General features: G+C 42.4%; 3 protein-coding genes and 1 pseudogene across 3 annotated transcripts in view; all 4 read right to left on the reverse strand.

The window, feature by feature from the left end:
* The window catches only part of LOC101523580 (melanoma-associated antigen B5-like), an 8,310-nt gene extending 3,431 nt beyond the window's left edge, over positions 1-4,879 (reverse strand). The window contains exons 1-2 of the mRNA XM_004599755.3: positions 4,736-4,879; positions 804-867 (exon numbers count right to left, since the gene is read on the reverse strand). The gene's annotated coding sequence lies outside the window, so the exon portion shown is untranslated. The remainder of the gene's footprint in view (positions 1-803; positions 868-4,735) is intronic.
* A 2,703-nt stretch (positions 4,880-7,582) lies between these two features.
* On the reverse strand, positions 7,583-11,498 carry LOC101519583 (melanoma-associated antigen B4-like; annotated as a pseudogene).
* A 36,169-nt stretch (positions 11,499-47,667) lies between these two features.
* On the reverse strand, positions 47,668-48,829 carry LOC101526816 (melanoma-associated antigen B1-like; the record flags this gene model as incomplete). The annotated part of the gene is made up of 1 exon (XM_004587954.2): positions 47,668-48,829. A coding segment is annotated over one exon (825 nt), but the record flags the coding sequence as incomplete, so codon positions are not given.
* Positions 48,830-61,776: 12,947 nt separating this feature from the next.
* Positions 61,777-62,758, reverse strand: LOC101526575 (melanoma-associated antigen B18-like). Its single transcript, XM_004587953.2, has one exon. The coding sequence runs from the start codon at positions 62,700-62,702 to the stop codon at positions 61,791-61,793; it is 912 nt and encodes a 303-aa protein (XP_004588010.2). The 5' UTR covers positions 62,703-62,758; the 3' UTR covers positions 61,777-61,790.
* Between the last annotated feature and the right edge of the window lie 9,331 nt (positions 62,759-72,089).

Genomic DNA, 72,089 nt, shown 5'->3' on the forward strand with positions numbered 1-72,089 from the left:
CCACCTTCTCCAGTCCCTCATGGTTTACCAATCAGTTGAACAGGTATTTATGGGCATATTTTCTCCCTGCCCATATGTATCAATCTCAGATGCACTTGTGTGACCACTCCAAACCCACAGCCCTTCATGGGGTAAAAGTCTCAGGGTCTCAGGTTTTTGGATCTCAGTCCACCCTGCCTGCCTCATGGTGTAGCAAGCTCTGTGGTCTAGGTCTCTGTGACCTCACTCCAACCTAGCCCTCACAGGGTAGTCAAGCGGCCCAGCTCTTTGTGCCCTGTCCACACCCAGCCACACCCCATTCATCAGTCTCTGCAGTGAGGGCTTTGTCATCCCCAGCTTCGGGGTACACACCTACTTCCCACCCAGATCTGAGGCAGAGTGTTAGTCTTCTCCCACCCATAGTTCTGTTTTATTCAGGCCCTGGACCCTCTAAATGTTCAGATTTCTATCAGGACTCAAATTCAACCATGCTTGAATAATTGGGGAGGTACAGACACAGCTGTCAGGAGTGTTTCTTGCAGATTTATCATGGCTCAGGAGAAGTCCCTCGTCCCTCCCTTGGTTGAATTGTGGGCTCCCACTTGACCACGGCCTCCCCTTGCTGTGACTCAGTGGCAGTCACTCGTCTCTCCCTTGATTAATATGTGGGGCACCCATTTGACTGGGGCCTCCCTTTCCTAGGACTCAGCGGCAATCTCTTGTCTCTTCCTTGGCTCAATACAGGATGCCCACTTCCCTTGGGCTGCAACTTGCTGGGTTACTGGAAGGTAGAAATAATGGAATAAGTGAAAGTGAAAACTCACCCAACAGGAGGCCACAAGAATGGAGTGTGGACTTTTCTGGCCTCACTGGCCTGGATACCCCAAACTGAAAAATGAAAAAGCAGGTTACGGTCTGAGGTACTGATTGACATCTTCAGGGTCCTAGGTTTGTTTTTAGTTCTACGTTGATATCCATATTTGGAAAACAACTTTAAATTCTGTCAGCTTGACAAAGACGTGGTGGTTCAGTGAGTATAGTAGGATGCATCTGTCTTCCTCCCTCCTCCAGGTGACAATAATGGAGGACTCCAGGGTGTCATGTCTGCCATACTGAGAATGGTCCCCACCGTAGAGTGGGTTCGTTGTGTAATATAGACAAAATGGACATATTACTTGATGCCATCTGTCTATCTTTTACACTGAATAATTCCTGTCTGTGACTCTTTGGAGGACAACGTGAATGAGTATGTTAGCCTCATCCCCAGCAGGATCCCACTCCAAGTCAATCTCAGGGGCCCAGGTCTTTGTGAACTCTGTCAACCACTGGGCTCTCACAGACTACCACTCTCAGCAGCACAGGTCTTTGTGAGGTCAGTCCCCAACCAGAACCTCACTAGGTAAAACCTGACAGGCCAGGTCTTTGTGAGGTCAGTCCAACCAAGCCTCACTGTCCTGGACCAATCTCAGGGTCCCAGATCTCTGTGACCTCAGTCCACCCCCAGCCACACCCTTTATACCAATCTCAGCAGCCAAGGTCTTTGTGACATGGGGTACTTTTGGATCCTCTGTGGATACAAATCTGGACACAGGTATTTCTGACATCAGTCTACACCCCAGACACACCCCCTACACCAATCTGAGCAGCGCACATCTTTGTCATCTGCAACCTGCCCCAGAACCCTAGACACTAACAGGGTGCCAATATCAAGGGTCCAGGTGTTTGTGACCACAGTACAGCCCCAGCCGTCCACAGTGTACCAGTCTTGGGGGCACATGTCATTGTGACCTGAGCCCACTTGGCCTCTCATGGTGTACCAATCTCAGGGGCATGGGATATTGTGACCCTGTTACACTCCCCTGCCCCACAATGGGGTAGTAAACTCCTGCCCTCCTCCCCAGCACGGAGGCTGAGTCTTCCATATCTACTGTACATAGCTGTGGTATAATCAGGACCTAAGTTCTAAATGTCCAAAGCTCTGTGATAAAAGATTCACATTGATTGGACTTCCAGTTTTGAATATAGGGAATCAACACACTGGGCTGTCATGTGGCTCTCCACTGCTCAGTGCTGCCGTCAAACAGGAAAAGGGAACTGACATTCACCCGAGTGCAGGTTTGAGTATTTGTTCAGCAGCAGACAGGGCCAAGCTGCATTTCCCACCATGCAGCACTATGGTCAAATAGAGCAGGAGGACTTACATCCACCAACGCCATGTTTAAATATTGGGGTGGGGCAGACGGGGCACCCTGTGTCTCTCCACCACTCAATGCTGTGTTCAAATAGGACAGGAGGACACATATTCACCCACCACAGTTAAACATTGGGGAACAGAGATGTGGCCGTCCTGTGTCTGTCCTTGACTCACATGCTATGCGTAAATAGGGCAGGAGGACTTCCTTGTTTAAATATTGGGGAAGGCAGACGGGGCGTCCTGCCTCTCTGCGCTGCTCAGTGCTATGGTAACTTGGACAGGAAACGAACATTCACTGACGCCATGTTGAAATACTGGGGAGAGGCAGCCGGGCCTTCCCGAGTGTCAGTGCCACCCACTGCTATGTTTACATAAGATAGGAGAACACACATTTACCATCGCCATGTTAAATCGCCACGTTAAACATTTGGGAATGGAGATGGGCCGTCCTGTGTCTCTCCACACCTCAATGCTGTTAAACAGGAGGACATAGATTCACTGACGCTATGCTTAAATTGTGGGGAGGGGCACTTGGGGCCGTCCTCTGTCTCTCCTCACCTCAATGCTGTTAAATAAACAGGAGGACACACATTCACCCACACCATGTTTAAATATTGGTTGGGGAGCAGACGGGGTGTCCTGCCTCTCTGCACTGCTCAATGCTGTTAAATAAACAGGAGGACACACATTCACCCACGCCATGTTTAAACATTGGTTGGGGGGCAGGTGGGGCATCCTGCTAACTAGGACAGGAAACGAACATTCACCGACTTTGTGTTTATATGTTGGGGAGAGACAGTCGGGCCTTCCCGAGTTTCTGCACTGACTAGTGCTATGGTTAAATAGGACAGGAGTGTAACATTCACCTACGCAGTGCTTAAATTTTGGGGAGGGGCAGGCGGGGCATCCTGCGTCTCTCCACCACTCAATGCTGTGGTCCAATAGGACAGGAAAACACATTCACCCACACCATGTTGAAGTATTCAGAGGCAGCACACAGGGCCGTCCTGTGTCTCTCCAGTCCTCAATGCTACGCTAAATAAAAGGAGGACACACATATACCGACGCCATGTTAAATATTGGGGACAGGACAGGGCCGTCCCGCGTTTTCCCCCCGCTCAGTGCTATGGTCAAATACGACAGGAGGACAAACGTTCACTGACGCCATGTTAAATATTGGAGACAGGACAGGGCCGTCCCGCATCTTCCCCCTCCCCCCCAGTGCTGTGGTCAAATACGATAGGAGGACGAACGTTCACTGACGCCATGTTAAATATTGGGGACAGGACGGGGTCGTCCCACATCTTACCGCCCCCCCCCCCCCCCCCCGCTCAGTGCTGTGGTCAAATAGGACAGGAGGATGAACATTCACCGACGCCATGTTAAATATTGGGGACAGGACAGGGCCGTCCTGCATCTTCCCCCCCCCCCCAGTGCTATGGTTAAATACGACAGGAGGACGAACGTTCACTGACGCCATGTTAAATATTGGGGACAGGACAGGGCCGTCCTACATCTCCTCCCGCTCAGTGCTATGATCAAATAGGACAGGAGGACGAACATTCACTGACGCCATGTTAGATACTGGGGACAGGACAGGGCCGTCCCACGTCTGTCACCCCGCTCAGTGCTGTGGTCAAATAGGACAGGACGAACATTCACTGACGCCATGTTAGATACTGGGGACAGGACAGGGCCGTCCCACGTCTGTCACCCTGCTCAGTGCTATGGTCAAATAGGACAGGATGAACATTCACTGACGCCATGTTAGATACTGGGGACAGGACAGGGCTGTCCCACGTCTGTCACCCTGCTCAGTGCTGTGGTCAAATACGGCAGGACGAACATTCACTGACGCCATGTTAGATACTGGGGACAGGACAGGGCCGTCCCACGTCTGTCACCCCGCTCAGTGCTATGGTCAAATACGGCAGGACGAACATTCACTGACGCCATGTTAGATATCGGAGAACAGAGTGGGAGACGTCCTATATCTCTTGCCGGTCAGTGTTCTGGTCAAATAGAACAAGAGGACGAACATTCACCAACGCCATGTTAAATATTGGGAACAGAGATGCCGTCATCCCGCCTCTCTTCCCCACTCAGTGGTATGTTAAATAGGAGGATGAACATTCACTGACACCATGTTCAGTACTGAGGAATAGAGTCCGTCCCACGTCTGTTCCCCGCTCAGTGCTGTGGTCAAAAAGGACAGGAGGATGAACATTCACCGGTGCCATATTTAAACAATGGGGGGGGCAGATGTGGCCTTTGTGCGTTTGTTCCCCTGAGAGTTCTCCTTTTCCCGGTGTTCCTCGTCTCTCCACTGACTAAACTGCACGACACCCCCTTTTACCAGTTCCGCCCCTTCCCCAGGAAGGTAGCAATGAGCAAACATGGCCACCACCCACTCTACCCGCCCACCTTACTCACTGGCTCGGTGCCCTCCCAGGACCGAGAACGGCGCCCTCTCAGGACCGAGAACGGCAGCACTATGGTTTGGTTGGACTCCCGGCCCCCTACTGAATAGTGTATTTCTTTTCTTTCTTGCCATTAGCTCACCTTGATATGGATGGAGTCTGGAAGTCCTTGCCCGCTCTCCACCAGCTTGCCGCCAAAAGGTAAGCTCCTCCCACTCCGAGAAATGCACGCAAACAGGAAGTGAACCCTGTTGGCTCAGAGTGAATGCCTTCAGGCGGGAGAGCAGCTCAGCAGCCCTGGCGCCCCCTCTGTTCTGCGGTGCACAGGTCCCTCACTTTCATGGAGATTTCTCAATCTGATTGGTTCGGAGCCCGAGACACTTTGGCTGTGACCTCAGTGCGCATTCTCGTGGGGTACTCCTCCCCCCCCCCTTTGGTATTGCATGGCCTGTGCATCCCTGAGAAATTCCTTGCAGAAGTGAGCTTGATGGTGGACTCAAGGCCTCACCCTCTTGGTCTACCACCAGAAGAGAGAAGTTCTGGCACAACCCTCACTCAGGACAGGGAGGGGGTATATTGACTCACTGATGGATTGATTCCATGGTTTGGCTCACTCCCACATGCCTGCAAGGGCCAGGGCGCCTGCAAGGGCCAGGGCACCTGCAAGCCAAAACCATATGCTGGGTACTCCGTCTGCGTCTTCCACATGGTTTGCAGGGGACTGAGTGCTTGAGCCATCTTCCAGAATGTCCAAAGTACGTTGACAGGGAGCTGGAGTGGAAATGGCATGCTGTGAGCTTCAACTGGTGCTCTTATGTCAGCTTAACACATTGGGTACCGGTCTGTGCCCCTCCCTCCCAAACTGTATCTGAAGTAATACAGCTTGGTGCACTTCTGCATTTCAGTGGTGGTGCCTCATATACATGTTTGAGTTGTGAGGAACACCATGAAAGAGCATATGCAAGGTCAGCTCCCTTACTGACCTGGGTGTGGCAGCCTAGAACAAAGCTCCTCACTCCGTGAGGCCCAAGAGGGATAGGGTAGGAAATGTGCCATCATGGTAGTCCTTTCTGTGCCCTCACAGAAGCTGCAGTCTGTGTGTGCACATTACACCTCACCGATGCCTGCCACTGGAGAACTTAGGAAGCCATATTAGAGTGGCTGGGTTTGAGCCCAGCATCTTCTGAACCAAGCTTCCCGATTACATGGTCTCAGAAAGGCCACGGGTGCTAAGTACTAGTCCTAAGTACTATAGTACTAAGCACTAGTGCTCAGTACTAAGTACCAGGCACTAAATAACAGGCACTAAAAGGACTGCATACTTGGTGCTAAGCACTAGTACCAGATACTAAGTACTAGGTGCTAAAGTACTAGGCACTAAATACCATGTACTAGTTTTAGGTGTTAAGTACTAGTGTTAAGTACTAAGCACTAGTACTAAGCACTAGTACTAGTACTGAGTACTAGGTGTTGATAGCTTGGTGCTCAGTACTAGTACTAAGTAATACAGAGATGTCCTTAATAGGACCCCTGCCACTCCAAAGGAGAATTGCATTCAGACTCGAACTCCTGACCTAGTGCTGGAAATTGAAGGCAATTAGGGAATAAGCCGGTACATGGAAGTCTTCTGTCTTTATGTGTCAGTGTCTCTGCAATTCAAACACATCCTTGAAAGGAAAGTATTAGCTTTGGCCTCATTGGAGATCTCTTTGTTCTTCTCAGAGCCGTGCACTCAGTCTTTGAGCAGGTGCTCACACTGATGCCTTACCGGCTCTGGCCTTGCTTTTCCTTCATTACTATGCACCCTGTGCACACCAAGAGTTTTGCGTTCTGAGAACCCTAAACAGTGTGTTAAAGGTTGCTCTGCCTCACAGCCCTGCCTCAGACTTAGCTTTGAGAACACACACAGGCTTGTCTCTCTCTGATTCCAGATTTGGTTTTTAAATTCTCAAAAAGCAGGCTTCATCCTTGTTCCTATTAAGGGGCTACCAAGTGAAGTTCACATAACTCCAAAGTTGTGTTTATTTGAAAGACAGATGTAGAGAAGGAGAGCAAATAGTGAGAAAAAAAAACAGGGAGAAAGAGAGAAAGAGATCTTCCATCTGGTGGTTCACTCCACATTGGTTTACATGTCATGACCTGAATCAATCCAAAACCAGAGGCTTCATCCAGGTCTTTGTCTTGGGTGCATGGAACCAAGAACTTGAGCCATCCTCAGATCCTTCCGTAATCAATACCCAGGGAAGATTGGAAGTGGAGCAGCCAGGAATAGAACCAGCACACATATGGGATGTTTGCTCATCCAGTCATACACACGTTTCAGAAATTTTCTGCCCCAAACATGTAGTTTGTCCCAAATTCCAAAGTCACTGTTAAGACTTAACTCACCTGGCAGTCTGTGTCTGCTTTCTTGCCTGGGTCCACCTGAGGACTTACTCCCTGGACATGCCTCCCGCCTCGCCCAGCTCACCATTCAGCCTCACTTCCATTACCTCCCACTGACACTTGCAGTTTCCGAAGGCTTACTACTGCCTGAGCAACACTAAATTATATGCCAGAATTCTTATGTTCAGCTTGCTGTTCCTTAACTTCTTTTTAAACTTTGCATTGTAGGTAGTATTTTCTATGCACTTGCATATTAGCTGCTGCTGGCACTGCCACATTTTCTGGGCAGTGGCAAGATCTGTTTGAACCATTACTAGATTTGCTGATGAGGATTCTGAAGAGCAGATGCTCTATTAATGGTTGAAGAACCAAACCAAAAAAGAAACAGAAGCAGGGAGCCAAGTGCAGTACGTAATATCCATAAACATGTGAGCCTACAAGGCACATCGAAGCGGCTATGATTTAGTTCCAAATACTCTACTTTTATCTTACCATTTTGTGATTCTATCATCCCTTGTGGTTCTTCCATGTTTCCATGAACAAGATTTATCTCGCTCTCATGTTGCCTTATCCTACAGCTAAAATCACACACGCACACACAAACTCTTGCTCAGAACTCTTAAATTTATTCAGAAGCAAAACCGTTAGACATAAACAGGACAGAACAGTGAATGTATGATGCGTGACAGGTGCAAATGTAGAGTGTGAAATCATACCAACTTTCAATGAATAGCAGTAACATTAGAAAACTAGCACAGGGAGATAACAGAAAATTACTCATACAATGCAGGGAAAAAACCCAAAGATATACATTTTGTTGCCTGCTGCCTGTACTAATTTTACCCCTTGCAGCTCTGACTACCCCTCTGAAGCCAAGGGAAACTTGTTCCTCAGACCTTCTTAGATGTGAGAGTATCTGTGTGGCATGGCCTGAGAACCTGCCTCGGCCCTGGCTGCAGTGGAAGGCCAGCCTACAGCACAGAGCTCTGCCCTCTCCTGCTGATCTCTCAAAGCCTCTTCATAGAGAACAGGGAAGCAGTAAGGGGCCGTGTCATTGATCTTGGCCAACATTTCCAGGACCTCCATTTTGCTAGTTTCAGCATAGGCTTTGGGACCCCGAGAAATTCATAGGCTGGAGGCCTGCGATGGGGCACCTGACGGTACTCCAGGTACTGTTCCTCCACCAAATCTTGGGTGAGGAACTTCTTGGGCTCTCCATAGATCGGGTGATTCCTTCCAGCATAAACACCCATGGAACTCAGGAATTGCCACATCTCCTCCTCAGAGGCACGGCTGCCCTTCATAAAGATCACAGCCAGGAGTGTCATCACAAGACCTGTCTTGGGCAAGCTCCTCTCTCCAGTCAGACTGTCCTCACTGGAGAGGCTTAGCTTGTTGACAAGGATATAGGAGCGGTTGCTGGGGTCGACTTCCTCCAAATCCAGCCCATAGACCAGCTCAACACGCTCAGAGCTTCTCCTGAGGATCTCAGGGAAGTGCTTCTTATACTTCTTGCTGATAACATTCAGCATGTCTGCATGAGTAAAGGGCTGTCGGTTGATAAACTTCTCCAGGAGGAACTTCACCAACTGACTGGCCTTACTATTGAGAGGATCTCGCAGGAAGACCTCAGAACCTGCCTCATCTGAGAGCCCGGCCCTTGCCCCTTGTTCCTCATCTGCATCAGAATTTGGATCGGTACCACGTGACCAGGGAGTGCCAAGAGGTCTCCCTCTCAGAGACCCCTGAGGAGCATGGGCTGCAGGGGAGCTTGGGAGAGCACCCACAAAATCAGGAGACAAGTGGTGGGACCGTTTCCCCTGCTGCACCCCCTCAGGGGCCTGGGCATCTGCGGGATCCTGGGTCGGGTTGCTGGTCTTTTGGTGCTTCTTGCGAGTGCGGCACTTGCCCTTGTTTCCTTGAGGCATGATGATGGCAGTCAGCCACAGCAGGAGGCAGTACAGCTGGCGAGGTGCACACCTGGGTTTGGGGAAAAATGACATCATGTTGGCCCTGTGGTCAGGGAGAGCTCTGTGGGCTTCACCCGAGGATGCTTCAGTGGATTGCAGTCACAGCAGGGCTCTAGTGACACGTGGGGTTTCTGTCACCATGGCCAGCAGGTCTCTTGCAATCTGTATCCCAAGATGGAGACTTAAAATACACCTTCAGAGTCTAGTCACCACTTCATTGGGGTCGCAGCTGGACCTCAGAGTAGGACCCTGGATTAAGGAGATACTCTGGTGTCATTCCCTATTCTAGAGCCTTTCTCAACTGCTGGTAAGAACCAGAAACCCCGTTCCACCTGCTGTGACAGTAGTGAGTGAGAAGGGGTCTGCCTTGCCACCCCTGGACACTCTGAGGCTATTTCTGTGCTGACTCTTTGGCATTCTTCAGTTCAGTGTCAAGTCTGTCAAGTATCCCCCAGTGGGAAGTGCCCAGTATTGGCTGACTGGAGCCTTTACATTCACAGACAATCTCTCATGTCACAGGTTGTTAGCTGCAGGAATCAGGGGAGCCTCAGCACAATACACCTGCCCAAGATTATGCGCCATGGCTGAGATCAGGGGCAGGTCAGGCGGAAGTCTTTCAGGAGTAGATACTTATTTGGACTTCAGTCACCTTCCTCCCTCTGAGCATGACTAGACCTTGGTGTCACCTTGAGATCTCTCCAGTTGTGTGAAAGTGAGAACTTACCCAGCAGGTAGCCACGGGAATACACTGTGGACTTCTCTGGCCTCACTGGCCTGGATACTCCAAACTGAAAAATGAAACAGCAGGTTATGGTCTTCCAGGTTCTGACTGACTTCTGCAGGGTGCCAGATTCTTTTTCATGCCGGTATGGTGTCCTTTACACTCATGAGTCCCTGTCCCTGACTCTTTGGAAGATAACGTGAAGGAGCTTCTAAGTCCTCCAAAACAGCAGGACCCCAACACCCCACCCCAATCTCAGGGTGCAGATCTTTGGGAAGCCTCTCAACCCCTCAGCCATACCCCACAGGACAACCTCAGGGCCTAGGTCTTTATGACCACCATGCAGCCCCCACCATTTACTATGTCTCAAACTCAGCATTGCAGGTCTTTAACACCACGGTCCAACCCAGCTCTCATGGAGTCCCAATCTCAGGGCCACAGGTTTTTGTGCTCCCATTCCACCCGCAGACTGTCAGAGGGTACCCTGTCCTCCCTAGACCCTCCTGTGGTACCCTTCTTAGGGCACGGTAATTGTCCCCCGTTCACCCTCTCAGCTCTTCCAGCGTACAGACCTCAGGGCCCAGGTTTTGTCCCCCAGTAGCCTGGGCCATACAGTGGTTCCAATAACAGCCGCAGATCTTTGTGCCCTGTTCCCCCTGACACCAGCCCTCCCAGGCAGCCAAATCAGGGTGTAGGCCTTGGGCCCTGTCCACCCATACAGCACACACAGGGTACCAATCTCAAGGTGCAGTTCTTTGTGCCCCGTCCACCTTTTGGCTCTCCCTGGGTATAGATTTCAGGGTTCAAGTCTTTATCCCCCGTCCACTCCACCCCACCAGCTCGCCCTCGATGTCAACCTCGGGGCACAGCTGTTGGCCCCATATCCATCCCCACAGCTCTCCTGAGGCACCAATCTCAGGCCTCAGGGCTTCATCACACATTCACCCCCACCCCCCAGATCACCCAGGGTACCAATATCACGTGCAGGTGTTGGTCTCCTACCCAACCCCACAGCTCTCACAGGTTAACAATCTTAGGGAACCAGTCGTTGCCCCCGTTAAAGCCCCAGTGCTAACAATGTTGCCATTTCAGGCTGCAGGTTTTGTTCACCCATCATTGCCTCAGCTCTTCTGGGTTACTGATCTCAGGGTACAGGTCTTTGTCCCCCACAGCTGTCCCAGGAAACTAATGTCAGGGCAAAGCTATCCAGGGCCGCACCTCTTCTGGGGTACTGATGACAGGGTACATGTATTTGTCCCCCATACCCACCCAACCGCAGCTCTCCCAGGGTACCAATCTCAGTGTGAAGGTCTTGGCCCCTGGCCACCCCTGCAGGTCCCTCAGGGTACCGGGGGTACTTATTTCTGGCCCCAGGTCTTTGTGCTCATCTAAACAGAGCTCTCCCGGGGTCCTGATCTCAGGACACAGGTATTTGTCCCCAAACCCCACCTAATCCCGGGGTACCTGCCGCCCCTTCAGCTCCGAGGCTGAATCTTCCTGCTCTCCCAACCTGCCCTGTGGTGAGTCAGGGCCACAGATCATCTACATGTCCCAATCCCCTGGACTCCCTGCCTTACGTCACAAGGTCTGTGACGTCCCTTGCTGACCCTGCCCACGGCCACTGGGTAAAGCCTTTGTTCACAGGGAGCCCACGGCTGAGGGGATGGGTACTTTGGGCCTCGGTGGCAGGTCGGGGTCTCTGAGAATGACGCCAGGAGGACGTGGTCTCCATCTCCACCTATCCCTCCCCCTTTAGAGCCAGGACATAGTGGGTTTTCAGGGTTTGTCCTCACACTGAGGTCAGGTTACCAGAAGACACGGCTGGTCCCACGGGGACGTGTTCGGCTGGAAGCCGTCCCTCAGGGCAGGCCCGAGCTTCGAGGACTTTCTGGCCGGAAGTAGGGGCCCACTTCCGGCTGGCCGCAGGCCCCGCCCACAAGGCCAAGAGGGGCGGAGCCCTGGGGAGAGGCCTTGTGGGCGGGGCTGTGGGTGTTCTTGGCCTGCCATCCGGGCACTTTGGGCATAAGCCTGCTGCTGGGACTCATGCTGTCAGCCCCAGTGACCTCCAGTACTCTTGTTTCTGGTGCTTCCAGAACAGGCAGTGACATGGCACGTGGGCCTAATGGCCGTGCTCCTTCCTCCAGCATTCACCACATGGGTGCAGCTCTCTGGGGTCCTCTGAGGGTATGGCTGACGCCCTCAGTCCTCACTTGGTGTGTCTCCTTTTCTCCTTCGCAGGGGTGACCTCGCACCCATCTGTGCACTCCAGACCAAGGCTTGCAGCAAAGACCTCAGTTACAGAGAGTCTGGCAGCCACCTCCCGGTACCCACATCTGACCACTGCTGCCCAGGGTCTCCTGCACCTGCCAGCTGTCGTTGAGGAGAGGGTAAAAGATCTTCTTCTTCCGGTTTACTCTCCAAATAGGCACCATTTGCAAGACTACTTCAGGCTGTAGCCAGAATGTCAGAGATGCAAGTTCATCTCCCTGGTGTGTGGTGGGCGTCAGAGTAGTTGAGTCATCCTTTACTGCTCTTCCAAGAGCATTATAAGGGAGTTGGATGAAAAATAGTGTAGCCAGAATGTGAGCCACCATTTTACTATGGGGTATTAGTGTTGCAGCAGCATTTTGTTTAAAGTTCTGTGAGTCTACAATGCAGACTCTCTTTAAGTTTTATTGGGACATCCTCATCTGATCTTTGAAGTAATCTAGAACATTTTGATGATGCCTTAAATTTGAACTACACTTTCATTTTCTTTGGAAGATTTATGTTCTGTATGAATTTTTTAGTCAGTTCTGTGTTGCTGAAATTGGTACATATTTCTCACTTTTCTTATATAAAGGCATCCTGCGCATAAGATTATTTCATTCAAAATTATAGGGTGTATATTGACACCATATTTAAGATGCTGCTTGAGGGTCCAGTGTGATGCCCTAGTGTTTATATCCTCACCTTGCATCCTCTGGGATCCCATAAGGGCACCTGTTTGTATTCTGGTTACTCCACTTCCCATCCCGCTACCTCGTTGTGTCTTTGGACATACTTGACTGTAAAGATAATGATTATTACAGAAATTTAATGCTTATTAAAATCCAAAAGATAAACAGAAGAGAGACAGTCACAGAAATCTCAGTAGGTGTTAAGGTATTGAATTTACTTATTAGTCATATATGTGTGTCTACACTGGATGACTGCTAAATTCACTCATATGCTGTCATACAAAAGACAAGTAGATTATAAAATAAAAGGGTAAAATACAAGCAAAAACAATGTAAAATTTAAGAATTTTCTGAGATTTGTTTATTTTGCATTTCATAATGAGAAAGCTATGAAATTTTATAGGGAAATTCAAGGGTACTTCAAAAGTTAATGAAAATGTGAAAAGATACGTTTAATATAAAAGCTTTAGAACTCATGCTATTTTGAAATGTCCACATAAATAAACTTCCTAAAGATTCTTCATGTGCAAAAAAATGACAAATATAGTGACACATGCAACAATTTCTTTTAAGAGAGTAGGTCATAGGGCCCAATGCAATAGCCTAGAACTAAAGTGCTCGTCTTGCATGTGCTGAGATCCCATATGAGTTCTGATTTGTGTCTTTGCTGCTCCGCTTCCCATCCAGCTCCCCGCTTGTGGCCTGGGAAAATGGTAAAGGACGGCTCAAAGCCTTGGGACCCTGCAACTGCAAGGGAGACTTGAAAGAAGCTACTAGCTCCTGGCTTTGGATTGGCTTAGCTCCGGCTGTTACGGCCGCTTGGGGAGTGAACCAGCAAATGAAAAATATTTTTCTCTGTATCTCATTATGTCTGTAAATCTGCCTTTCCAAAATAATAATAATAATAATAATAATAATAATTTTTTGTTTAAAAAGATGCTGCTTGAAATGTCTTCATTGCATATGAGAGTACCAGCATGAGTACTGATCATTTTGTTCCCAGTTCAGCTTCCTACATACATATATATTGGGAGGCAGCAGAGACGGCCCACTTAGGTGGATCTCTGGCGCCCATGTGGCTGGCTAGGAATGAGTTCCATTCTCCTGGACTTGTCAATGGCCTGTTGTGGCGCTGAGGAGAATGAACCAGTAGATAGTAGTGCTATGTTTCCCACCTACCCTGCCAAAATTATCTATATATCAGTCAAAATAATTTAAAAAGTAAATTAAATTTCAAAGTATTAAAATAATTAGTTATATGCAACATTGGTAAACATTAGAATAGTGAGTGCAATTATCTGATATTTATTGGCAGTTTTTAAATAGGATCTGGTTTTAAAAGTAGAATCTTGTTCAAACTTGTCTGATTATTGACAGATGTTTTCCAGAGGTGACATATACACTCCCATTTAAACATGCACTATGTGCTTTACCTCTGTCAACTTTGCTATTAATAAACTAAGGACTACAGATTGGAAATTCCCTGATTCTGAAATTCCTTTGAGTTTATTATCTGAATTTTAAAAATTGAACTACTTCTTTGTTTGCTATTCTTTCTTTCTTTTATTAAAATATACTTACTTATTTGAAAGGCAAGTGAAAATGAGAGCCAGAGTAAGAGCAAGAGACGTACAGAGAGAGATGAGATAGAAATAGATGGATATAGAGGGAGAAATCTTCTGTATGCTGGTTCATTTCTCAAACAGCCACAGAGGCCGAGGTTGGGCCTAACCAAAGTCAAGAGCCTAGTAGGGCTGGTGCATGTGTAATTCAGGAGACTGGAACTCAATCTGTGATAACTATGTGAGGGGAAGATACTAAAGACTTGGGCCATCATTCACCATCTTCCCACATGCATTTTTGGGAAGGTGGATCAGAGAAGCCATATTAAAGTAGAACTTCAGTATGGAATTGAGGTGTATCAATTGATGCTTTAACCTGCTGAGCCATAAAAACCTATCCCTCTCTGTCTTTTCATTTCTGAATGGCTCATATCTTTTATTACTTAGCAATATTTTACAGAAGTGACATGGTTTTATTCTGATACTTAAGGACATCTTAGCTTCTCCTGTTTTAATGGTTTTGAATGAAGTTGCTAAGGAAAATTTTTTCAAAGTTTTTGTGTGGACATAATTTTCTATTTGGTAAAATATCAAGGGATTCAATTGTTGCAGAGTATGGTCTGGCTATGTTCAACTCTTAATATTCTGCCAAGCTTTCTTCCTTGGACTCTGGATAGTTAAGGAAATGTATTTTTATTTATTTTAATAGGGATTCAGAGAGAGATAACAGCATATTATTTTTTGTGTGAGTGTGTGTGTGTTGTGTGTGTGTGTATGTGTGTGTAGAGAGAGAGAGATCCAGTCTGCTGATTTTCTCCAAATACCCACAATAGTCATGTATCAGCTCAGAACACAATCCAGGCCTATTTGAGGGTAAAAAGAGTTGAGTAACTTGGACTGTCATCATTGACTGTCAAAATTTGTGTTAAGCCTAACCAGGGGTCAGGATCCAGGGCCAGGAGTTTAACCCCCATATCCAATGTAGTATTCTAGAGTTTTAAGGGCTAAACTAAACACACACTCCTTTTAGTACTATTTTTTTTTTCATTCTAACCAGCATTAAATGAGACATCCTCCTCTCCCACATCCCCACCCCCAGCATTTTGCTCTTTTTAGTACTTCGGGTTTTAGCGATTCTACTAAGTGTTCATAGTATGTCATTGTTGACTAATTTGCAATTCCCTAATGATATATTACATTAAGCATCTCTCTGTGATTATACTAGAGAATTGTTATTTCTTTCTAAAGACTTGGTAGAAATTTGCTGGTGAGTCCATCTGGGACTGTTGTTTTCTATTTTAACAATTGAATCAATATGTTTTACAGATACAGGGCTCTCAACACAATCTTTCCTGTGTGCAATTTTGTAGATTTTGTCTTTCATGGAGTAAAATTGGTCTGTCTTATGTAAGTTAAACATTTCTCAGTTCTTCAGAACATTTATTTTTTAACTGACACTTGAAAATCATATATGTGTGATTTGTGTAGTACCTGTAATGTCTCAATTCATGTACACATTGTGAAATATAGGAATCAGCCCCAGCTATTGGCAGTTGCCTAGTTGTCCTGTACCTAGGCAGGTGTTACACTGCTAGGAGAAAAGAAACCAATAGCTGGTAAGCATTCTGGTCCTGGTTAATGCTAGATTTGCATTAACTGTACCAGTGGGCCAGCATAGTTGCTTAGTCTTTTTTTTAAAAAAAGCAAAACAAAACAAAACAAATGATAAGTGGGGAAGGTCTGTGACTCTGGGCCAGGGCATGCCACTTCAGTCCCCATGTGTGGCAGCTGCAGATTGTCCAGGAAAGGGGGTCTGAGGATGTATTAGAGTGGGAGCAGCTGAAGACATGTTTGACAGGAAAGGAATAAAAGAGCTTACTGCACTTGAAGGTAGGTGAGAGAGCTGAGACAGAGTGGTTTAAAGAGGAAAACTGGAGGGCATGTCTGGGTCAGGCAAGGCACCCCCCCCCCACATGGGAGACTTGGACTGGGCTAAATGGCATCACCCATCACCCACTGGCACTCTCAAAAGCTGGGACTAGAGGCCATGCCTAGCTCAACCAGGCCATGGTACCTTCCCATGAGTGTTGGAGCAGGGTTTGAGCCAGGCTCAAACCACCTGAATGGACTGTAGCATCCACCAGAATGTAAAAGAACTGAATCTGGGACAGATTCTGTAGGGGAATTGTGGGATTGCCCTGTGGGAATGCAAGACCCTCTGGTTTATGTGGAGAGCTGGGGCAGTGACGGGCTGAGCCAGACTGGACCATTGAACTCACCTGACAGAAACTCATCTGACACTCACAGGGGTTGGGGCTAGCAGAAGGTTAGGTATGGCCAGGCTGCAGTTCCTGTTGCTGCATGCAAGGACTGGGACTGAGGGCAGGACCATACTGGGCAGGACCACTGCATATGCTGATGTGCATGGGATCTGGCACTGGGAGTAGACCTAGTAAGGGAACTTGGGAAATTTCCTTGTTAGTCTGCAGCTTCCTCTGGGAAGCACAGGAGCCGGGGCTTGGGTCAGGTAAGGCTAGGCAAGGCTGTGCCACTTGTCAGGATTTATGTGGGCCCAGTCTGTGGAAAGGCCAAGTGGGGCCAGGCTTTAGCATCCAGTGACATGCACCAAAGCCAGGACAGGGTGCGGACTGTGCCCAGCTGGGCTGCACTGCAACACTGCCAGTGAGAGTTAAGACTGGCCATGCCAGGCTGGGTGGAATTATCCAGTAGCATGTGCAAGACCCAGGGCTGGATATATGCCTGATAAGGGAACTGTGAGTACTCCCATGCTGGCCTGCAGCTCCCACTGGTGAGCACCAGAGCTGTGGCTGGAATCAGGCTAGACCAGTCTGGGCTGCAGCACCCATTTGCGCATGTGTGATCTGGGTCTGGGGGCAGGGTTGGCAGTGTCAGTCCACAGCACACCCTGGCACAAGTGAGAGCCAGGACGGGGTGCAGACCAGGCCAGGCTGAACCTCAATACCTGCCAGTTCATATGAGGGGTGGACAAAGGCCAGACTAAACCAGGCTGTAGTACCTCCTGGCAATTGCCAATACTGGGGGTGGGCTATATCAGACTGGGACACAGCATCTCCTGGCATATGCAAGACCCAGGGCTAGGAATAGGCCTGGTAGGCAAACTTCAGGAGCTTCCTTGTTGGGCTACTGCTTCTGCTGATGAGTGTGAAAGCTGGGACAGGGGATGTCATGATCTGTGGGTGGGGCAGGCTAGGCTAGGTGTGCACTAGAGCCACAAGGAGTGTGGACAGCCTGAGCTAACAGCACCAGCTGACAAGGACAAATTATTAGTCATGTTAGGCTGAATTGCAGTACCCACTGGCAGGTGCAAGATCTGGGGCTGGGACTATGCCTGGTAGGGGAACTGTGGGCAATCCACTGTTAAGCTGTACCTATTGCAGTAAGAGCAAGAACCAGGGTTAGGGGTGTGCCAGGCTGGACAAGGAGGTGGAATCCATTGGCATGCCTGATGGCTGGATCTAGGGGTAGGGCCGGTGGGACAGGCTCAGGTAAGCTACTGCACTATGGGTGTTCACGAGAGCTGGATGGGATGTGTGCTGGGCTATTCTGAACTCAGTTGCAACAGAAGCTGGCATGTGCAAAACCTGGTTATGGGGCTGGCCTCATAGGGATTTTTGGGTGTCACCTAAACCAGGCCACAGTATCCACTGGCACATGTGAGGACTGGGTCTGTGGCAGGCTGGCTGGGCTGGACCACAGCACCTGTTGGTTTGTGTGAGATTTGGGACTTGAAGCAGAACTGACCAGGCAGCTACATCCACTTGTATGTGTGCATGTGACAGACTGAACTGACCCTGCACTGGCTAGCACACATAGGTCTGAGGTCACCCCAAGTGAGGTTTTCACCCCAAGTGAGGTTTTTTGAGGGGACTCCCTGGCTGGTCTGCTGTGCTCAGATCCTGCCCACAGGGAAAATCGCAGGATATGTAGTTTGACCTTGGAATGCACATATTAGGACTGGGCCTCCTCAGTTGCTGTTACCTGTGCTTTGGACAGCATGTCCAGATGACACAGGGGACATGATGGCCAACTCATCCTGGCCAACACGGGACAGTAACTGCCTTGTCAGAGGATGAAAAGCACAACAGGTTAGACAATTCTCTGGTGCAGCTTTGCAGCATGTTCCTGAGTCTGTGGATGCCCTAAGGCAGACTGCCAACCAGTGACCTTGGAAAGATTGTCTCAACCCTGGAGCAACAAAACCAATAATGTCTTAGAACTATCAAAAATACTCAAGTAACAGCGTCAGAACACTAGGGTGTCATCAAATGACTGTCCCCCATCCCTAGGCGCTGATATGGTTTGACAGTAAAGTGTGGCACTCTCTTCCCTCCTTCCCTGCAGACTCTTGAGCAAAAAAAATTGAAACATGTGTCCCATCCACCTTCCTCCATACTTGACCCTGTCCACCATAATTAGAGGCCCATATGGGCATGAATCCCTCTCAACTATGTAAAAAATATTAAAAATAAATTCAAAAAAGGATTCAAGATGAACATATTCTTAGTTACATTTTTAATATCTATGAAATCATTATGGACGACCCATGGATTTTTTTTATCTTCACTCTTTTTTGGTTAATGTGGTTATAAGTTGATTACTTTTGGTAATCTTAGCCAAAAATTATTTTGAGTAATTTTGTAGCTATTCAAGGTCTCTTGTATTTGCATATACATTGTAGCATCATTTTGTATATATCTGAGAGGAATGTCATAGACATTTTGATTGGAATCATATAGAACTTGTAAATTACTTTTGATAATTGTGGGCATTTTGGTAATAATTCTACCAATCCATGAATAAGGCAACTTTTTTCACATTTTAGGTCTGTTTTTATTCTTTAATCTTATTTAATTTTCATAATATAGATCTCTTACATCTTTAGTTAAGTTTATTCTTTTTTATTGCAGTAATTGTGAATGACATTGATGTTACAAATTTTTTCTTAAGCCATGGAATTATTTTTGTAAATAGACTTGACTTTTGTGTGTTGATTTTATATCCTGCAACTTTATCAAACTGTTTTATGAGTTACTGTAGACTCTTAGAGTCCTTTGATCCCTCAATATAGAGAATTATGTCTTTTGCAAACAGGGATAGCTTGACATCATCTTTTCCAATTTGTACACCTTATATTTATTTTTCCTGCTTAATAGCTGTAAAACTTCCATTGGTTTCTTTAATAGTGGTGGTTACAGTAGGCATCCTTGTCTAGTTGTGAATCTTAGTGGAAATGCCCTCATTTTTCCACATTAAATGTGGTGCCAGCTATGTGTTTGTCACACTAGAGGTTATGTATGTTCTTTCTATACCCAATCTATTTAAGTTTTTTTTTTTTAATCATGAAAGATGTTCTGTGTTATCAAATTCTTCTTCTGTGTCTATTGAGATAATCATATGGATTTTATTCTTCAGCCTTGATGTGGTGTATCACATTTGGGGGGGAGGGCTTTGAAGAATGGTATTCATTAGCGATTTTCATGATCCCAGATAGTGCTATCAATCATTCTGAGATTCTGATAAATCCATGAGATGTCAGAAAATACATGGCACCTTTGGAAGAAGCTTGCCACGTAAAGCAGTGTTAATGTTACTTAATTTAGAGTAGAGGCTCTTCTCCAGTTGAATGCAAGTCAAAGATTCCAGAATTTGTATCAAGGATCGAAAAGAACCATCCCATGTGCTTTTCCATCCAAACCACCACCACCTCCTTGTTTTTATTCATTTAATCACCACCAAAATTCAAAAATTCCCTTAGAGTTTGATTAATTACATTCTTGATAGCATAATTATTAAAATGTGGGTTTTAAAAGATTTATTTATTTTTATTGCAAAGTCAGATATACATCCAGGAAGAGAGACAGAGAAGATCTTCCATCCAATGATTCACTCCCTAAGTGACCACAATGGCTGGAGCTCAGCTGATCCAAAGCCAGGAGCCAGGAGTTTCTTCCAGGTCTCCCATGTGGGTGCTGGGTCCCCAGGGACCTTGACTGCTTTCCCAGGTCACAAGCAGGGAGTTGGATAGGAAATGGGGCTGCCGGGGTTAGAACCAACTCCCATATAGGATCCTGGTGCTTGCAAGACAAGGACTTTGGTTTCTAGGCCACCACGTCGGTCTCTGAAATCTGCTTTAATGGTATGAGCTCTCCCCTTCTGATCTTTGTGCAAAGTGCTGGTATAATAGCTTCCTGGTATTTCATGTCAAGGGAGTATTACCCCTGCTTCTCAGAAATTTCTTGTAGGTGATGCACATAAAACATCTAGTTCTGTACACTGTGATTACTTATGCTAGGAGAAAAGCACAGGACACCTTTCATTCCTGTCCCAGATAGAGAGTACTTCTGCATTACCAATAATACCAAGGGAAAAGTTAAGGACAATATTTCCCTGAGTCCTAATCTCCCCATTCAGGGATATCTTTCTGATACTTTCCAAAGCCTTATTTTGCCCTCATCCAAACTTTAAAATACTTCCTGTTTTACTTCAAATTACTTTATTTAAAAAATGCAGCATCCCAAAGCCTCAAACTGCCCTACTTGAGGGTATTTCCATTTGATTTTCCTTCTCTGGAATTTTCTGTCCTTATATATCACACTTGTCATCTATTTAAATGTGATATGATAGTTGTCCCAGAGTTGAAAACTATGTGGGAGGTGGCTCAGTAGATTTTTTTTGTCCTTCATCAGTTCTAGTACATGAAATCTTGACAAATTAATAGTTGGAGAATAAGACATAGAGTGAGCAAGATGTCTAATGAACTACAATTAGTTTATCATACAATCTACAGTAAAGTAAGAAAAATGTACATATGCTTTAATTTCATGAAAGAAATGATAAAGTATGAACAACCAAATACTTGATGACATTGACTTTTCTTCTCAACTATATTTGTTATCTCAGCATTTGCTAAGATATCAACAAAAAATGCTCTTCCATTGCCTTGCAGTTGGGTTGTAAATCAGCAAAAATGATTGGAGGTTTCTAACCATATTTCCTAAATTATTAAAACTAACTTATAAAGCTGACAAAGAGTAATAAACAGGTGATCCATGTGATTTGTAAACCTAGGTTCTGAAATCAATATCTAAATGAATAATGGAAAGCAAGAGGAAACAACCCAGCAAATTCTCTTTGAAATTAGAGATGTGTATATTTTTTTAATTAAAGGACACAAAATGTGTAAGTAGGTTGAGTTAAATTTTTGCAAGTATTTTAAGTTCTTTCTTTGTCTCATGACAATTAAGAATAATCAGGGATGACAATACTGGTGAGTGAATATTTTCTTGAGAAGCAGAAATTCCTGTACCCAAGAGGGAACTCAAAAACATGGAAGCAACCAAAATGCCCATCAACAGAGGATTGGATAAGAAAGCTATGGTTCATCTACTCCATGGAATACTACTCAGCTATTAAAAAAAACAAAATGCAGTTCTTTGTGGCCAAATGGGCCAAACTGGAAACCATAATGCTAAGGGAAATGAGCCAATCCCAAAAGGTTAAATACCACATGTTTGCCTTAATTTAAGATGAGATAATGTTATGTATAACATGTTATGTTTTGAATGTTATATGTTGTGTATAAACCAAATTGAAGTATAGGTGAGGTGGTCACAGAAGGTGGCTGGGAACTCGCATTTACTTTTAACATATTGGTTACTCATTACTACGTCAATTAATTCCATAATGATGTAAATTTTTGCTGATGGTATGTTGGAGCTTTCAATTGACTGGGATGATACTCTGCTGGCTCTGTCTTCAGCCGTTGAACTTGACTGGACAATAAGATGCTGGACACTATGTTTGGTATACGCTTGCAATGGGGGAATCTCAACTGAACTTGAGCTGTGGTTATGCAACAAGGTGGAGGAATCCACCATGGTGGGAGGGTTTGGGGAGGGGTGGGGAGAACCCAAGTATCTATGTAACTGTGTCACATAATACAATGTAGTTAATGAAGTTAAATAATAAATAATTTTAAAAAAAGAAAGGATCCTATTAAGATATGGGTATTGGGAGCTTATGTAAGGTGTACATATCAAATTATCATTTATTCTACAGAGTTTGGATATGTAAGGAATCTTCTTTTTTATTTCCTCTGTGGGGAAGCAGTTTTGGTTACCCATTAATTAACACATGTTGCCTTGCCTAGCAGTTGACAGACAAGACAGTTGAGAAATGTTGCTGATCCCACCAATTAAGCACTTCAAGCATGCTGCTTTGTGATGCAATCCAGCATAATTTCCAAGGGTTCTCTGTGGATTTGCAGTCCATAGTGTTTCCTCTCACTCTTTTTTGGAGGGGCAATATCTTTTGTCTCAGCAGAGGATGTCAATGGGGCCTTTCCAAGCTACCTGCTAAACATTTTAACTCCTCACACAACTCCCTCAGATTTTTTTAATGCCTGCACATGCTTTTAAAGTGTTTGATCACTCCATGTGTACATTTTCATGATTTCATTTGATGGATCTGTGATTGTGTGTGTGTGTGTGTGTGTGAGACAGAGAGAGAGAGACATTTGCTCTTTGGCCTCAAAGACAAACTGCAACCCAAATGACATTACCTTTGATAGCCAAACACTAGACCTGATCTGAGACTCATTTCTTCTGGTGCCTTCTTTGAACATGTCTGGACTTCTGGCAAGGGGACAGCTCTCCAAATTGGCCTCAGAATAAACACATAAGTGAGGAATGAATGCTTTTTGTTTGCTCTTACTTTCTTACCTGTTACTTTGACCCCTAAATCCACCTATGCAAATACTTTTGCTTTTGCTCAAAATTCAGGTAGAAAGTAGAATGACTCTTTCTGAAAGTCTTTATATGACCCCAGCTGTAGGCAGCTGCCTAAATTGCATTGTACCTAGGTGAGTGCTACGTTGCTGGGATTAAAGTAGCTAATAGCTGGTGGGCATTCTTGGCCTGGTTAATGCCAAAATTAACTATACCAGTGTGCCAGCATAGATGCCTCTTTTTTTCAGACATGTGTGGGGAAGATGCCAGCATGACAGCAGATGGTATCTGGGGACCCACCCGTGTGCATGGGCCCCAGGCAGGTGGGCAGGGACCCAGGGCAGCATGACACATCACTGGAGGACTGGGCCTGAGGAGCTGTGCACTTGTGAGTGGGGGATGGGAGCTGTGGATTGTTTAGGGAAGCAGGTCTGGAGATGTGTGGGAGGGAGGATTGCAGAGGCAGAATGTTACAGGTGAGGAGTGACTTCTGGGGGACTTCTGCAAACCAGGCTAATGTACTTACAGGTAAATGAGGGGGCTGAGACCAGATGGTTTGGGGGCAGGAAACCAGAAGTCCCTCCCACATGGGAGACCTGAGCTAGGCTTGTTGGTATCAACCACAATCTACCTACTCACATAAAAGCCATGGCTTGGGGGCCTGCCTCGCAGGGCTTAACCATAGTACCTGCCAGTGAGTGTCGGGGTGGGGGTGGACCATGTCAGGCTGGTCTTTGACACTAACTAGCATGTGAAAGAACTGGGTCTGGAAGCAGATTCTGTTGGGGATTTATGGGATCACCCTTGTGGGACTGTCATACCAGCTGTTTTGCGTGAGGGCTGGGAATGGTGATGGGTCCAACTAGGCATGACAGTGGAACTTACCAACACTCGTGGGTACTGAGGTTGGCAACAGACCAGGCTGGTCCAGGCTGTAGCACCTACAGGTGCACCGAAAAAGGGTATGGGGCAAGCTGGGACACAACATCTACAGGCACACACAAAGGCCAACACTATAGGGCAGACTATGCTAGGTAAGGGCATAACACCTCCTAGCACCTGTGAGATATGGACCTGGGAGTGGACCTAGTTGAGGAACTTGAGGAACTTTCCTGTTAGGCTGAAGCTCCCACTGGTGAGCATGTGAATTTGCTGGGTGTTGGTCAGGCTGGACAGAATGGCTTCATTTGTTGGCAGGTGTTTGGTTTGGTTCTGATGGGACAGACTGGGCAGGCTGGGCCAAACCATAGCACACTGGCATGCTCAGGAGCCAGGATGGTATACAGATCATGCTGGACTAGGCTAGGCTAGTCTAGTCTATCACATATACTGGTTTGCATGAAAGCCAAGGCTATGGGCAGGGTCAGCAAGGTTAAGCTATAGCACCAACAAGCGTGTTGGGACTGCATGTGGGCCTAGCCTTACTGCAGCATCTAATGGAAAAATGCCAAGCTGAGCAATGGATTATGCTGGGATTGGTCAGAGCAACCACTAGCATGTGCAAGATCTGTGGCTGGGAATGGGCCTGGTCGGGGAGCTAAGGGGATGCCCCAGTTGGGCTGTGGTTCCCACTATTGAGCACAAGAGCTGGAATGGGAGCAAGAAATTTGGTTGGACATGGCTGTGGCATGCCTCAGCATGGGTGTGGACTGAATCTGGTGTAAGCCAGACTGGACTACACTCTAGCACACTAGTGCTTGCAGGAGCCAGGGTAAATGTAGGACAGGCTGGGCTAGTTCTTGACACCCGCTGAGCCATGTGAGAACTAGGTCTGGGGTTGGGGCAGGTAGAACTGGGCTATAGCACTCAACAGTAAGAGCTGGAATGGGTGTGGGCTGGTCAGGCAAGGCTCCTATACCTGCCAGTACAGAAGTTGGGCGAAGTCAGGCTAGGCCAAGAACCTACTAGTATGCATGAGATCTGCTACTGGGAGGTGACATGGTAGAGGAGCTTGGGGAACTCCTCTGTTAGGATACAGTCCCTGCAGATGAGTGCAAGAATCAAGACTGGGAGCAGCCCAGGTCAGATTATAGTATCTGTTGACATATATGTGGCTGAGGTCTGGAGGTGAGCCAGGCTGGGCCAGTTCATAGCACCTACTGGCAGATGTGAGAACCAGGACGGGATTCAGGACAGGGTTCAGGACAGGCCAGATTGGGCCATAACACCGGCCAGTTCACGTTAGGACCATCACTAGGGGCTGGCTGGGCTGGGCTGGGCTGGGCTAGGCTGCAGCACCCACCAGCATGAACTGGGACTAAGGACAGACTGGGTCAAGCCAAGCTGTAGTACCCACTGATGAATGCTGAGGTGAGGCAGGCTATGCCAGGCTTGGCTGCAGCATCCACCAGCACATTTTAGGCCTGGTGAGGTGGCAGAGGGTGAACCTGGTGAACGGGCTGTGAGGACTCCCTTGCAAGCTGGTCAGACTTTGCTGCAGCATCAGCTAGCAGGTGCTGGGACTGGCAGCAGGTCCTGTCAGGCTAGACTACAGAACCAACTGGAAAGTGCAAGATATGGGTCTGGGAGTGGGCCTAGTAGGGAAATTGTGAGTACTTCTCAATGGGCTGCAGCTCCTACTGATGAGCATTAAAACCAGGGCAGGGGGCAGGCTTGGCTGGACAGGCAGTGGCACCCACTGGGGTGAGTGTGGACTTGATAGTGGGGTTGTTCAGGTTGAGCTAGCCTCCAAAGCCATTGGTATGTATGAGAGCCAACTGAGATGCAGAATGGACTGGATAAGTCTTCTGCATATACTAGCATGTGCAGGAACCAGAGGTGGGGGCGGTCCTGGTGATGATTACTAGTGGTCACCATAACTAGCCTGAAGTTCCCACTGGTGTGCATGAAGGTCAAGTGTGTGGTGGGGAGCAATTGACTGGGCTGCATTATCCATTGGTTTGCATATGAGATGGGACTGAGGACAGAATTGACCAAGTGACTGCAACCACAAGTGTGTGCGTGTACTCTGATGGGCTTGATGGATTGAGCCAGACTCTCACCCTGGCTGGCACACACAGGAGTTAGTTTTGGGGTTTCTCTGGTGAAGTTTCTTTGGGGAACCCCCCATTATAACTGGACTACTGGACTCAACTCCAACCATGGGGAAATTACAGGATCTGTGGTCTGACTGTGGAATGCATGTGTCAGAATTGGGTCATCTCAATTGTTGAAGCTTGTACAGTGGATGGCATGCCCAGATGCACATGGGGGGCATGACAACCAATTCATTGAGACCTGCAGAGGACATCTAGTACTATGGGGGACAGAATTGAAGAGCTCTCCTGGCCAAGCTCTGACAGTGAGTATCTGGGCAAGTAGAGTCTAAGGTGGACTATGTCAGCCAATGGATCTTGGAAGGATTTCCTCATCCTGGGAGCACTGAAATCAACGGCAACTCAGAGCTATCGAAACCATTTAAACAGTACCCTCAGAACATGTTCCAACATCGGAGACCCTGGGATGACGTTGGGTGGCTGTTTCCTATCCCCAGGTACTGATGTGGTTGGGCTACTACGAGCAACACTCTCCCCTCCCTCCCCACTTTCCTTAGATGCAGAAAGGTAAAAGGAGATTAGAAACAGTTGTCTCATTCACTTTCCCCCACTCCTCAACTCTCCACACTCTAATCAGTGGTGCCCATGTTCTTAACTATGCAAATGGCATCAAAATAAAATAAATTTTAAAATCTGTCAGAAAGACTTTATATGGAGCAGAACCCTTGAGGTCAGGAACTGGACAGGTATGGGCTTAATGCTAGTAATGATGAGGATCACGATTGTTACCTTTTTTTTTCTTGCTACCTTTAAGCTCTTTCCTGGGAATCTTGAAGATCTCTGTTATTCTAGATACTCTACTGTGTTCTTTTTTTTTTTTTCTTTCTTATTTACAAGATCAGGGCAGAATCCTCCACACATTTGGTGATTACTAAAGGTCCTTGGGGTTGTATTTCCTAATTAATCAATGCATAGCATTGACTTAATAGGTAAATGGATGAACATGCACTACACCCTGACTTTGTTAAAAAAGTTAAAAACCATTCTGGATAAATCTAGAGTTTACAAATGATGTCAAGTGTGTCTTTCTCTTCTTTCTGACTTTCTGTGCAAGAGTTTCAATTTTTCTTTCCATATTCTTTTATTCTTCGTATGTGAATGCTGGATAGTAATCTTGCTTCTTCCACTTAAAGTAAATATCTGTGCCAGAGTAAAGGTTTTAGTGTTTATCACCATGGACCATAACTACAGTAACTCTTCCACTGTGAGTTATATTGGTTATGCTTTAGCTATTGACTGACTGATTGGACTCTGTCTCCCAACCTACCTTTGTAAACAAAAACCTGTTTTATCTGTGTTTGGAGTTTTGGCCTTGATACCTTGATAGATAATATTTACGGTTTTATGCATTTATGTGTTTATGGTGAATCAGTTCACTGTGGTTATTTGAGGTTTTTAATACTCGGTTAACTATCAATTTACTTTTTTACTTTTTTGATTATTTAAAAAGAAAAGCTGGAGAGAGAGAAAGAGAATTTTCCATCTGCTGGTTCACTCCTCACACTGCCACAATAGTTTTTGCTGAAGACACACCTGTGCTAGCAATCTGGAACTCTAAGGAGTTTTCCAACGTGTGTGGAATGTGACCAAGCACTTGGGTCATACTTCACTTCCTTTCAAGGTACATTATCAGGGAGCTAGATTGGAAATGAAACACACAGGAATAAAGCAGTCACTTGCATGGCATGCCCGCAACCCAATGGTTGCTTAAATTGCTGTGACCCCATATGAAAACTGGCCCCATATGAAGTTTTGAAGAAAATATCTAGATCATATTTTATAACATTTTCAATAGGATAGTTTTATATATATATATGTATATACATATATACATATATATTTGCAGATGATTTTATGTGATCAATTGGGTCTTTTTTAATTAATTATTTTGCATTATGTGACAGTTTCATAGGCTCTGGGAATCCCCCCACCCCTTCCCACGCCCCTCCCCCGTGGTGGATTCCTCCACCTTGATGCAGTATTACAGTTCAAATTCAATCAAGATTCTTTCCTTGCAAACGTATACCAAGCATAGAGTCCAGCTACTTATTGTCCAGATGGGTTGAACAGTTTCTTGGGGAGACCATTTCTGGTCTGAAGTTCATCACAGTCAATTAAGAGTCCCAATATAACATCAACAGCAATTTGCAATATTATGGAATTGACATGGTTTTGAGTAACCAGTATGTTAAAAAAAGAAAAAAGAAGAAGCAGCAGCAAGTTCTTAACCACAACCTCTGATTAGCTCATTGACATTTCAATTTTAGTTTATATACAGGACCGGCTGCTATATACCTTAAAATGGCTATAAGGTACCATTCAGCTGTCTCGTGTCTATTTCATTTTCGTACTTAGCCATTTGTTGTGTTGAAGTATAATTTTGCTGATCTTGGCAGATTTTAGGGTAATCTAGACTGGCTTGTAACTCTAACAAGACATTTGTCGACAATTAAGGATAGTTATATATTTTTAAGAAAGATGGGGACAGTTAAGCAAGATGGATGGATACAGGGAGAGGAGGAGGATCAGGGGGAGAGGGAAAGGGAGAAGGAGACAAACTGGAATCTTTTATGTAGTTATTCACTCCCAAATAGCCTCTCAGTTCCTGCCCAGTTTGAAGTCAGGATTCAAGACCTCCATTCAGAGCTCCCATATGGGTGGCAGGAAAACATATATTTCATTCATCAATACCCTTCCTAGTACGCTATTAAGAAGCTGGACTGGAAGTTTGGGGCAGCCAAGACTCAAACCATACAACCCAATATAGGATACTGACATCCCAAGTAGTGGTTTGACTTGCTATGCTACGATGCCTATGCCTACTTTATTGTTTATTTTATTTTGTTATCTATGTGCAAGGCAGCACAAGGAGGAAGGTAGAGCAGGGGGAATGAAAAAGTGAGAGAAAGAGAAAGAGTGAGTGAATATGCTGATGCACTCTGAAAATGTCTGCAACAGAAAGGGTGGAGATAGGCTGAAGGCTTATGTAGGTCACCCACATGGGTAGAAAAGGCACAGAAACATGAGCTTTTATCCACTGCCTTCCAATCCAGGAAGCTGGATTGAAAGCTTTGTAGCAGTGACTAAACATGCACTCTAGTATGGCTTTGGGTGTACCAAGCACTGCCTTAACCCACAATGCTCACCCAGGACCATTTTGAAAGAAGATCTTAGTGTTTTGAATGTGGATTCTTTTCTTGATTCTTATCTTTCTTTCCTTCAGGTGATAAGAACCCTTGTAATGCTATTAAGCCGTAGGAAATAACCAGATATATTTAATGAATATATTGTTCCCCAATATACAAGCTCTCAAATCTTTATTAGTCATAATACCTGACACAAAAGAATACTTGAAAAACAGTTTGCCAGAAGAGCTTTTGACTAATCTCTCAAACCATGACTGGAAATATCAATTAATTCCTGATGAGAACGGGCCCTGAAGGCCTCTACTAGGTAAAAAATTTAACAAATAGTAAGTAGAAAAGCCACTGTTCCTCAAGAGTGTAGACAAGGGGTATAAACAGTAACCAAATCTCAAAATGTCAACTTTGCTTTTATATATGACTTTGTGTGTGTGTGTGTGTTCTCTATGTTAGTTAACACAGGTCAGGGAAAATACACAATATTAGTTGTTGGAGACTGGCTTAGTTAAGCATAATACTTCATAGTTGTATGCATTTTGTTGCAAAATATAGTATTTCACTCTTTATGGCTTGGTAATATTCCACAGTGTATATGCACCACATTGTCTTTATCCAGTTATCCATTGATGGGGATCTGGGGTAATTCTGCATGTAAGCTATTGTGGATTAAGTGATCATAATCATGGGGTTACTGATATCTCTTTCATATGCTGGTTTAAATTCCTTTGAAAACATTCCAGGGAGTATAGTAGCTAGAACATATGATAGATACATTTTAACCAGCTATGTTGTAAAATCATATTTTGGTGAAGTTATCCCTACCACCAAATTTCATAATATGATAAATTGAGGAAAGACTATCTTCCAGTCTTTTTAAAAATATGATAGAATAGGAAATATGTGCTGAGCCAGGGAAAAACTAACCATAATTTTTAAATAAACAAAATAATTCAAAATCTTTTATTTACACTAAAAAAATACTAAAAACATTCACCATTTTACATTACTGTTTCTGCATTTTTCACAATTGCATCATTTTGCTGTGTAGCTACTACACATGTCCAAAAACATTTATGTCCTACTGCCATGTTGCCTTATGCTGCAGTAGCAGTAACACATTTGAGGCTTTTAATTCTGTTCAGAAACACCGAAGCTTTAGTCTTAAACATGAAAAGCAGAAATAAACATGCAATCTGTGAATAAAGAATTTTATATTGTGAAACAATGCAAATTTTCAATAAGAAATAACATTTGTAAAAGACCACAGTAAGATAGTTAAAAATAATTAACATATTAGAAACAAACCTAATGACATATATTTTGTCCCCTCTTGCCTCTACTTCCTTGAACCATTGAAAGATTTCACGATACTCTTTATATAAAATGAATAATGCACCTCAGACCTCCTTTGGTGTGGGAGGATCTGCCAGAAGTGACCTCAGAACTGAGTCTTGACCTGGCCACAGTGGTAGCTAGCCATACCCTAAACCTTGCCATCCTGCCCTCTTTTGCTCATCTCTTAAAACCTCATCATACACATTAGGGAAACAATAAGGGATAATATTAGTGATCTTGGACAACACTTCCAGGACTTTCATCTTGCTAGTTTCAGGATGGGCTCTGTGACCCCAGAGAAATTTGAAGGATGCAGGGATGGTATTGGGCACCTGGCGGTATCCTAGGTACCTTTCCCACACCAAATCTTGGGTGATGAGCTTCCAAGGCTGCCCCTAAAAGTAAATGCATCTTTGCAGCATATACCCTGAGTGCATTCAAGAATTGCCACATCTCCTCCTTAGTGGCATGGTTGCCCCTCATAAAGATCACATGCAGGAGGGTCATCATGAAACCTGTCTTAGGTATGCCCCTGTTGTCATGCAGACTACTCTCAGTATAGAGGCCTAGCTTGCTGACAAGGATATAGGTGTGACTACTGGGGTTGCCTTCCTTCATGTCAAGGCCATAGGCCAAATCAACACACTCACAGGTTCTCCTGCAGATCTCAGGGAAATGCTTCTAGTAGTTTGTGCTGACAACCTTCAGCATGTCTGCCTGCAAATGGCTCTTGCTTATTATACTTCTCCAGGAGGACTTGTAGCAGTTGATGCATCTTCCTAGCAAGGGAATCTCTGACATCTACCTCACTGGGGCGACTTGAACTTGCCCCACCTCCCATACCTATATCAGAGTTTGAATTGGAAATATCTGCATCAGCAGAACCAGATGCCCAAGCTTCCTGTGTCCCCTGGGAAATGCAGGATTCTGGAGAGCTTAGGGGAGCATCTGCACCAGCAGGAGAGGAAAGAGTAGAGGAAGACGCAGAGTCTTCTTCCTCTGTCCCAATGGCTTGGGCAGCCATGGGACCCTGGGTCACACTACAGGTCTGTTGGCACTTGTGGTATAATAACTGTAATCAGCCACAGAAGGTGGGAGGGTTGGCAGCAGAGCTAGTAAGGCAGGCACCTGTAAGTTGTGGAGTAGGGGGCGGGGAGGGGAATGACAGCAAGTGAACACTGATTGCAGGGCTCCAGGCAATGATGTGTCTTAACATCTGTGAGGACAGGGTTAGCTTGAGTCATACACTATAGCATCAAAGGCCAGTTGGTTATTTACTAAGGTGACAATACGAGCTGGCAGTAGGAGCCCCTGTATTAAGGATTCAGAGTTCTTTCATTGTATAATCAGCATTGCTTTAATCTTCAGTAATGCCTATATGTCAAATCCTTTCTGCTCCCCTGTAGTAAACATTTGAGACATCCTGTGTCACTGGTGTGAAGTAGGAAGGCATCTTACCCATGGCTCGTGGCCCATTTGGGGCTATTTTCCATGAATATATTGGTGTTTTCATTTCTCAGTCAAGCTGCTCAGCTGGTCTACAGTGAAAGCCAGAGGTGTCCCTTTTGCTGCATGCAGGCTTTCTCCTCACATCAAGGTCCCCTGTTGCTGACCCTCTTAATGTCAAAGGGAAGGAGTGTGAGCCCTAAAGTGTTCCAGAAAGCCCATTTCAGAGGTACATTTCTGTGTTGTCCCTTGTGTGCTCGACACACACACACACAACACTCCTCTCTTCTTGTTGTCATGGTAGACGCTTCTGCAGCTTCCCTACCTCCCCTTTTGTCTCCTATTGTGGCCTGGTGCCACGGAGTCCCCTACACTTTCCCATCTTCCCCAGGCCTTCCTCAGTAGACTAGATGGGGATCTCCCTCACTTGAGTGCCGTTCCATCACCCAGAAAGACAACAGTTACCTGAGACTACATGGTAGAAAGTAACGGAGGACTTCTGGCCTCATGACTGAGTCTGGGAATGGAGAAATCACGTTCCAGGGATGGGAGAAGGGAACTGTTTCACCCTCTCTGTAGGGACAGGGAGCTGTGCTTTCAGTGCGATGTTTGCTCACATACAGTTCTGATTACCCGAAAACACACCTGAGAAGATGTCTGATGCCCCCTCACCTCCATTGGATGGCTAAAAACCAACAGCCATCAGTGTGGAAGTTGGGGCTGCCCTCTTCTGGCTACGCCCAGTGGCTCCTCCCACCAGCCAAGGAGGGCAGGGCTCTGGAGCCTTTGCTTTGTGGAGGACACAAGATACTGGCCAGGCAGTGCTCCTGGGAGCTGGTCCGAGGAAATTCATGCAAAGTGTTTTTATGTCGTGTTGGCTGGCTCTGAGGCTCACGACACAGCAGAGCCTAATCAGCTTGGATGAAAACCAGTGCTGTGTTTCTGTGCATGTCTGGAATAGAACAAAAAATAGAGTCTGGGTCTCACACCCATACCTGGGTCCTCCCAGGCCTGGGAGGCGTTGGCAGCTTTGCTTGCTCCACCACCACGTGTGAATAGTAGCCTCAGTGCTCGGGTGCTGTTGCATCTTGACTCCTTGTACTTGGTGAGGACCAGTGTCTCTGCTAACTGCAAGCCAAGCCTCGACCCAACACCTTCCTTAGCAAAGGCACCTGCTGTGAAGTCCAGGTGTACCTCATCTCACCCTTCTCGTGTGGGGCTCACCAGACCTGGCAGATCTAGGTAAGTGCCACTTCCGCTTGGCAGAGAAGAAGATGTTGTGGAATTTGGCTTTTGGAGATGTGGAGTCTCTTGAGTACTCGAGGCTCTCAGGCTGACTTCTAGAATGGCCTTTTTAGATATGAGTCAATCCCTTTCCTACCACTGCAGCCAGCCTAACTCCCAAGGGGTAAGCAAGGGGTCTCCTTGTATTCTGACAAGTGGTATCTGGGTCCTCCCGTTGACATTGCTGTCTGTATTCAGATCTTTCAGAGAGAGTAATTCTACTTGTACTGTATGCAGCTGACTGTAACGTTTGGTGCCGTAACTCTTTCTATGCTAGATCTTCTTTTCAGATGGTAACAAATCACAGCCAGTCCTCACTTAAGCAGGCCTAAGTGGTTATTAACACGCTCTGTGGACTCCTACTTCTGCTGACCCACGTGGTTTGCAGCTTTGATATTACCAGGCAGGACTGGTGTGTGCGGCTTCAGTCACTGTCTCAGGGTGCGTCATTGAAGCAGTAGAAATCCATGTCCCAAGGCACAACAGAGGAAAACTCATTCCTTTAAAATTTTCCTCCAGCTGATTCTGAAGGGTACAAACCTGGCTTCCCTTCAGGTTAGGCCTCCACACACTCCTGGAGCTTCCAACTACAAATAAACTATCATTTGGAGTTTTGTTTTTTTCTTGTTTTGAGAGTATTGTTATCCTTCTCTTGCTCCTACAAAAGAACTGTTTCTTTTTTCTCAAACATTAATAAACAGTAATTAAGCTGATACTTAGAGCATTGACTGACCAAATCAAGGAGATGAGCATTTGCATCTCTTCTGTATTTTGTTACGGTTGGAATGTGGAACCTCCTCTCTTCTAGTGCTTCATAAAACATATAATAGCTTATTGTAAACTATAGCCATCACACTGTTGTAAAACAGCAGGATTCTTTGGTGCTCTGTGTCTTTGTAGTCATTTCTGTGACTACCCCCTTTGTCGTTGTCCATCTCCTGCATACATTTCCGAGCCTCTTGTATTTAAGTCAAGTTCTTTGCTTCTGCATGAGGAGCGACATGTGGTAAGTATTTTTCTCTGTGTGGATCATTTCCTTTTCCATGATGCTATCCAATTTCAGGACATCATTTTGCTGGAACACATCAGGATTTCAATCTTATTTACGATGGAATCTTTCCTTTTGTATAGGAATTCTCCACTAGTGTGTTTGTTAGCAATTATTATCATGAACTGGTTTTAAGTTTCTTTAAGTGATGTTACTTTCCTACTGCAGTTGAGCACTTACCTTTTTTTGGGGGAAAATAGTGATATCCAGGTCACAGTGTTTTCTAAAATGATTTTGTTCTTTTCCGTTCCTTCAAACTATTGCTCCATTAATTAACTGCTGCATATAACCTACACATTTGCTTAGGAAATTTTGCTTCTATTTAAGTGGACTTATGTGTTTTTTAAAATATAATTATTTTGTTATGTGTGCTTATGTGCGTGGTGGAGGGGAGGAAGGGAGAGAGGGAGGCAGGGGGGCAAGGAGGGAGGGAGATAGGGAGATAGAGAGGGAGCGAGAAAGAGAGGGAAAAAGGAAGGCAAAGACTGATTGAATGACTGACCACCTGTTGGTTCATTCCCCAGGCCAGAGCAGGAGGCCAGAGTACCAGCCTTGTCTCACACACTCAGCCATTCTCTGCTGCCTTCCCAGGAAAACTAGCAAGGAATTGGTTTGGTAGGAAAGCAACCAGAATGGCGACAATCTCTCTGATATGGGATGGTATTAGCACAATGCCAGTCCCTCTAAAGTGTCATTTGATTGGAGGCATTATTTTCTAGTTATTGTGTGTAATCTGTCAAAACGATTAGTAATTTGCAAACTTTTTTGTAGTTTGCAAGAGTTTACATGAGATGGTGATTAACCTTTTCTTCATAGGTCTCCAAAACTGGCTGATTTTATTTTCTTGGTGTCTTGAATTTGGGCTAGAGTTTCAGTTTCTATTGGAAGTTTCTGTTTATAAACTTTTATGGTAAAGTTGGCACATTTTCCTTAGGTGTTCTTATATTGAGGCATAATGTCGGTAGTAAAGTTATTTTTTATTATGAAAGTATCACTGAAAGGCATTTGGCATTGTGATTGAAAATACTGCTTGAAATGCATCGAAGTACCAAATCAAAGTACCTGGGTTGAATTCCTGGTTATTCTGCTTCAAATTCCTGCTCATGCATACCATGGCATCATGGCAGCATGGGATGGCACAAGTAGTTAGGCTGAAGGCCATCCCTGCTTGAGAGCAGGAATGAATTCTCCACTCCTGGATCTGGCCTGACCAGTGCCCTTTAGCTGTGGCCATTTGGAGAGAGAACCAGTGGCTGGGAGTTGGTGTCACATGCCCTGTCTCTGTAATACAAAGAAAGACATTCTAACAAAGAAAGATAAGTGAAATTTTAAAATAATTAGGTGCCAAGGCTGTGTTGTAGTAGGCTAAACCTCTACTGTAGGATCAGCATCCAGTAGGGGCACTAATTAGTGTCCTGGCTGCTCCATTTCTGTTCCAGCTCCCTATTGATGATCCATTTTCATGGGTGCCTGAACCCCCATGGGAGACCAGAAGAAGTTTCTGATTCCTGGCTTCAGATGAGCTCAGCTCCAGTCATTGCAGTCAGTTGTTGGAATGTCTCCATCTCTCCCACTCTCTGTAGCTCTGCCTTTCTTTTTTTTTTCCTTTTAAAGAATTATTTATTTTTATTGGAATGTCAGATATATATGTAGAGAGGAGGAGGGACGGAGAGGAAGATCTGCCATCTGATGATTTGCTCCCCAAGCAGCTGCAACAGCTGAAGCTTCCCCAATGCGAAGCCAGGAGTCTCTTCTAGCTGCAGGTACAGCTTCCTAAAGCTTTGGATCATCCTCCTCTGCTTTTCTATGCCACAAGCAGGGAGCTGGATGGGAAGTAGTGCTGCTATGATTAGAACCAGCACCCATATGAGATCCTGGCACATGTAAGGGAAGGACCTAAGCAGCTAGGCTACGCCGCCAGGCCCTCTGCTTTCAAATAAGAAGTGGTGCGATGGCTCAATTGGTTAATCATTCACCGCCAAGTGTCAGTATCCCATATGGACTGTGGTTCATTTCCTGGATGCTCCACTTTCCATCCAGGTCCTTGCTCAAGGCCTCAATAGCAGTGGAGAATGTCCTAAAGCCTTGGGGCCCTGCATCCACATGGAAGTCCCTGAAGGAGCTCCTGGATCTGGGTTCTTGGCTTTGGGTCAGCTCAGCTTTGGCCACTGTGATCATTTGGAGAGTGAACCAACAGATAGAAAATCTTTCTCTGTGTTTCTTCTCTCGGTAAATATGCCTTTCCAATGAAAACAACTAAATCTTTGAAAATACATACATACATATAAACATAAATCAATGGAACAATTCAGATGATAGGCTAATGAACCAAATTATCCCAGATTGGTGGTTTTTTTTTAAGATTATTTCATGATACAGTTCCATAGGCTCTGGGATTTCGCATTTACCTCATAAGTCCCCTCTCTCCAACGATTTCCCCTCTAGCGTTACAATGAGTAGTCCTTCATCAATAGTCGTAAGTCTGTCATTTTGTTATTGAGGTATTTCCTGACAGTGTAGGCATGGACAGTGGCAGAGTCTAGCATCCTACTGTCAGGATGTTTTCAACACTTTCACTTGGAGTCCATCTTTGGTCTGGATGCAGAGGCATGCTGGACTATGCTGAGATCAGTTGTCTAAGTAGAATCTTCCTCACATTAAGATTTACTCATCTGTTTATTGGCAAACATTTTCCTGATATGATCTTGTATGCTTCTATTAGTACAAGAATTATGTGTGTTGTCTCCTTTGAGGTAAAGTCAACAGCCATCATCCTTATCCATTAATATACTAGGAGCTTTAGGAAGGAAACACTTTGATTCTGAAATTGTTATGAGTCTTTTACCAACATTCTTTTGGTAGTACTTTTTTTTCTTTTATCTTTCCATATTCCTCTCCCCTTTTTAAAATAGATTTATTATTTGGAATGCAGTGTGACAGAAAAAGAGGAAACGAGACAGAATTATCTTCCATCTACTAGTTCACATCCTAGATAGCCACAATGGATGGATGAGGCTGGGCCAGGGTAAACTTGGGAATCCAGGTTTTCCATGAGGGTATAAAGGACAAAGGTGCTTGGACCATCTTCAGCTGCCTTTCCAGGCACATTGGCAAGGAACTGTATTGGAAATAGCACATCCATGTCTTGAACCAGCACACCAATATCGGATGCCTTTCTTTCAGGTGGCACCTGACCCACAGTGTGACATAGGTAATACTTACTTATAATTTCCCTTTAATGGCATCAGATTCCTTCTATACCTACAACTTTACAATGTTTTTTTTTCTACTTTCATTTATTTCTTCTTTCATTGGTAGCTGGTAACATTAAGCCTTTAGCAGTTGGCTCTACTATTTTTTAATTCATCCCGTTTGCATTTCCTTTATTTCCTATATTCTCCTTTATACTTAATATGTTGTTCATTCTCAAGGTTCTTAAATTGCTAGATGCTTTAAGCATTTTTCTTTTATTATTATTAACATTTATTTTTTAATTGGAAAGTCAGAGATACAGACAGGAGGAGGGACAAAGAGGAATATCTTCCATCCACTGATTAACTCTGGAAGTGTCCGCAACAGCCGGAGCTGAACTGATCCAAACCCAGGAGCCAGGAGCTTGTTCCAGGCCTCCCACGTGGGTGTAGGATCCCAAGACCTTGAGTCATCCTTGACTGCTTTCCCAGGCCACAAGCAGGGAGCTAGATGGGAAGTGGGCCTGCTGGAATATGAGGCGATGGCCATATGGGTTCCTGGCTTGTGCAAGGTGAGGACTTTAGCCACTAGGCTACAGCGCTGGACCCTAAGAATTTTTTTTTCTAACCTATTGAAGATAAATACCAATTTGAGTACTACTTGGACTATTACTAACAATAGAGTCAATATAATTTTATGTGTAATGTTATTTTTTGCAAGTCAAATGTAACAGTGTTCTATAACTTAACATCAATGTATTTTGTTTATACATATTATGCTAAAGATTGTAAGATTATATTTAGAACAGAAAATGATAATTATTATAGGAGGTTTCAGGACCCAGGTAGTATTTTTGTCTTTTATTTGTTAATGGCAGAAGAGGCTTGGACATATTTAGTTGTGAGTGACAGAACAGCTTTATTTAGATGTCAAAAGACAAAATTAATTTAAAAATCCAAATGTACAAATGCAGATTTTCATGAATTATCCAGTGAAACTGAAGCTACTCAAACATGGAAATCAGGAGGATATTTTTCTTCATAGACTTTGGACTTGCAGCAGTTTCAAATTGAGAGAAAAATTGGGCAACAAGTATAGAGTTTACTTACACTGCCATTCCTTCACACATAGAATTTCTCCTATTAATGCATTGTGTTTAGTGTGGTGTACAGGTCATAATTCATGAAGCAATAATACTAAATTATGCTTAAGTTAGGTTTTTAGTTGAAGTTAGGGCTTACCTTTTCTGTGATGCATTCTGGGGGCTTTAAACATGTGACATGATTTCATCACAAGTTAGTTTCACTGCATTAAAAATCTCATGCTTTCCCTATATACCCCTTCTTGCATCCCTGAACCTCTTGTCTTTTCAGTTGTCTTCATTATTTTGCCTTGTACAGGATCCCATATAGGTAAAACCGTAAAGCCTGATAAGCAGAAAGGACTACTTCTACTGAATGTTTAGCTACATATTCATTACTATTTAAAATGTTGGACAGTCTACTTAGGAAGAAGATTCGATTTGGCTTAGAGTTTGAAAGGTACACAGTATAAGATTGAGTGGCTCGCTGATACAGCAGGTTAAGAATCCGTACCTACACTGTATACCTCATTCCCAACCCTAGAGCTTGCTCCAACTTCTTATTAATGCAGACCCTGGTACTGTACAGTGATGGTCCAAGTACCTGGGCTCTTGCCACCCTGAAAGGAGCCAGTATTATTTCTGAGCTCCCAGTTCCTTTTATTTTTATTTGAAAGGCAGAAGGGAAAAAAGATTAGGAAAGAAGAAAGGGGATGTCTTTCATTTACTGGTTAACCCCTCCAAATATTTATAATAGCCAGAATGTAGGTGAAGCCAAACACAAGAGCTGAGAACTACATCGTGGTCTCCCACATGTGTGGCAAGGACTCAATGTACCTGGGCCATCTGCTGCCTTCCAAGGCTCATTAATAGACATCTGTATTGGAAGTAAAGCAGTCAGGGTTCATACCAGTATGTCAAGTAGGGCACTAATGTTTTAAGCTGAAGCTTAACCCCTCTGTTACAATGCCAATCTGCTGGTGATGATGTTCTTGTTGGCAGAGTCCTGGGTGGTTCTTGGTCATTCCCTAATGCTTGTATCAACTGGGACTGGACCAGGAAGATATTAGGAACCTGAAACTGCATTAAGGTTACCTAGGTGGATGGCAGGGACACAAGCACTTGTATCATCATTCTATATCTTCTTAGGTGTCTTAGCAAGAAGCTGGAATCTGGATCTGTAAAGGGGTAGCCAGGATGCAAAGTGGCACTGTGATATAGGAGACAGGTATTCCAAGCAATGATCTAACCTGCTGGGATACCTGGCCCTTTTAATGGCTTTTCATGGCTGAATAAGTCATTTATTTTTGTTGCTAAATACTATTGTGCTATCTGGATGTAGCATACTTTATTTATCTAGTCTACTGCAGAAGGGCATTAGCTTTCTTGAAGTTTTAACACTTTTGAATGAAGCTGCTATGAACATTTATGCCAAGTTATTTTGTCAGCATAATTTTCAATTATTTGGGTAAACAAAGTAATTTTTGGAATGTATTATCAAGATGCATACAGTTCAGTAAGATTCTGCAAGCTAATTCCAATGAAGCTGTATGATTTGGGGGGAAAAGGTTTTGTTTAACTGAGAGGTGCACAGGCAGGGAAACTCTCATCTTCTGGTTTTATACCCAAGTAACCAAGATAGCCAGGAGTAAACTGTAGAAACAGCTGGGAGCTCAGAAAACAATACTAGCCCCTTTGAGGGTGGCAGGAACCCAGCTGCTTGGACCATGGCTGTGTACTCCCACGCTCTGCATTAATAGGAAGTTGTAGTCAGGCTCCAGGGTAAATTAGTTAAATGTAGGTAAGATATCCAGTGTAGGTACAGGTTTCTTAACCACAAGGCAAAATACTCCATGTAGCTTTTTTTTAAAAAATTATGTCAGCACTTCATCAGACATTCTTTTCATCTATATTGTCTCTAGTATCTTGCTGTTCTCTGTGTTCTGCACTTTAGCTGTACCAGTAGGTATTTTGTGGTATGTCATTGTTGATTAATTTGCCATTACTTTCTGGTATATGTTGTTAAGCCTCTAGTCTGTGATTATGTTTAGAGCATTAGCATCATTTCTTTCTAAACATTCATAAATCTCACCAGTGAGCCCAACTGGGACTGTTGTTTTTTCTTTTAATTATTGATTCCGTTTATTTTCATAGACATGAGACTATTCAGGTAATCTGTCATGTGTGAGCTTTGGAATGTTTCATCTTTCAAGGGATAGAATTGGTTCATTTCATTTCAGTTGCAAAATTTCTGAACATAGAGATGTTCATACCATTTCTCTAAATGTTCTAAAACTGCCATCCTCAAAGGGGCCTGTATTTTCTGAGTTCTCAGCTCTGTCTACAGCATACTCCTGGTTATTTTGGGTATTTGGGGGGAGAAGCAGCAGGTCAGAGTTCATTTTTATGTTTCTCTCTCTCAGCTTGTGATATGTGAAAAGAGTACACACAGTTTGTACCATATAATGCCTCAATATATTTATGTACTGTGTACAGTTCAAATCAGGAAAAACATTCTTTTTTTTAACCTCTTTGTGTCTATGAAATCATTAGAAATTCACCACATTTTTGTATTAGCATATTCTTCATTTTCTATTGGTTAATGTGACTATAGCTTTATTTCATTAATTATAGCAATATAAATCTTGTCATTAATTTTCACTAATGATGTTTTCAAGTTTGTTGATTTCTACTGTAATTTTTATTCTTACTTACTTTAAATTTAGTATTTTATTTTTCTAAGGTAGAAATTTAGCTTAGTAAATTTGTTATTCATTTTATTCTAATGCATGCCTTCAGTATATACATTTCTCACCAGGCACTGCTTTTGCTTCACCCTATATATTATAAGGGAATATATATGGAGTGTATATATATATATACTATATATATATATAGCATGGAGTCCAGCTACTTATTGTCCAGATGGGTTGAACAGTTTCTTGGGGAGACCATTTCTGGTCCGAAGTTAGAGCTGGTAGAATATCATCCCAGTCAATTAAGAGTCCCAATATAACATCAACAGCAATTCGCAACATTATGGAATTGACATGGTTTTGAGTAACCAGTATGTAAAAAAAAAAAAAAAAAAAGCAAGTTCTTAACCACAACCTATGATTAGCTCATTGACATTTCAATTTTAGTTTATATACAGGACCGGCTGCTATATACCTTAAAATGGCTATAAGGTACCATTCAGCTGTCTCGTGTCTATTTCATTTTCGTACTTAGCCATTTGTTGTGTTGAAGTATAATTTTGCTGATCTTGGCAGATTTTAGGATAATGTAGACTGGCTTGTAACTCTAACAAGACATTTGTCGACATTTAAGGTGCAGAACATTTTTTTTTGGGGGGGTGTGCAGGAAAATCCTCAACACCATGGTGAGGAGTGACTAATCTTTGTGTCCCACCCAGCGAGGCATGAGCCAATCCATGCCAGCTCTTTCCTGTCAGATTCTAAGCTCTACTCTTTGTTGTTTGTCTATTTATTTTAGGTTTTTTAGTTTGTATGATTGTTTGCTATGAGGGGTTTTCGGAGCGATCCCGATGGTCATTGCGAGGGAGGGCGGGGGTCCAGAGGTGGAGCCAGGCTCGGACCAGAGAAAGCTCTCCTCCCTGGTCCCGAAGGACGTTTTAAATATTGTACTATTTAAGTGTATCGTGGCATTGTATAGGCAACGATAGAAAATCTAGAATCAAATTGTCAAGGTATATTTAACAGACTCATTGTGAGTCCTCCTTTTATTCAGGAGTAGAGATGCATACTACATGTATCTTTACTTCCCGGGTTGCTAGTCTGCATTATACAGTTCATCTATGGCAATGAATGTATGTACATGCTTACCTAGATATGTACCCATTTTATATCTTGCATAAATGTTGCCTCATAACAGAGAGAATCTGTGACATTAATCCTTTTGCAATTGTCTTATTTCACTGAGCACAACCCAGATGCCCATCAAAGGAGGAGTGGATAAAGAAACTGTAACACATGTACTCCATGGAATACTACTCAGTGAATAAAAAGAATAAAATTCCATCTCAAAATTTAAAAAAAAAAGTAGTATTCTTTTTTTTTTTTTTACTTTTTCCCTCAAAACACATTTTCCTCTTATTAAAGTACATTTTAAAATGTTACTATAAGCAAAGGGATTGCAGACCATGCAGGTCTCTGGGTGGGATGGGAATGGACTAAGAGGAAAAAGCCCCGTCCCCCCACCCCATTCTGTGGCCATGGGAAGGAGGAGGAAATGTGTCACTCCTTGCTGTTAGATCATATTAGTGCCAGGGGGACGCAATGGCCCCCTAGTTTCATTTCAGGGACCCTTATGGGGAGAAGAATGTTCTGAGGGTGTTTCTTGAGTAGTCTAGATTGTTCTGAGATAGTGTTGGTTTCACTACGCCATATATGAGATACCACTTCCAATACTTGCTGGCTGTTTTTGTTTTGCTATGTCCATAGCCTTAGAAGCTTGGTGGGAAAATCTCCCTGTAGCATTGTTCTTCATGATTTTCTTTGCATCTTTTTATAAGATACTCAAAATCTTCTGTTGAACCAGAGAGGTCAGCTGACCTGTCTTTCATGTACATCCCAGGATGTTGTTTCTCCTTACACAGAGTCAGCAACGGATAAACTACAGTCCTATACTATGTGCTCTGAGGCCAAACTAGACATGCATGTGATGTGCCCTGAGGTTAGGAGTTGAGTGGAGTGTACCCATCAGACTGACCCCTAATGGGTTGGCCCCCAGATCTAGCTCTCAAATGTACCAGTGGGCACTGCTGCCCAGCCCAGCCTGGCCCACTTGCAGACCCAGCCTCACGTGTGCCAGAGGGTTTGGCGGCCTGGCCGGGGAGACCCTCCAAAATCCCAACCAGGGCTGCATGCAGACCTGGCCCCCATATGTGCTAATGGATGCTGTAGCCCAGCCCAGCCCAGCCTAGCCCTGTCAAGCCGAGCCAGCCCCAGTTCCAGTTCTGCTTGAGCTGGCAGGATGCTATGCCTGGTCCTGCCCACACCCAGACCAGGCTTGTACTGGTGGATGTTATGGCTTAGCGGGGGAGACCCCTGTGGACCACTTCCAGGTCTGCATCAGACCCGGTTCTTGCATGTGCCACCTGCCCCCAGTGCCAGCTTTTTGGTCTGTTCATTTTATCTATGATAGCCCTTAACAGACTTATCATATCTATCCTAATTAACAACTTCTTAATTCCCTAACGAGTGCTTTCTGGTTTGATTCTTGGTCTTTTTCTTCAAACTCTTGTGTTTTTTTATATATATATACCTTATTATATTTGCTGAAAGCCAGATATCATACTGGTTAAAAGGACCTGAGGCACGCAGCTCTTCGGTGTGAACTTTCATGTTTTACTTTTTGTCCTATAGGAGTCAGGCTGTATTTGTTGTAGCTGTAACTATTAGAGGTTAAAATCTCCTCTGTTATCCTTGTTTTGCTCTCCCCTGTTCTTTTTAACATAAAAGTATTAAGAAATAAGGTTTTTGAAATGATTATATCACAAGGATGGAAGCTTAGAGTTGACAGTAGTACACTTGTAGGGACATAAAACTGTGTTCTCCATTTTCTTTGAACTCTGCTATGTGAGGATGCCATGCGAACCCACCATCTGCAAACATGGCAGTGTGCCCACAGCAACACCAGATTGACTGCTGCCTTGATTTCAAACCTCCCTGCCTCCTAAAGTGAGAAACTTACATTGGTGAAGGTATCAAATCAAAGACCATAATGGTATCTAACTTAGTATTATTTAATTTCTCCTAAATTCTTAGACAACTAGGTAAATCCAAATATTATAGACATATCTTAATGTGTGTATGTATATAACTGTTTTACAAAAGAACAAACTGAAAGTTAGCGAAATCTTGCTTCCATATATTGACCTCAGCACTTTTACTTTTTAAATATTTCTCTTGAAATTCTTACTTCATCAACATTGCTTCTGGAGATAGCATTGTGATACAGGGTATTAAGCTTCTGCTTGCAATGGTGGCATCCCAGGTCAGAGCACTGATTGGCTTCTCAGCTGCACTGCTTCTTGCACAAGGGTCCCAAGGCTTTGGGCCATCCTCCACTGCTTTCCCAGGCCACAAGCAGGGAGCTGGATGGGAAGTGGAGCAGCTGGGATATAAACCTCTGCCCAGATGGGATCCTGGTGCATGCAAGGCAAGGATTTAACCACTAGGCTATTGTGCCGGGCCCTGTTCTAATTAATTTTTAAGAATATGTTTTGGATTATTTACTTGAAAAGCTGAAAGGGGAAATACATGGAGAGGGAGAGTGTGAGATCAAGAGAGTGAGACAAAATAATTTTTGTAAAGAATACTTTCTCACAATAATGAATTTCCTTCTGAGAAAACTATACTAATCCATTTATAAAAGTAGTTTTTGAGTCTAATGACTCCCATTAGAGCCAACCTCCCAATACTCTGATTTTAGTTATTAAATTTAAAACATGTTGTGGAATGCCTTCAAAGCAGAGTCATTAGGAATGCCCTCTTACTGAGAATGCCTTTGACCACTGTATTCTGCTTTATTACTCATTCAAAATGTGGACAACTCCTGCTTTTGAGCTGTGTCTACTAAGGCTGGAAGTGAGGAACCAATATTCTTACCACAGCTTGGGGCTTTCTATAAGACTTCACGTGTTTTCCTCAGTCCTCCCTCTATGATGTGGCACTGAATATTCTGTTGACCCAAATGACTACTTGATGACTTTAGATTCCCTGAGCTCACCTAAAAGGGTGCAAGGGTTGCTTCATCGGGGCACAGCTCCCTGTAATCAAGCTGGGATGGCAGTAGTAATTACTTGTGTGATGGCCCAACTTTTATTATTTGTGTGGTTGCCTTAGTCCATGGGGTCTTTACCTGGACTCTTGGAATGATCTGAAGTTTATCCTTGTAAACTGAGGTTGACCTCTTAGACCAAGTGCCACAACTCCTTTACATGTCTTAAAAGAAACTGAGTGGGACTGATACACTCACTCCCAGGTTTCCTGTTGGAGACATCTGTGGCAGGACTCTGTGTGGCCTCTTTATTGCAGGAGGGGTAGCGTGGGCCTAATTTGGGGTTATCAGTTTGACTCCTGTTTGGGACTAGTTTTGCTTTCTCTGCTGAAGAGTGCTTTTCAAGTTACACAAAGACCCCAACTTCTCCTAGTAGGAAAGAAGGGTCACTCTGACAAGAGAGCTGTGCCCTGGGCCTCTCAGACTGACATCAGCAACACAGCACTGTTTCCACTGTTCTGGATTGAGTGGGCTCCAGTCACATTACTCAGGATCCTCATGTTGATCACTGAGCAGATCACAGTTCCAACCTCTTATCACCCAGACTCACTCTAGGGATAGAATCATCACCTTCATGAAATCTCTCAATTAGGAGGCAAAAGGAGCTACATCTCACTAGGATTTGGGGTCTTTTGAGGTATGACAGAAAGTTAGAATTCAATGGACTATGATAGAACTGTTGTTGTTTCATTCAATCCTACATTTCTAGCCTTGACTCTATGGAATGTGGGGCACCTTCTGTAGTCTGCTGATATTTTACGAAAATGTTTGCATTAGTGAGAGACCAGAGGAAGAAAACATAGTGCGACTCCTTGGCTACCCCTGCCTGGCACCTTGTCGTGGCCCCCTCTTTAACAGGGAGCACGATAATCACTCAGCATCTTCACCTTAAATCACCTTAAAGCCTGTTATGATGCTATAGTTGGGCACAATTCAACTTACTATCATTAGGTCAATGTGCTTGCCTCCCTGAGACACGAGTGGGGTTTCAGAAGAAATTATAACTTCTCTACCTATGACATCCAAGGTGAAAAACAAGATGCAGGAGGCCAGTGTTGTGGCATAGCAAGGTATGTCATTCCTGGGGTTCTGGCATTTCTACAGAGTACAACTTTGAGAGTCCTAGCTGCTCCATTTCTTTTGCATCTCCCTACAAACGCACCTGGAAAAGCAGCAAAACATGGCCCAAATATTTGCATCCTGAACCCCTCTGGGAGAGCTTAACAAAGCATCTGGCTTCAGCTTGGACCATCCCTGCCAATTTGGTGACTGAACCAGCTGATAGAAGCTTGCTCTCACTTGCTCACTCACATGCTCTGGTTCTTATTATCTCTAACTTAGCCTTTCAAATATATTTTAAAGGACATATGTATTACAGGGCTCCTACTTTTCTGGGTAGGGCAGTTCATCATTCAGTCATCCCCTTGGTGTTTGTCCAAGGATGAGATTCCCACAACACTACTGACCTCTGGATGACAACTTCAGATCTGGGCTCTTGTGTCCATTAAAACCTTAAAGGGATTCCTACCATACAGCTTTGTCTAGGACTTGCTAAGGATCATGGTAGTCACTGTTTTGATAGTAATATGATAGGGCAAGGTGATATTGTACGCTCTTGATCTTTTATATTATCTGATATTTTGATATTGCACAAGTTATTTTTCTTCATCTTGAACTGCTCATGTACTAAACATTACTGCTACTGTATGTGTGTTCCAAATATGCTTTGGATACAGGGTCCTTTTTATCACCCATTTTGGAGCAGTGAAATACACCAGGTCTGTGAGGACACTGGAAGAATATGGGCTCTAGCCCCTGCTCTGACAATTACAAACCCACAAAACACACAATTCCAGCTATTTTTCTTTACAGTGATCTTGCTAAGGCCTGTTGTAGGAATGCTGGCTATGTGCTCCAAAATATATGACATGTTGAGAGGAAATACTGAGTGTTTAAAAATGGAATTCTATCATTACTTTTACAACATATTATGTCTTGCAATTATGTATCCCGATTATTTTCAGATGTCTTACAAGCATTTGAGCATACCTAGGTTCTTGGATGTGTCTTGAATTTTTAGCAACCTTGCTTTAAAATTCTTTTTGATGAACTTCTGACCACATTTCATACTATGATAAACTGAGGAAAATCTACCACCCAGATTTTTTACATGCAGAATACCTATACAGTAACCAGAAAAAAACAAATGCCATTATGAAACAATCAATATAACTCAGATATCTTTTATTCACACTAAAGAAATACTGCATAGAATATGACAAAGAATTTACCATACATATCTTTTTAGTCTTTTTTCCTCCACGTTTTACCATGTAGAACTTTCACATTGTCAGGAACATTATTATTCGACTGCCACATAGCCATAGTCTACAGTTAAAATAAGATGACACTCAAGCCTTTTCTATTTGTTCAAAACTAGCAGCATGACAAATAGCAATAAAGTAACCCATCACACGAGGAAACTTCTATTGTGTAGCAAATATAAGTTTTCAGTTAAAAGGAATAACATTATGAAGATAACAAAAAATAACTGCAGGTTATTCATGTAATACAGGAAAAATAGTACATGTATTATGTTGTTGCCTCCAGCCGCTACAACTTTGATGCGCTGAGAGATTTGACTAGCCTCTTAAAGTGACAATGTACCTCGATTTCATTAGGAACTAAGGGGCATGATTTTAGGATCTACACTGAAGCTAGCAATAATTACATTCCTGTCTTCAGCTTGCAGTCTTGCTCTCTCTTGCTCATCTTTTACCGCCTCGGCATATAGATGAGGAAAGCAACGAGGTACAGTATCATTGAGCTTGGCCAAAAATTCCAAGACTTTCATCTTGGTAGTTTCAGCATAGGCTCTGGGACCCCACAGGAATTCATAAGTTGGAGGGTCAGTATCAGGCACCTGAGAGTATTCGAGGTACTGTTCATGCACCAATTCTCTGGTAATGAGGTTCTGAGGCTCCCCCAAAATTAAGTGCCTCATTCCTGCATATATTCCTAGTGAGTTCAGGAAGCACCACATCTCCTCCTCAGAGGCACGGTTGCCCTTCATAAAGATCACAGTCAGGAGCAGCATCACAAGACCTGTCTTGGACTGCTCACTGTTACTACACAGACAACATTCAGAGGAGAGGCTTAGCTTACTGATGAGGACATATGAATGACCACAGCATTCCTCTTCCTTGAGCATAAGGCCAAAAACCAGCTCAAGAAGCTCAGAAGCTCTTCTAAAGATTTCAGGGAAATTCTCCTCATACTTTTTGTGGATAACCCTCAGCATTTCTGCCAGCCTAACAGGCTCTTGTCTCCTATGCTTCTCAAGGAGTAACTTCACTAACTGACTGGTGTCTTTGGACAAAGGATCGCTGATTGACCCTTGAACCGAAACTGCCTCATCAAGGAGGCTTGCACCTGCCCAACTTACCCCACCTACATCAGGGGTTGGGTCAGGAACACTGACATCTGTAGTGCGGGTGGTTGTCTTAGAACTGCAGGGTGCAGGGGAGCATGAAGGAGTACTCACTAACTGAGTTAGTTCCATAGACACAGGTTCTGTGACTGAGACATTAGCAGAAGCTGCCTCCTTGGAGGGACTTGGATCTTCCCCACCTTCTACACCTATATCAGTGGTTGGGTCAGGAACACTCACATGTGTAACACCCACACCAGCAGGGCATGAATTAGTGGAATAGAGAGACCCTTCTTCCATTGTCCCACTGGCCTGGGCAGCTGTAGGGTTGTTGGTCAGACTGGAGGTTTCCTGGTTCTCCTGGGTAGCGAGCTCCATCTGCTCTTCTTATGATGTTATGACCACACTCAGCTACAGTAGGCAGGCGTGTTACCACAGCTTGCAACACAGGTTCCTGCTTGGGGAAGAATAATACCATGTGAGCCTCGAAGTCTCTCATCAGGGAGAAAGTACCTTGACTCCATCCAAGGATACTCCAGCGGATTACCTTGTGAGTTGTGCTCTAGGAATCCTAGGGGCTCTTCTTATATTGACCAGCCAATGTCTTCAAAAACCTGTAAGCAAAGTTACAGTAAGTCAACCTACACTATCAAAGTGCAGTCAGAGGTTTACTGGGGTGATAATGGGAGCTGGAAAGAGGGCACCCTTTATTTAGGGATAGAATTCTGTCACTATATATTCTGAAGGAAGAGTTGCACAGTGACAGAAAATATTGCATCTGCTGGTTACTACTTAGATGCCTACAAGAGCTGGGACTTGGCAGGCTGAAGCCAAGAGTCAAGAACTTCATCCAGGTCTTTCAGGTGGGTACAGCACCCAGAGATTGGGCTGTCACCTGCGGCTGTCTTAGGTACATTAGGAGGGAGGTGAATTGAAAGCAGAATAGCCAGGACTCAAGCTGGTGCTCATATGGGATGCTGGTATTTCAAAAGTCAGGTTGAGGCTGGCACCATAGCTTAGTACGTTAAGCTTCTCCTTTTGAGTACGCACTTCATATGGGCAAATATTCATTCAAGTCTTGGTTGCTCCACTTTCAGTCCAGTTCCCTGCTTATGACCTAGGAGAGCAGCAGAGGATAGCTCAAGTCCTGAGGCCTCTGTATCCATGTGGGAGACCTGGAGATGCCTCCTAGCTCCTAGTTTCGGAATGGTTCAGTTCTGACCATTACAGCCATGTGGGGAGTAGAGCAACAGATGCAAGATGTCTCTTTGTATATATCTCCTAATCTCTATAACTCTGCCTTTCAAAAAGTTGTTAAAAAAGTGGTCAGGTTAATTTGTTATTCAACACTGGTCCCCTGTCAGTATGTACTCAGAAAACATTTTACATTGAGGGTATGGCTGGGGTTATCTAATCCAATCCAGCATTCCATAGTAAGACATCTAAAATCTTGTATGCCTACAGAGTGATGTCAGAAGTGGTTTGAGTCAATCATCCCAGCCTCTTTGTTACTACTTTTGCTCAGAACATGTTGGATTCTCATTCAAGCTTCTCATGTCATCTGCAATGAGAGCCAGAAGTGCTCCATTCTATTGACTGGAAGCTTTTCTCTCACATGAAGGCTCTTAATCGCCATCAACTTTAAGTGCAGAGATGAGAAGCCTCAGCCTCATATACTTGCCTTGGAACGTGTGCTTGCAGCTGAGAGAGGGGCACGTCAGGTCCGTCTATTCAGGACCTGGTGTTCACTCACTCTTCAGCCAGATTCCTGTTTCGCCATCATTCAAGGTGAATGTCTGCCTTTTCTTGCCAGCTATCCTTGCATTTCACAACGAGCACTTACCTGCTAGACAGCCTCAGAAAATGAGCATGAACTTCTTTGCTCCCACATGTCTGGAGTCTCCAAAACTGAAAAATGTAAGGGCAAGTTAAGGTATTTGTGATCCTGCTTGACCCCTGCATGGGTCCAGTATTGTTCATTTGTCTACCCTGTGATTCTTAGTATAAAGCTTTCACTTGTGCAGAAGCCTTCAGGAGGAATAAGGAGTGTGGTGGGGCTGGATGTGTATGTGTGTGGGATTCTGCAGGTGATAATAGTGAAAGATTGCAAGGCGTCTGGATTGTCATAGTGACAGTCTTGCCTGCAGTAAGTGCTCACGCTGACACCAGGAACCAGAAAACATCCTTTGCTCACCTGCTGTCTGCCCTTTAGAAGAAAGCTCCCACCCCCTGACTCTTTAAAAGGTGAAATAATGTAGCAACTGAATTTTCAGGCTCATCCAGTCTCCCAGGCCAATTTCAGAGGTAGATTGCTATGTTGCGAAACATCTGCCCCTCCTCCAGCATTGCTACAGCTGTGGTTCATTCCCGCCCGCTCCATCTGCCATTTTGGATTTAGTGCCATGGCGTCCTTGCAATTCTGAAATAATCAGGGCGCTTCTCTCCTTAACTACATGGGGCCCAGGATGTCCCCCTTGGTGACCTGAGTCCCTCGGCTGCAAGTACAGCCTTACGTTGTGAGTCTCCATGGTGGGAGGGAAGGGAGAGGATATTTTGTGCCTCGCAGCATGTTGGGAGAGCCCCCTGGAGGCCAGGAGGACAGCCACGGGCGCCTGAGTGGAACTGCATTATCTTTTCCTTTCCAGGGACAAGGAATTGTGGTTTTTAGGGGCAATATGCCCTCCCCCTCCCATTTTAACTTGGGTTACTGCCAACATACCTGATAAAACTTTTCCCGCTGGCTCCAGCTTCCCCGCCGGCTCCAGCTTCCCCGCCAATTTGCTCAAGACAGGAAGGAACTTGGGGTTGTCTACTTCCGGCCACTCCCCCACCCTATGACGCCTCCCTCCAGAACGTGTGGACGTGAACGTGGAACGTATCTTTGCAGCAGGGAGAGACCGGAAGGTTGGGAGCTTTGGGGTGTGTCCTCAGGTAATTAAAATCAAGTCATTTTATTGACTGCTCACTGGCCACATGGTTCCTTTTGCTGCTGAACCTAGCTAGGCAGTATGAGAACCAAATCTGTTTCCTTGCGGCTTTACAATAGAAAGGACAATGAATGTGAACCCAGCACCTGTGCATGGCGTCTTCCAGAACCACATGGGTGCGGCTTTGTGTTGTCCAAATCTGAGTGTGGGTAACACCCTCAGGCCCCCCCAATGGCTTATTTTGACTACCGTTACGGCGAGCCCCAGCCTCTCTGCGCCATAGAGATCAAACCCAATGCTAGAGGTGTCAGCTACAGACCCTCAGCCGGTGATATTCCCACACACCATAACTGACCACTGGTACCTACAGCCTACTGCAGCTCACTGCTCTTGGGAGCTAGGAATATGGGAGAGGGTTTGTGGTCGCAGGGCGGCACTAGGACAAGACACAGTGAGTCTTAGTCTGTGAGGCCGAGCTTTTAAGTCCTCAGAGTATCGCGTTCACTGCTAGATGGCCCTGCATTGCTTACTATTCTGATGTGAATTTCTCGTTTTCCCAGCTCAAACCTGCAAAAATCTGAAGGACAAAACGAGTGGTTCATTATTATCCCTAATAGTGGTATCTGAGATCTCTCTTAATTGTTGTTAGGAGTTCATTCATATACTTATTATAGTGATACACTGTGATACTTCCAACTGTGTTTCAGTTTATGCCATGTTGTATTACCTTCCTAACCCAATACAAAGATTTCAGTTCATTGTTGGCCTGGACTCTATGCTCATACTGGCTTCAACATTGCAGACGTTGGTAATCTCATCATATTGCCCCATAGTTTGGATGTGAGGTGAGATTCTAGGTCACATTACTTTTTTTAAAAAAATGATTTATTTTTATTGAAAAATCAGATATGCAGAGAGGACGAGAGACAGAGAGGAAGATCTTCCGTCCGTTGATTCACACCCAAGCGGCCAAATCAGCCAGAGCTGCGCTGATCCAAAGCCAGGACCCCCAGAGCCTGTTGTGGGTCTCCCACGCGGGTGCAGGGTCCCAAGGATTTGGGACATTCTCGACTGCTTTCCCAGGCCACAAGCAAGGAGATGGATGAGAAGTGGAGCCACCGGATTTAGAATCGGAACCCATATGGGATCCAAGTGAAGACTTTAGTTGCTAGGCTTCAGCGCCAGGACATATGAAACAAGGAATTAATAGTCACAAGTGCCCTGAAAGAAGTAAAAGGCCATTTATTGTTCAATAAATGTCCTTTGGGACCAGGGAGGAGAGCTTTCTCTGGTCCGAGCCTGGCTCCACCTCTGGACTCCCGCCCTCCCTCGCAATGACCATCAGGATTGCTCCAAAAACCCCTCACAGCAAACAATCATACAAACTAAAAAAAACCTAAAATAAATAGACAAACAACAGAAAGTAGAGCTTGAAATCTGACAGGAAAGAGCTGGCGTGGATTGGCTCATGCCTTGCTGGGTGGGACACAAAGATTAGTCACTCCTCACCATGGTGTTGAGGATTTTCCTGCACACCCCCCCCAAAAAAAATGTTCTGCACCTTAAATGTCGACAAATATCTTGTTAAAGTTACAAGCCAGTCTAGATTATCCTAAAATCTGCCAAGATCAGCAAAATTATACTTCAACACAACAAATGGCTAAGTACGAAAATGAAATAGACACGAGACAGCTAAATGGTACCTTATAGCCATTTTAAGGTATATAGCAGCCGGTCCTGTATATGAACTAAAATTGAAATGTCAATGAGCTAATCATAGGTTGTGGTTAGGACTTGCTAAAAAAAAAAAAAGTAAAAGGCCAATATTACAGTGACTTTTCATGCCTGGCTCTGTAGCGCAGTAACTAAAGTCCTCACTTTGCACATGCCAGAATCCCATATGGGTCCTGGTTCGTGTCCTGGCAGTTCTGTTACTTCCCTCCCCCCAGTTCCTTGTTTGTGGCCTGGGAAAGAAGTGGAGGGCAGCCCAAAGTTTTGCGACCCAGCCCCTGCATAGGAGACCTGGAAGAGGCTCCTGGCTGCAGGCTTCGGGCAGCTCAGCTCTTGCCTTCTGGCCCCTTAGAGAGTGAATCACCAAACAGAAGAGCTTTCCTGTATCTCTCCTTCTGTCTGAAATCTGCCTTTCCAAATAAAATTAAATAAATCTTTTAAAAATTTTTTCTTCCATCTGATCTGGCCTTTTTATTGAAGATTTCCAATCCATCTCTTTTTCAGAGTGTATGCCTACACAAACATAGTTGCCATCAGGAGCATTTTATTTATTCTTAGCTTTCTGGTATTTTTCCTCATACATTCTTCCAAAGTTGATTTCTTCGTGAGAAGCAAAAGTCCCAGTTTGTTTTTGCTTTGGGCGTTTTTAATTTGTTTTATTGTGGAAGCTAAAAGCAAAACTGTATGGCTCTAAGTCGTGAATTTATAAGGAGAATTGTTATCTTTATAATACTGAAATTCCTTGAATTACCAAACTGTACTTTTCTGCTTGGGATTTTTCCCACTGTAATTGTTTATAGTTGGCTCCATAAAGATATTTTAAATTTCTGAAAAATTTCTTTTGTTTAATTGAGAGATTTTGAGATATTTTTGCTGTTGTGAATGGTATAATTTCCATTACATATTCTCTTAATTTTGTTGGATTAGACTTAGTTTTCTATGGTGATTTTCTGTATGTTAGATTATATATTTTTCTTATTTGAGTGAAAGTTATTCTGAAACTTTAGTCATATTGTTATTATCTGTTTTCATAATTCATATTGCTTTATATTTTGATGGCATTTTGTGTAGATTTTTCAGGGCTATGCCTTACAGTCCATATTTATGGTAGCATAAGTCTGTGTATTTTTACAGACTTTACTGAAGACACTTGGAACATTTCACATTTGCATGTTAACTATGTGATATGAAATTTCATTTTAATATAAGTTCTCTAAACTTATTACCATCAGCTTGTTGAAATGCTTTTTTGTGTGTATACATTATTAAAGTTACAGTATACTACAAGTTAATTCTAAATGTAAAGGATGATCTTTACATTCCTTGGATAGAGCCTATTTGTTTATAATTCAGCACTTCATTGGATTTACTGTGAAGTTATTTATGTTATGTGCCTCTGATTGAGCTTACTTCAAGTTTTCTTGTCTGAGCCATCATATCTTGTGTTTATATTAAGGAGAGACAGCCTCTTAATGTAACTGATAGGTTTTCACTTTTTGTACAGTGTGAGAGAATTCATGTATTATGGTGATTAGTGTTTCCTTCAGTGTGTGGTGTAATGAACCTCTGAATCTGGCTGGCCTAGAACATTTTAAGAGTACCCTGGGTTTTTACACACACACACACACACACACATTCAGTTTTTCATAGTACTGAAAGGAGGGCTTCACATGAGAAAATCAGTCTAAGTGGCAAATATTAATATTCAGTGAATTTACAGGAAATAGTAACCAATGTAAGAGAATTTAATGCAGGGAATTATTTACTGGAGAAGCAAATTTGGAATGGTGAGAGCAATACTGAGCAACCTGAGGAAGGCCCTGCCACCTCTGGGTTAGAGGGAAAAAGGGAAAAGATACTCCTGCTTGCAGCCAGGACTTGTGCTCAACATCAGGGTAAGCTATAAGTAGCCAGTGTAAAGCACACTGGAGGAATGGACATGTAGGCATTAAAGGGAAGTCCCCTACTGCAAACAGGAGAAAGGTGGAAAACTGAAGACAATTCATCCTCCTGGGCTTTCATCTATAACAGTTCCCACTTTTTGCCTGAAATGAGCTGGCGCCCAGGTGTTACAAATCACGATAAATGGGAATCAAACCTTTTGTACTAGAGAACCATGAGAAGGAAGATTGGGAAATTGATCCAAGAACAAGCAGATCCAGGCTGGTAAACCTTATGGAGAAAATACATGAAGAACAAAATAATATGTAACTTTATACAGAATAGTGCTTTTAAAAAAGAACTTCCACTCTTGATTGAAAATAAGTTACCAGAGTGGTAAAGAATATCTACAAACAGCAGTAAGAACAGTAACAGTCCTATTTAGCTATTACAAAGGGAAATGGGGAGATAATAATAGTTGTGCTACGGTAGGATAGAACAACTGGATCACCAAGCTGAAGAAAAAATAAGTTTGGAACAGTCCTACACAGTGAACAAGATAAAAAAAGTCCTAAGAGGGATTATAAACTTTCATCTAAACAGTTTGTTAGTGCTGGCATTGCTGTGTGAAGCTGCTGCCTGTATGCCAGCATCCCATGTGGGCACTAGTTCATGTATCATCTCTTCCATTTCTGACCCAGCTTGTGGCTAATATGTCTGGCCCAAGAAGCATGGCCCAAGTGTTTGGGCACCTACTACCACATGGGGAACCTAGATGAAGCTAATTTTGGCTTGACCCAGTCCTGGATGTTGGGATCATCTCTGGAGTGAAACAGTGTATGGAAAATCTCTTTCTAACCTTTTTACTCCAAAATAAATAATTTTTAAAAATTGCTTATGATAAAAATTTTCAAATTTGTTTTAAAGAGCAAAAATATTTTCTGCTGTAGGGTCTGTCAACTAGGGAGTAATAAGGACATCTCGTGCTTAAAAAAAAAAGTGAAAGACGATGATATTGATAATTTCTAAGGCAGGAGGGCTGTGAAAGATGTGAACTGGGGAAGAGAAGAGTTGGCATGTGTTTCTGAAAAGCGTAACTCTTTCAATATTCCTTTTCCTTCATTTACTCCAACTGTGTAGTTTTACAGACTTTCACTTTAAGGAGTAGTGCATGAACTTGGTACTAGTTTGGGGGAAAGCTACTAGGGTCAATGATCTTTTCATTTGCTTCTGCACTAGTGACCTACTGACCTGTGGATCTTGTGATCACTGACTAACATTAGAAAGTAATATTATAGACACTAATGGTCAGGTAATGTTATGTGGTTACACAGACACACAGAAGAGGTTCAAGTTGTTACAGGTTAGAGGCAGTGGCAGCTTCAACAGATCTGCTGGGAACTCTACCCCAGCACCTCCCCCAAAGAAAGAAGCGTTTTGCTTTTGGGTGAAAAAAATCAGGGACAGGACCCTCTTCTACTTTTTTTGCATAAAGTATGCTGCAGATTCTGCTCTTTAACAGGGAGCTTTTGAAGAAACCCACAATTGGAATTTATAGTACTGAATAGAAGAGGTGTAGGGAGAGGTTTCTTCTTGTTATCAGATAACTCTTGAGCAGAAAGTGGTCAAAAAGCAAGGCGTTAACACTTAGTTAATTTCATAGTTAGAATGTTCCCATTGTGAAGGCCTCCTTCCCTAGTAAAGTGATGCACTATCCCAAACTAGTTGTACCCTAGAAGTATCTAAAGTAGACTCTCCACTATGGAAATAATAATCTAGAATTCAGAGGAAAAGCTTTAGGCTGACAGTTAATCTCCAAATGTGAAAGGAGTCACCTCGGAAAATATCCAAAAGGTTCTAAGTTGAAGGAGAACTGGCTAAGTGTGGATGCTATCTTGGATATCACATCAATCACTGGAACTTTTCCACCCTGAGCAAGTCCTTTCACCTACTTCCATCTAGCTCCTTTCAACATTGACAGTAAATAACTGCTACATACACTAGCACTTCATTAACCTATTTTTACCTGTCACTTTAAGCTTGGAAACTTACAACATAAAGAATAAACAAAGATTGCTTAGACAGGCATCACAGTTGAACATTTATTAAATAATAAAACTGCTTGTTTTCTTTCCTAAATTTTATGGAGAGTAATATCTGGGTTGGCAGAGGATTTTATTAATATTTAATTATCTTGCAGGAAATCTGGCAATGAAGACAGGAATTAAGGAATTTGACAGGTTCTATGACTGAGGAATATCCTTTCTTTTTCTTCTTGTAAAAAAATTAGGATGAGGCCAGTTAAGAAAATTACTATATTTTATACACTGCTTGGAGTATCTGAACTATGACCATGTGTAATATCTGTTGAGAGTCCAATTAAAAGGAATCATTTCGATTAGAATAATAGAAAACAAAGATAATAAAAATGCTCACTTTGTAATAGAACTATATTTTCAGTAAAGGAATAAAGTAAAATTTATGAAGGTGGTTAACCAAGGTTTAGATTTCTTTAAGTTCTAAATAAATGCATGGTTTGGTTAGCCTCTTTATTTTATAACTTTGCAGTTATTCTGAGTTCTTTTTTTTTTTTTTGCTTTTTTACCATTTATCTGTATTTTTCTTAGTACTTGATCTATGCTGATTTCTTCTTCCTCTCTGTTCCCCTTGCATAAAACCTTTGTTTTTGGGTTTGCTTATAAAGTTCAGGAGTTATAGACTAGCAGAGGATTCTTCATGGTTTGGGAGGCTCTCCAATTATTTTCTTGTAATGTAAGGAAATTGACAAGTAAGATCATTCAGAGATAGATAATTGTAATTGTTTAATATGTAGATGATTTTCTGATAGCCTAGCAAACAAAATGGCACAGCAAAAAATTACAAAAATGAATTATTATTATTTTTCCATGTTTTTTGTAGGTATAGGGATGTCTCCCCCCATATTCCCAACATTTCACACCCCTCCTTATTATCACAGTGGTATAATCTGTTGGGTACAGCAGCAAACTTAACTTCTGCTGTTTAAGTGTGTCATGGCATGGTAGGTATAGACAAAGGTGGAAATTCTAATATCATACTTAAAAAATATATTCAGTTGTTTCATTGTCAGTCTTCCTGTTATTCAGGAGTAGAGATGTGTACTGTAGCATTTCCTTACTTTCCCATATGCTAGTCTCAATTATACAGTTCACATATGAGCATATATGTGTATGTTTGATTGCCTATATATGTGTTTATTGTTTACTTTGCATGAAAGCTGCCTTAGATCAGAGAGAACATAAGTTATTTGTCCTTTCATGACTAGTTAATTTTACTAAGCATAATGGTGTCCATTAGGGACCATTTTGTTAGTATTAAGAGTTTGTTCTTTTTAATGGCTGAATAGTATTCCTTGGAGTAGATACACCACAGTTTCTTTATCCTATTCTCTGTTTATTTCTTTTTTCATAGAGCATCTACTTTAAAAATCCTGTACTTAATTATTTCTCTCTTAAAGGGCAAATAATGGCCCTCAGCTATGGCTCAGTAGCTAAATCCTTGTTAGTTCCCCAATGTGGGCCCTGGTTCATGTCTCAATTGCTCCACTTCCCATCTCATTCCTTGCTTGTGGCCCGGGAAAGCAGTGGAGGACGGCTCAAAGCCTTGAGACCATGCACTCATTTGGGAGACCAAGAGGAAGTTCCTAGCTCCTGGCTTTGCATCAGTTCAGCTATGGTTGTTGCAGCTGCTTCGGGAATGAACCAGTGGATGAAAGATTCATTCATTCATTCTCTCTCTTTCTCTCTCTCTCTCACATACACACACACACACTCACACACACCCACACACACTCACTCTCACTCTGTGTGTGTGTAAATCTGACTTTTCATTGAAAATAAGTAAATCTTTTTTTAAAATGCAAATAAACTTCATACCATTAAAAATATTTATTTTTATTGGAAAGGCAGATTTTACAGAGACAGAAGGCAAGACAGAGAAGGTCTTCCATCTTCACACTCCAAATTCAATGGAATTAAAGAGAAGGAGAGACAGAAAGATGCATCTTCCATTTGCTGGTTCACTGCCACACATGTGCGAGAGCCATATTGAGTATTAACCAGGCCCAGCTCCCACTTCTGTGGGCATTTGGAGACTTTTGAATCAGTGGGTGGAATCTTGCCCCCCACCCCTGATCTGCCTTCTTGCACTGCTGCTCTGATTTTCACATAAAAACAAGCGAACAATAAAAAAGAAAAGTCTTAGAGCAAATTTAAAAAAAAGATACAGAGAAAGTGAAATGGTTAAACAAGACCTATAAGGGACATCTGGAGAGATGGCATGCTCTTAGTCTTGGAAAGAGCAAGAGTTTGTGGGCTGCTTGTAACACAGGATGCTGGTATGCAGCTTTCAGAGGAGGCAGTGGAGAGTTGGGTAGTAGATGAGGTTCAAGTTGGAATATAAAGGTATACTAAGGAATATACAAGGGGAAAGTACAATTAGAGACTGTACTACAACAGGACCCCTTTGCCAGAACTTGGACAGAATCAACTCTCAAGAATACCCAGGGCTACTGACAGAATTCTCAGAAAATAAAGCTCACAGATAATCCATAATTTATGATTTATTCTCATATTTACTTTCCTCCTTTAGGTCTACTTTTAGTACTTTGGCTAGAGTTCTTTCTTTTTAATTGTGTGCAATACAATTTGGAATAGTGAGAATCATGAATTAAATTAAAATACAACAGATGTTCCTCAAATGAGGAAAAGCAGAAATGTATGGCTTGTAGACACCAGGGGTCTAGTTCCACCTCTGTCACTGGCCAGTCATATGAATTTAATAAAAGTACAAATGGGGAAAATTATGTTTGATAAACTCTGTCTTGTAGGGGTGTTGGAATATGTGTAACTGGTATGAAATACTTGGGAGAACAATTGTAAAACATTGGATGTTTAAAGAACTACATTCATCACTGATATTTATCAGGAATGTATCAAGTACCACACTCCCCTCTGAAGAGTTTATTTTTAAAAAACTAATTCAGCAGAGTATTCATCTTTCTAGGATATCTAATACCAGATTGGCCAATAATGCTACTTAGCAAGTAAAACTAAGTGAGAATTTGCCTACTTGATGAGTTATTGCTTTCTATGCAAAGAAATCTTCCCCAATTGAATACAACTGAAGATCCTAAAATTTGGATCAGCAGCAACTGTCTTCTTTCCAGAAAACTTTCTGTCCAGAACACTCCAATTTTCACTCTTTCCATCATTAAATATGAAGTTTCACCATCTTCCCTGGAACATGACTACTCCCTGACTGTAAAATTCTAAGCAGGATCTGGGTACTTTGTAGCCTAGCTTCATTTCTAGCAAACTAGCTTTTTATTTTCATTTTTAAAAAATATTTATTTACATTTATTGGAAAGGTGGATATACAGAGGAGAGACAGAGAGGAAGCTCTTCTGTCCAATGATTCACTCCCCAAGTGACCGCAACGGCCAGTGCTGAGCTGATCCAAAGCCAGGAGCCGGGAGCTCTTCTGAGTCTCCCACGCGGGTGCAGGGTCCCAAGGCTTTGGGCTGTCCTCGACTGCTTTCCCAGGCCACAAGCAGGGAGCTGGATGGGAAGTGGGGCTGCTGGCGTTAGAACCGGTGCCCGTATGGGATCCTGGCGTGTGCAAGGCGAGGACTTTAACCACTAGGCTATCGCGCCGGGCTCGCAAATGAACTTTAAAAAACAAATATTTAATCAAGTGAAAAAAGAATAAGTCCATGAGCATGAATTTCATCTCAAAAGCATTTTATTTTTCTTAAAGATTTTTAGTAAGCTAACTAAATCCAGGCAGGTAACTTTTGTGCACAACATCCTAAAATGAATTAGGAAACCAAGAACAGAACATTGTTTACTTTGTACTGTTATTTTTTCCTCTCCAAATGTTTGTTACAAAATCTCTCATATTTCCAAGGAAATATCTATTTCCCTGTCATGTTTCCTTTCTCTGATTCATTAAACATAAAGTACACTTTGCCAGTTTGTTTTCAAAAAATGTTAAAACTTCTATTAAGCGTATCAAAGAGCAATACATTTGTAAACAACTTCAATAATAAGTTTATATTTTAAGGTTACCTAAAGCTTTTATTCTGAGAAATATTTGAAATAAGCACATAAAAGAGAAAAATTAAATTCAGAGCTACTGATTTGTAAAAAAAAAAAAAAAGAGAGAGAGAGAGGAAAACACAAAAATAATATGCATTATGTTCCCTCCATACAGACCCTGGCCACATAGTACGTGGAATGTTGTCTGCCATCTTCTTCCACAGAGGAAACTCTTGTCCCCATTCTTAAAACTGTGAAATATAGCTTAGAGAAAAAAATCAAGGTAAAACCCCAAGTTGGCAGAATAGCACCGGAACACCAACATGACACACACTATTCCTACAACCCCGTCATGGCCCTCCACTCTTAGAACATCCACCAACCTGTTAAAAAGGTGAAGTAGCAAAACTTTGGATTTCACTTGGCAAACATGGCAGAAGTACGAGCCAATGCTGCAACTCTGGCTTGGACTCTCTCTCTCTCATCTTTCAAAGCTTCTTCATACCAGATTGGGAAATCCATGGGGTCAGCATCATGGATCTTGGCCAAAAACTCCAAGACTTGCATCTTGGTGGTTTCAGCACAGGCTCTGGGACCCCACCGGAATTCATACTGTATGGGGTCACTGTTGGGCACCTGCTGGAAGTCTAAGTACTTGAGCTGCACGAAATCTTCCTGGATGATCCTCCTGGGGTCTCCATAGATGAAATGCCTTCTATCAGCATACACTCCCATCATATTCAATACTTCCCATATTTCTTCTTCAGGAGCACAGTTGCCTTTCATGAAGATCACACTCAGGACTACCATCAGGAGGCCGGTCTTGGGCATGCTGTCTGGAATCAACACACCATCACAGGTGAGGTTTAACTTGCTAACAAGGGTGTAGCACTGCTTCACAGGATCCACTTCCTTTAAATCAACACCAAAAGCCAGTTCCAAGTGCTCAGAGGTTCTCTTGATTATCTCATCAAAGTAGCCCTTGTACTTTTTGATAACATACTTCAGCATATCGGCCTTGGTAATTGGCTCTTTATTTTGATATTTTTGCAGAAGGAACTGTACCAGCAAAACGACCTTCTTGTTTAAAGGATCTTTGCGGATATTCTCCATGCCCCGTGGGTTATTTGATCTTTCTTCACTTGGGCTTCTGGCACCTTCATCTAAATTTATGCCTGCAAAAGCTTCAGTAGTGTTGGAAGTGGATGGGACTATCTCTGGTGCCACAGGAAGGCTATGTGTCTCAGTAGTAGACACGGTGTGGTTCTCACCACGGGCCTGGCGGCGCTTCTCACGGGCACGGAGCTTACTCTTCTGCCCTCGGGGCATGATGGTTTGGTTAGTTATAGCAGGAACTAGTGAAGCAGTGTAGTTGAAGAGGGCACCCTAGAAGAAAGATTATGCAATATTGTTCATAGAAATGTGAAACAGTGTGCAGAGCCTCAGTGGGGAGATTCTGCCTTGGCCCCAAGAATGGCTACTTCTGCTGGTTACCTCAAAGATAAAGATTTCAGGAACACACACAAAGAAACTCAGTTCTGTGGGAGCTTGTTACCTCAGTTCTAGCTCAACACATAAGCTTCATTACTGATCGGTGCTGAGTCATCCCTTTACTGACTTGGCATGGCCATGTTCAGAACTTACCTTTGCATTTCATATATTCAAGAGGAAATGAAAGGATGCTTTTGGAGACTCACCCAGGTTGACAGTGGATTTCTGGTTCTGTCACATCTGTTCTAGAAAGAGTGTCATCTTGGTATCTGTTGGTATGAGAGTTGTGCCTTCTGGTTACTCTGAGGCCAAGGCCTCACTGTACCCCACATTCAAGTGAGGCAGAAGTCAGTTATTCACTTCCACTTCCAGTCATGTCCATCTGGCCTTCCCAGCCCTACAGTAAAGGCCTTGATGAATCCCCCTGAGTTGAAAGGGAAGCTAGAGAACTCACACCAAGGCTTTTCATTAATTCTTCCACAGCTGTGAGCTGAGTTCGCTAGCATCCGATCAAAGATTTCTCAGAATCTTAAGTAGGAAGTAAGATGGAGCCTGACCCCAGCAAATGCCTAGAGCCTCCCAAGATTAATGAGGGGTAACTTTGCGGGGTCTCTTTTCTGGAGTGGATGATGTCTCAGTACTGAAACAATGGCTTACCTTGATTTCTTATAGATTGTCAATCACCTCTTCTCTTCTGACTGGAGGCAAACACTGTCAGGTAAGGCGCTATCCTGTAAATAATTTAAGGAGAATTGGAGTCTGTATAACATTCTCTTCACCATGAACAAATATAGTATTTCATCAGGAAATTTATATATTGACTTCAATAAGAGTTTATTTTTTTAATTCTCTGTTCCTGCCCCTTCAAAATAGAATGTTTTGTATTACATGTATGTCTTGTGTGATTAGATTACTTATTTTGCAATAATGGGATTCCTAACTTTTTGAAGTTTGTTATGTATATAAATATTCTGCTTTCTGATCACTGTAGAATTTTTAAATAGGGGATTATCTTACCATTTTATTTTCATTTTTCAATAACTTAGTATGTAGTTCCCTATTGTGTATGCCAACTATGCAATCCACTCCATATTTGACCAGCAGAACTGGTACCACTATTCTTTGTCTTACTCTGGACTTTGATATTAATGCTTCTATCATTTCACATATCTTTACTTTGAATTTCTTGATGTGAAAATTCAATTATAATGCAAATTTTTTCTAAAAGTTATTACCATCCCCTACTGTCTAATTTTAACCACATATTTTCTTTTTTATAAACATGTATGCATACATTTTTGTTGTTAACCCACTGAATTCCAATTAACATTTTTTCTAATGTGATAAAATCTTTGCTTTCCTTAAACACAGCCCATTTCCCCATTTTTTTCATTTCAATGATGGCTTTATTAGGTGTGCTTTTAAGTAAATTAGAATATTTATCTCTGGGCCTTGCTCAATTGCCTTTTGTTGTTGTTAGATTTGTTTTTTGTTTGTTTGAAAGGGTTTGGAGCTGGTGCAGTGGCACAACAGATTACTCCTCCACCCTGTTGTGGAGGCATCCCATATGGAAACCGGTTCATGTCCCCGGTGCTCCACTTCGCATCCAGCTCTCTGCTAATGGCCTGGGAAAGCACTGGAGGATGGCTCAAAGACTTGGGGCTTTGTAAAAATATGAGAATATATTTTTAAAAAATAGTTAACTTAATAAAATGATTGTTTTTTCTTCACCATTGGGTTTAACATGCCTCCAAATCTGGCTTATTCTGTAATATTTTGTGGGTAAATAGAGATGGAAGAAGCTTTAGTTTGTATTTTCTTGTGTTTCTTGAAGTCAGCTGTGTCATGTGATGTAATCATGGATATGATAGTTCCTCATATATACAAATTCCTCCTTCATGCTGTAGAAGAGGACTATGGAACGGTTTGAATCTTCAGGGGGCAATTTTAACAGTTGGCCTATCATAGCCAGGAAACAAACAAACAAACAACTACTGCAGGTATTCTGGCCACACGCAGGTACTGCAGTAAATTTATCCTGATGGGTGCAAATATTCATCGCCCAACTGCTTCAAAGGAGTATTTACCCATGTGGGCAAAATTCAGGCCTCCACTTCCCCAGCTGAAAGGCTGCAATCAGATATTGAGCTTCACACTAGGTTATTTTATTATTAAGGTCTTCGTGCTATTTTATCAAATCAGGTACCACCGTCTTCCACATTATCATTCATTTAAAAAAAAATGCATATCCCAACCATCATGCCCAGAAAAACTGTGCAGTATTAATGGGCCCATCTACTTGTACTCAATGTGCTAAATGGAAATCAATATTGTTTATAGTTCATAAGCTCTTCTTTCCATTACAGAAACTTTAAATGTAAAAACAGTAACTTTCAGTTACCGTATGTTCAAAGATGTAGTATTGTAATAGAGATGCCAAGAAATACATAGTATATTAGTCATTCAGTATAGAATGATATATGGAATACTAAAGTGGAACCAGGGAAACAGAATTGCAGTGATGGCTCAACTCCAGTAGGCCTCTGAATTTGTTCATATCTGTGCTTGTTCACATGCAAATTTCCATTAGACTAGCCTGATGTTTTTATTTTTTGTCACCAGCACTTTCTTAGAAATTATGAAATGTACAATGTGTATATTTAATACAAAATATTTTCAAGTAAAATTACATTAATTATTTTGGAAAGAGAATATTTTTCCCACCAAAAGTGGTAGCAGCAAATAAAAGATAATATGCTAAGCTGAGAATAGCTAGTGGGTAAAATTCCTTGGACTGAAAAAAAAATTTCAGTCCTGGCTGGGCTGCTCCAGGTCTGATGAAGCTACTCAGGAAAGCATTGGAGGATGGCCTGAGGCCTGCGGCCTTAGTTCCTGGTTCCCAGCTTTTTGGACTAGCCCAGCTCTGGCCATTATAGCCAGTTAGGGAATGAACCAGTAAATGGAATATTGATCTCTCCTACTCTGCTTTCCAGATAAGTAAATCTTTAAAATTCTAGGAACTTAAGTTTAAAAAAGGATACCACCCAACCAAAGAAACTAATTTAGTGGATTTAGCACTAGGGGCTTGCATAAAAATATACTATTAGAAAATTCTGAGTGAAATTTTAAAATATCATAGGACTCCTAAAAAGCAAAGATTAAAGTTTGTTTAATTTAGAAAGTATCATTTCAGTACTTGCTAGAGTATCTGTAGCATTTAAAATCTGGTGAGTTAAAAGTTTCCTTTTGTTGTGAATTTGTTTAATTTTTACACTTAGAATGTTAGAACTAATCATTGCAGTGTATATGTGCACACTCTTGGGCACGTAAAAAGGAATAGGATGACAGCATAGGAATTGCTATATGACAAGATGCATCCTATGAAAGAAAGAAACATTAGTAACCTAGTTTTCTGGACTGTTCTAAGGTGTGACAAATTGTGGAATGGGACTGTTAGGTGTCCTGAACCTATGCCATAAAATATTTCCTTGTTTTGAGATCATGAAAATTCGAGGGAAAAGAGTAAGGAAGTAAGACAGATACTTTAAAATTATAATAACCATTATTTATCAAGGGTCTGGAATTTATAAGGAACCATGTAATGTGCATTTTCCTTCTTACAGTATGGGATTTATTGATTGAATTGTACAAGGAACCTGAAGTTCAGTAAGATTAGCAAGCTGCAATTTACCCCTATAATTTACATTGTTTATAACTATTAACTTGACAACAGCTATTGGCAGGTAGTATAATTTGGCAATTTGCTGGGATATTGGTTTAGGATGAAATGGTGAGCCAAATGTGGGCAAATCCTGCCTTCGTTGAGTGTTAACTGCTTGCATTCTAATAAGAATAAATATCCATTAGATACACATACATACAAACTAAAAATCTTAAAGGTTATAAAAAAAGGGAACAGAAAGACAGAACCATTAGATTATTATTTAAGACATTGGAAAGGCTTTCCTTAAAAATAATATTTGGAGCTAGAGAAAAAGGAATGAGTATAATTTGGGTTGTAGAGAGCAATGTGAGGATTCAGTGGTGTTCCTTTAAGGAACAGCTTAGTTGAAGAAAAAGCCTGGTACGGTCAATGGACTGGCATAAAACTACTTTGATGTGAGTACAAAGGTTAGATAGAGTTTTAAAAACATCCGTGGCTTCCGTGTATAAAACCAATTTATGGGTAACAAATACAAGCACAGAATGATGTAGGAAGAAACAACTTTTGTAGTGTTATAGTATCCCTGGATAATGATATCAATGATGGAGAAATATTATTAGAAACACATATATACTGAGAAGATTACGCAGGCCCTATGATGTTGGCTTGGTGGAGGGGTAGAGTTTAAAATGCCCTTTACATCTTGAGTATGTAGAATTGCATTTACAGTTGCCTTGCCTACTTAACTTTGGAGTTCTGCAATGGTGCAATTTACTGCAAATGGGAGGAATAAGAATAGATTCAATTTGGAAGCATGAGTATAAGTTGAATTATAAAAGGATTGTGTTGGAAGTACCTTTGCTATTCTGATAAATATTCAAATGAAAATACCAAGTAATGAGAACTGTATGTGTAAGTGAATATCACATCAGGGAAATGCTATAGTGTTGAAATATGCATCTGAAATCATGGGCAGCCATGTCAAAATAGAAGTAATGGACATGGGATTGGTTAGAGTGAGATGAGGGAACTCAACACATAAAAAATTAATGGAGCATTATATTCATTGTAAGAAGACTTACAGCATATAGGAAAGAGTTTAATTACATATAACACCCCTGCACATAAATAAATAGCTTATAGTGCACCTGAATATCTAATAAACACTTCCATTAGGAAAGATAGTAAGTTCTTACCAGCACAATGTTAATAACTCCATTTGGAATATTTTAAAATTACAAGTGCAATTATGTTTTGAATAAAACGATCATTTCAGTAATTTTTATATTGACTACCTATTAAGTCATTTATGAAACTTGGCTAATGAAAACTAAGCATATGTAGTTACATTAATTTGCTTCAGCAAGAAAATGAAACAGATAATATATAAAACATATATAAAAATATAAAAACTAAAGAATGATGTGGGGGTTTTTTTGTTCAAATGGTAGAACTTTTATTAGCAAGCCAAATGAGCTGACAGTTTGGTCTAACAGTTAATCCTGTGATTAAGATGCTTGTGTCACACATTAGAGAGCCTGAGTTCTAACACAAATCATCTTGAGCTTCCAATTCCAACTTCTTGCTCATTCTCAGGAAGGCACTAACGAAGGCTGCAGAAACAGGGATCCTGGCACCCCCAGTGGAAGCCTGAATGAATTTCAGGCTCCTGGCTTCAGCCCAGCACAGTACTGGTCCAGTTTTGTTGAGTACTCAAGGAGCGAACTGCTGGATGGGAGCCCTCTATCTGTTTCTCTGCATTTAAAATAGCAAAAAAGCATAAGTGGGCATGCTTCCTTTATTATGCTTTGTTTCATTGTGCATTGTAGATATTGTGTTTTGTTTTTGTTTTTATAAATTGAAAGTTTGTGACAATACTTTGTCCAATAAGGATGATGTGTTTTTAATGTACCTAAAATTCATTTAAAGGAAAATGGCCATGCACATTATATTTGTATTCTAATGAAAATTGATGGCAAAGACAGTTTTTGGGTATTAATATTTGGCATTTGCACTACAGCTTCTTTTATACTTCACTTATATTATGTATGATACAATACACAAGCTGAGCCTTAGGATACATATGGTATTTACAAATTTATTTTTCTGAGACTGAATAAACAAGCTTTGACAAAATTTACTTAACCATTATTTGATTATAGTCAGGCTTTTTAAGAATGTTAAAAAACTCCTCAGTATTATTAAGTTCATAACATATGCTTTTAATGCTAACTATGGTAACTATTGAGGCATGTGTTCCACTTATTACTTTAGTTATTCATAAAAGAATATGAACTTTTAAGTGAAAATTATTTCCCATTGAATTTCAGACTTAAGTCTTTGAATATCAGTTGTGTCATAGCCAATGAATTTTTAAAACTCATTTTGCAAGCATTCTGAAGGTGGAAGGGGCATGGGATATTCAAGTAACCCATAATGTGTGTTTAGTAATTTTTAAATCATACTGGAAAACAAGTTTAGGAGTATTGAAGGTAGGTGATACGAGTGTTTCTCATCATTGTTCTCATCAACTGTGAAGTAAACATATTTATTTCCTGATTATGAACAACATTTCAAATGTACTTATAAATTCCCAGAGGTAAATACTATACATATTTTACCTTTTCATTCATAATGGATATTTTGGGGAAAGGAACTGCTTAGTCCAATGATTCAATGATACAAATAATGGCTACATACTTATTCCTAGGCTTTTTGTATTCATGGTTGTATGAGCGAGGATTAAAAAAGATCTAACTCTTGGCTCACTCTGAGTATGTGTTTTAAATTTTCTTTTGATTCTTTTAGTCTAAGTAGTGATTCATAAACTAAGAAGTAAATCGATAACTCTTCAAGGAAGACTGAGTTTTGAGAAAATGTGGGCTCAGAAAAATAATTTGTTCATTCAAGTGCAAGTGTTCTTTTCTACTAACAGCAGATTTTCAAGAAAGATTCTCTGTTAAAATGATGCCTAACAGAAAACACTTCATAACTCACTTCATATGTACAATAAATCTATTGTAATCCTCTTTATGATGAAACCTAGGTGTTGCAGAAGGTTTCTGGCTCCTCAGAAGTGTGCTACAGCACCAGTAAAGTGTTATATATCTGCTCAGAGCTTCACAGTAGAAAACACAGGGAAATTGGGAATTGAGAAAGTTTTGCCTCAAGAAACTCAGTAGTATATTAAGGCAGATACCAGGAACTTGGGGGCATCAAAATTGTTGTGATGCCCTATTTAAAAAGAATTTTTGAAAGTTTCAGTGTCTGGATGACTCAAAATTTGACATGAGAAAAATAACTTAGGGATATAAAGTTTGTGCAGACTACTGTCTTCTTGCTGGGTCTAAATGTATGCTCTTTTGTCAGCTTCTATCAATGGAGTAGAATGAAGCTTGCCAAAAATAAAAGCAATAGGCATTTTTTGGAAAACATTTGAATATGTATAGTCATGCTATCTATATTTTATGACCTGAAGATGTTGGTGCTCATGCATGGTAGATACCATGTAAACAGCTGTCATGCTATGACAACAGCAGACAGGTTCCTACTGCCTAAGATCTATTGAGTCCTACAGGTGATACTGTAACTGATGAATCACTTTACTCTTGTCATGAATCCTCAATGTGAAAAAGCAACATGCTGTTGAAGTTGAAAATCTCTTCTTAGAAAGTCTGAGACTTTTAGGGCTGAAGAGTACTTTGGGACCTTTGAGATAGTAGTACTTCAGTGGAAAGCCTTTGGAATCAAGGGACTCAAGTTTAATTCATTATGTCTGATCACCCTAAATATAGGGCATGCATAAAGATTTAAATTGTGATGTGAATATGCTATTTGTAGTAAATTTGAAATAAGTAGTTTATTCTTAAAATAGTCACAGAATCCAAAAGGTGGGATTTAATGGGTTAATTCCAGACTGGGTATCACCTTCTCCCTTAGTCTGGGAAATTCCCTTTACAGATTCCTGCTTTGATATTCTTTCTAATTAAGGACATTAATATTTGTCATGGGACACACTTAAAAAGGTGTAGTGTTTCCTTATGTATGTATTTTGCTTGTATGTGCATGTAAAGTCTTAAGTGTGCATGTCTACTTACACTTAGAGAATTAGCAATGCTAACTTAAATCTAGAAAAAAATATGGGTGGCCTGTTGATTGTATTTTGTGTAATGAAAATGATTTTTGGCACTATCCATCTGGTTAGAATTGCCCCCCTGGGTATAAGAAGTAAGCACACAGGAAAGCTTGGCATATGATATTGATGATATCTGTTGATCCTGTGCTTTCTACTGTGGTTTGTATGTTTTTCTTTCAATTCACTGATGAAAAATCTTTGCAGCTTACATTGCTACCATAAGTATGTTTTAGAAAGTGTGTGTGTGTGTGTGTGTGTGTGAGAGTGTGTGTGTGTTTTCTCATCCAAGACAACACTTGGCTCAGGTTTTTATATTTCTGAGGGTCACACTCGATATTCTTCTTGAGCAGTGTTAAGAAAAATAAAAAAGTAAAGAAAAAAATTCTTGGAAAGGGGCTGGTGCTGCGGTGCGGCATGTGAAATCCCTGCTTGTGATGCCAGCAACCCACATGCCGCTCGCCTTGTGTCCCAACTGCTCTGCTTCCAATACAGCTTTCTGCTGATGGCATGAGAAGAAAAGCAGATAACTTAAAGGTTTGGGCCCCCACTATCCACATAGGAGACCCAGATGAAATGTCTGACTTCTGGCTTTGGCCTGGACCAGCTCCGGCCTTTGTGGCCATTTGGGGGAGAAGCAGAGTATGGAAGATTATCTATGCCTTTCCCCCATTCTTTTCTCTTTCCAGTAAATAAGTAAATCCTTAGAAAAAGTTCATAGAATGTGAATGTCATGCATATAGTTCTAGCATTTTAATTTACTCCTTTATGTCACTGCTTTGCTGTCAATAATTGTGAATTCTAAGTTTAGAAAAGAAAGGGGGAAATGTGGATAAACAAAAATAATATCTTTCTAATTAAAAGTCACATCCTAGGAAAGACATCATCTTCTTAGGAGAGCTATGTATTTGTTTTGTGTGTATGTGAAAAATACTGTACAGATTTGGCTTAAAAGTGGAACATAGGTATACTGGTTTCATATTGTTGATTGTAATGATGTATAGTACTCCATTATCGGCTGTAGCATATTTTACCTATGTTTGGCTCTGTCTTATATTTATAGTGTTTTTCTATGTCTTTGCATATAATTATATGTATTAACACGTTTTATATATTTATATAGAACAATGTATTTTGACAAGTTACAGAAAAATTATCAGCATATTACCAAATGCTTCTCTCCTAATACCTAAGTCAATACCAATCATTTTTTGATTGTTTACCATTGAGAATTATATTGGCTGGTAAATAAACATTATGGATGTTGTATTTACATGATGCTGTATTTTTATGTTTGACCACTAATATATATTTTAATGGAACTTTAAAGTTAAAGATTCCAGTAAGTATAAGCTTCAGATATTATGTATTATTTTTCATTTTAGCACTATATACAGAAGAAACTATGTATGCATATATATTATATATA

The sequence above is a fragment of the Ochotona princeps genome, chromosome X (genome assembly GCF_030435755.1).
Source record: "Ochotona princeps isolate mOchPri1 chromosome X, mOchPri1.hap1, whole genome shotgun sequence".
Taxonomy (NCBI): Eukaryota; Metazoa; Chordata; class Mammalia; order Lagomorpha; family Ochotonidae; genus Ochotona; species Ochotona princeps.

Bases quoted from the DNA above. Each gene is read 5' to 3' on its own strand.
- LOC101526575 (XM_004587953.2), bottom strand. From the start codon at position 62,702: ATGCCCCGAGGGCAGAAGAGTAAGCTCCGTGCCCGTGAGAAGCGCCGC.